The 71,868-nt window shown below is 49.0% G+C and overlaps 1 protein-coding gene across 2 annotated transcripts; it reads right to left on the bottom strand.

The window, feature by feature from the left end:
- Window positions 1-27,095: 27,095 nt before the first annotated feature.
- On the bottom strand, window positions 27,096-53,387 carry MAP2K3 (mitogen-activated protein kinase kinase 3; the record flags this gene model as incomplete). 2 transcript variants are annotated; one of them, XM_084236861.1, is made up of 12 exons in its annotated part: window positions 27,096-27,289; window positions 27,855-27,900; window positions 28,897-29,036; window positions 32,416-32,493; window positions 32,979-33,106; window positions 34,436-34,487; window positions 35,815-35,931; window positions 37,117-37,236; window positions 37,440-37,553; window positions 38,630-38,678; window positions 39,064-39,130; window positions 53,321-53,387. In XM_084236861.1, 12 exons carry the CDS (start codon window positions 53,367-53,369, stop codon window positions 27,206-27,208), a joined length of 1,044 nt encoding a protein of 347 aa, XP_084092987.1. In that variant the 3' UTR covers window positions 27,096-27,205. The 2 variants fall into 2 exon arrangements, with proteins under 2 accessions (XP_084092987.1, XP_084092986.1); XM_084236860.1 differs by having other exon boundaries at window positions 27,855-27,930; window positions 53,321-53,369.
- Between the last annotated feature and the right edge of the window lie 18,481 nt (window positions 53,388-71,868).

Genomic DNA, 71,868 nt, shown 5'->3' with positions numbered 1-71,868 from the left:
GTGAGAGGATGAAGAGGGGCTCCCACTCATGCCCCACAGGGGCCAGCTGTGCTTCTACATCAAGCATGTGAGGCAGAGCAGGGGTCCCCACAGAGCCTTGGCAGCCCTATGAAGGCTTCCAAGATGGGGCAGGAGGACACATCTGGGGCCAATAGAAATTCCAGAAGTCCAACTACAACCCTGTGAGGCCTGAGATGGGCTGTGAGGCCATTTCACAGGCAGGCACACTGAGGCCTAGGAAATTTACCCTTTGCCAAAGGTGAGTGTGTGAAGTGACTAGAAGAATTGTTAGGGAGGAACAAGTGGACCAACCAGAGGGCCTAGCCAGGTCTCTGGAAGTGGGGTCTGTTGGGGTACAGGAAGGGGCCTTGGAAGGCCATTGCTTGGGTGATGGTGATGTGACAACTTCCACAACCTCTATAGCTGGAGAGACTAGGTTCAAATCCCAGCTCCACCTCTTCCCGCCTGGGTGGCCTTGGGAAAGCCATATAGCTGCTCTGTGCCTCAGTTTCCTCAATCATCAATGTATAATAAAATCAAGCATCCCCCCCACACAGGATGGAAGGTGAAGCTCACCCCTGTGGCTCATCAGCAGCAGAACTTGGCCTCCCAACTGTGCGTTCCCATCTGCAGAGTGGACTGATGCTCTTGCCTGCCTCGTGCGGTTTGAGAGGACAAGGTGCATGTGCACAGGTTCCAGAATGAATATGGCACAATGTAAGTGCCCTGTGAGTGTCAAACACCATGCTGCTAATTTTTCTGTTATTGAAACATGAAGGGGGCCCATAGTCATAAACAAAGAAACTCACTGCTGCAGGCCCCACATGCCATAAAGGGAGCACCCCTAAGTGACCGGCTGACCCTGCCTGAGATCAGGGAGTGCCAGTGAGGGCAGCTTAGACACAGGGAATCTGTCCCCTCAGGCCAGGCTTGGTGGGGCGGCGGGGGGTGGGGGGGGTGAGTAGCTATCCACATGGAGCTCTGCAGGGCATTACCACCTGCACCCACTACACGTGTTCTGGGGACCTCAGGCCTTCTTAACCCCCAGCCTCGGAGAGCTGTCTGTAAGCAGAAGAGAGCAAACTGGCCAACTCATCAGGATGCAGGGAGAACAGACCTGCCTAGCACCACATCCCTGCTGGTTGTCAATACAGTCATGACAGCACTTGCCCTGGGGGGCACTGCTCTAAACACTTCACATGCATTAACTCAATCCTCAAACTGCTCTTCTGAGGCAAGTGCTATTCTTCTCCATTTCAGAGATGGGGAAACTGAGGCCCAAGAAGGTGAAGAAGCTTGCCCAGGATGTGGGGGTCATCACCATCCATCTATCATTGTTGGTACCAGGTGTTTTAGGTCCTGTTTCTCCTATGCAAGTGCTGGGAGCCTGGGGTGAGCCATGAGGTCTCAGTTTCCCCAGTAGAGATGGATCTGAGGTGAGCAGAGCAAAAGCCAATTCCAACCCTTGGTGGCTCCCCTTACCAGCTGAATCCATAAGCCCTCTGCACCTTTTTCTCCCTGAAAGGGGAGTAACAGCTCTTGCCCCCAGGACTAAATGAGGTGAAGTGGATAGGTGGGCACAGCTCTTAATATGTAGTAAGCACTCCTCATTGGGTAATGACGGTCATGCTATTACTATTATTGCTGCTATCACTAAAAAATGAGGTGTCTCTGACACTCTCCTTTGCTTTGAGCCTGCAGACTGGAGAATGGAGTTCGATGTACAGAGGACTAGGGTAGCCTGTGCCCGGTGGAAGGCAGTGACTGGCCCAGGCCCTGGAGCCTGGAAGGTTCTAGCATGGCAGCTCAGATTCAGGACTCTTCAGATTCAACAGTGTGGATTCTTTACCACTTACCAGCTGTGTGACCTTGGGTAGATTGCCACACCTCTCTGTGCCTCAGTTTCCCCATCTCTAAGATGCAAGATGAGAGCAGCCCCACATCCAAGGTGGCTGTGGAGTCCAGTGCTATGACGCAAACATAGCCACTGGCTGGAACCCCAGGGTCCGATGCCCTTGCTCCCAAGTCCAGTCAATTCAGTGAGGAGAGCAGGGTTGCAGAGTTGGACATTCGTGGGACCACACCTTTGCTTATTTGGGACCTGGGGCAATACACTTCACCATTCTATGCCTCAGTTTCCTTGTGTGTGTGCAACACAGGCCACCCAGGATGTTATGAGGCGATAAAGAGGCAAATCCAAGATAGCGCTCAGCTAACAATGCTGCCTCTGTCATCACTGCTGCTGCCCCTGCTGCCCAGGACACCCCAGCAGCCTGTCCAAGATTTCCTTTGAGGGAGGCGGGACTCTGAAGAACTCAGAGCCTTGCATTTGAACTTTCCTCTTTGGGTGATAGGCCACCTCCCACTTTCCCAACTAACAGGACTAACACATCAGAAGGTAGGCTGTGAGGTTACTGGAAAGCTCAGTAGCAAAACTTGACAGAGCAGGGACTGGGGAACAGGTAAGTTCCCACAAAGTAAGTCCTACCTGGGTGTACCTCCTGGACCTTCTTACGACCTGTATTTTGGAGGCCCCAAGTGGGTCTGATCCATCATCCATGTCAGAGCTCCCGCCTCCTACCTTCCCCTGCACACCTGCACACACCTACGTGCAGGGACCTGAACATCACTGGCGTACCTGAGATGTCTTACCTACTGAATCATTGGGACAAAGCCAATTTGTCTGGGACAGGTGCAAAAAGCCAGACACACAGGGATTCATTCTAACCCCAGACCTACCTCAGGCTATGTCACCTTACCTGCTATGAGACTCACTAATAACCCAAAACTGACAGGATCGTCACAAACTCTCCTGGTGAAGAATAAAGCAAAATCATTGGCAGCTTCTATCCCCTACAGTCACACAGCACTTTAAAGTTTATAAAGCCCATTAGAATTTATGTCCCATGTCCCACCTCCATGACCTCCTGTGTTAGGCCAAACATTCCACTGAGTTCTAGCAGCTTGAATGCCCCTCCCTTCTGATTGTGTCTGCCTTCTCTTTCAAACTGGAGGCTTCTAGAGAGCAGAAACTGAGTTTATTTTTTTCCTGTGGTCTCAGCAACACCCCAGATAAGGCCTGGCACATCAGGAAGCTCAGAATATGGAGAATAGCTTTTCACCATGTATAAATTGCAAATTTGGCTGCAATTTTTTTGCAGCAATTTCCACTATGACATGGAATCTATCTCCTGTCTCCTTTAATTAAATGATTTGCAGTGTTGACATGATAAGGCAGATGTGATGCTGGACTAAGACTCAGTAGGTCTCAGGAGGCCTTGTAGCCTCCTGTGCTGGAGACCCTCCTGCTGCTCCTGGACTGGCCTGCTGGCCTCTTGGAGAGTGGAGTCCAGCCCAAATTACCAATCTTCCAAACTGTGAATTAAACAATACTTTGTTGTTTTGTATCCCTGAGTTTAAGGGATGTTTGTCATGGTGCAAGAGCTAACTGATACACACCATATGCCCATTTTACAGGCAAGGAGATTGAGGTTTCAGCAGGCCAAGGCTCAAGGCCTCATCTCCATCTGCAAAAGATGGAGATGCTACCCACTTTCTATCAAGAGGAAATCAGTGAATGAAAAGTGCACAGCCAGGGAATGGATGGTGTGACGGCTTCTGCCAGCACTTTTGGTTGCATCATTAAAAGCATCATTAATAAAAATGTATTGTAGACAAAGCGCATGCCAGGGTGCCTTCTAATTGCTCCTGACATTTTTGTACTGGCTGCTCATTGATTGAGTGGGCAGGATAGGCCCCGCCAGATGGAGTAAAAAGTCCCACATCAACCTCCTCCCACTGACTTTGGGGCCACAAGAGAGAGGCTTCTCCTCCACCTAGAAAGTCACCTGTGCTCTGGATGGTGGCCCAGAGAAGGGAAAGAGGGGACTCAGAACCAGATTTATTTCCCACTGGCTGGCAGGGGCTTCCCCTGTTCACCTAAAACCCCAACCATACCAGGCTACTCCATGTTTTCTGTACCTGCCACACTTTTGCAACTGCTGTTCCTGCCTGGAGTACTCTTTCCTTTTTCCTGGCCACACCATGGCCAACTTACCTGCAACCCTCAAGGCCTAGTCAAATTCATTTCTCTTCTGGCCCTGCCCACTATCCCCTGGTTCCGGGTGGGATCCATCTCTCTCCAGCTCCCCAGTCCCAGCCCTAAGCTAAAACACCCACTCAGCAGCATGTCTCCTGCCAGGGTGGGAAACTGCTCCCTACACCCTGTCCTCCAACCCCACCAGGACTGGGTTCCAACAGACACTTGATGATGTGTGTATTTATCTTAACTCTAATTAAAGTCATTTAGGGGAAATCAAACTCAGACACCATTTTTGACCATATTTCTCCCAGTATTGGGTCTATTCCCATTGTCTCAAACCCAGTCACACCCAGGGGGGTGGGCTTATAAAACATTACTACCTATGGGGGCCCATCTCAGACTTCAGATCAAACTCAATAGGAATTTGGCTCTGGAATTTGTATTTTCGCTAATTTTGCCTCATCTGTTCATGCCCATGACTCCTGCACCCAACCAGGACTGAGAACAGCTGGATTGGAATAGGGGTTTTCAAGCTGGGTTCCAGAGCTCCCTAGGATCTTCAGGGGTTCAGGCACCTTCCCTGCTTTGAACCTAGTACCTGGCTTCTAACCTGTTTTATTGTGCAGGGCTCATGGACAAGTACTTTTTTTCTCTCAATAAGTTTGTTGAGTTCCATAACGCTTTGGAAAGTGGTCTAACCATGGCTGCTAAAGCTCAAGCTACATAGAACCTATGACCCAGCAAGTCCACTTTTGGGTGTGAAACCAAGGAAAAGAAGACACGTGTCTGCCAGAAGATAGATGTCTGTGTTCTTCATTTAGCATAAAGTTTTATTCATAAACTAGAAGCAATTCATTAGAGGAGAAAAGATAAACACATCATGTGTGTTCACACATGGAATACAACATGGCTAAGGAGAACAAGCCACAGCCACCATTTAGATGTACCCACAGATATTATTCCCAGCAAGGAGAGCCAGCCTCAAATGAGAATCCCAGACATTCTGGGGTGAATTGGTCCCGCACTGGGGTTACAGAACCACATGGAAGGGCACATAGAACATGCATCAAACTGTATTTCAGTTTATGGCCTTTTTGTCGGCTGACTGTTGGAAAAACTGGCTGGCAAAATTAATGCATTTAACAATCACTGATATCAAGGATGAGACTGGGGTCCTAGAAACCTTAAGATTTGGGTTCTATCCTGGCTTTGTCCTCTCTGGCCATGTGGTTTGACTACACCATCACCCTGGGCTCTTAGAGTAAGGCTGAACCATAGGAGGGAGTGGGGTGCTGGGATGCAAGGTCTGTGACACTCCAGCTCAGTGTCCAGAGATGCCCAGCCTCCCTCTGATCCCACAAAGCCTGCACAGGCTGAGTCAGTCATGACTCCAATCCATGATTGGAAAGGAAGCACAGTCTCCCCACTAGTGGGAACTCCAGACCCTGCTGCTATCCCACCCAAGGTCAAGCCTGGTGACCCTGCCAGCCTTTTATCCCATGGCCTGCTCTCCAGCCATGCCGATGTCGCCTTTCCTCCAACAGAACTTGCTTGAACCTCACAAGTTCTTTGCATGTGCCCTCCAGAAACCCTGTCTCCTAACTCCTTGCGAACTTGGATCTTTATTATTCAAGTCTCAACTTTGTCACCTCTAAGAGACTTCCCAGACAGTTCAGCCAAAGGCTGGAAAAGTCACCCTGGCCCTCATTCCTCTCGTACAGTGCTTCTCATGACTGCAGTTATGACTGTTTCTTTAATTGTTGTTGGTCCCACTAGACTAACCTCATGAGGGTAGGTCATGTCCACTGCTTCATCCAGACAGGCTGCTCACAGTGAGGCTGATGACTGTGTTACATGTGTTATTACTAAGTGAGTGGATGGATGGATGCATGGATGACTGAACAAATAAACTCATCAATTCCAGTTCTCCTGAGATTGCAAGGAGGAATAAAGTTCTCCTAGGAAGAGCAGCAAAGATCAACAGAATGAAGGCATGGAGACCTGGGGCCTCAGCAGAAAAATGGGAGCCCTGGGTGAGCCAGAGTCCAGGTTTGAGGAAAACAGTGCTGCCAGTCATAGCACCAGAACGCACTTGCCTGAAGGACCCTGTAGTAGGGGCACTGGCCCTAAACAAGGCTCTGCTCCCAGGCTCAGATCTTTGTTCTGTGTCTTTCCAGCATGGGAAGGCTCACAACACTTCTCTCTGGGCCTCAATTTCCCCAACTATAAGATTAAGGTAAATCTTACTAGCTACCTATGTAATCATTGCAGTTTAGGAAAAAATTGCTTAGAAAAAGAGTGGGCGACACAAATGTTAGCAACTGTTTTTAACTATTTTCCATGGGCAGCTGCTGGGCTCACATCTACCCCACAAAGTAGCAATGCGAGTCTCATTGCATAAACAAGGCATCTGAGCCCAGAGAAGTAAAGTAACTGACCCAAGGCCATACGGCTGGTCAGAAGTGGAGTCAGAACTCAAGCTGAGTCCTCATGCCAGAGCCCAGAGCTGCCTCACTGTGGTGGGAGGGCAGTAGAGTCTGGTGACCCAGCACCTTCCTCCCTACCCCCACAGGCAGGGTAACCTCAGCCACGTCACTCCCCCTCTGAACCTCGGTTTTCCATCCTCAGGTTGTGACTCATCACCCCACCCAACTCTCTCAGGAGGCCTGGACAGCCAGACGCCTCTGCCCACCGCCTCGCCCATTCATCCTCACTGACTGCCCAGGCCAGTGCCGACCTCTCTGCTCACAGCCAGAGAGTTAAAAATACACACAACGATGTTTCCATTCACCTTCCCCTGAGTTATGGGTTGGGCCTGCGGCTACTTCCAGCTCTGATTCCGGAGGACTCAGGAGGCCAGGCTGGCTGCGGCCCAGGCAGATCAGGGGCACAGCCCACATCCACCCGCTGGGATGACTCACCTTGCTCACCTGTGAAGTGAGCTAGCCTCGCCCCCCTCCAAAGGCTCCTATACACCTTCCCTGAGTGTCCTCACACTGGTCCGAAGGCAACCAGGTTCAGGGTGTGATCCAGGAGAAGATGGGGGGCTTTTATGCTGAGATGTGCTGTTGTGTCATCCTCGAAGCTCTGGAACTATGAAAGGACACCTCAGCTGGACAGCCCTACAGAGGGGTCAGAACATTTGGCAGAAGTAGGGAATCAGAACATGGGGTCCTCAGAGATGCTGGAGAATAAGCTTTTTTTTTAAAGATTTATTTTATTTTATTCCCCATTGCCAGTGGTTGGGGATTGTCATGTGACTTCTTCTGAACTATAAGACATAAAGAAAAATTTGGGGGGCCTCCCTGGTGGAACAAGAGGTTAAGCACAGCACTGTGAAGCTATCTGTAGCCTCTGCAACATGAATTCGATCCCCAGCCAGCCAGGGTGCTACCCACTTGGCGCAGCAGACCTCTCCTGACTTGCCCACTGCTCCCCTCAGCATTATATTTCGTCAGTCTGCCCGTTCTGTTCCCCGCTCTGTCTCTGGTGAGTATTCTCTCTCCCCACACCTCTCACCTGTACCCCAGTTTTTGTATGCATAAATAAATAAATCTTTTTTTTAAAAAAAATTTCCCAGTCCTATGTGTCTCTGGGAATTAAAAAAAAAAAAAAAAGATAAAAAGAAAAATTTGGGAAAGATAATCCTTGCAGAGAGAGTCGTGATGTGAGAGGGATAGACAGATTCTTTACAGGTTGGCTATCTTCCTTTCCTCCAGCCTTTGAAGGCTGTACTAAAAGGATATGATGCCTGGAGCAAAAGGATGTGATGACTGGAGCTAAGGCAGCCATCTTGCAGCTATAAGGGAAAATACATAAGGATAAAAGCCAATGCACTGAAGGGAGCAAAACAGAAGAATGGAAGAAGTATGGGCTCCACTGAGCTATGGAGCTAGCTGCACCCGCACTTTTCTTTATATGTGATAAGTAAATGCCTTTATTATTCAATTCTGTCACCTACAGCTGACCACTATTTAGCTAATGAACTTTGAAAGGACACCTGCATCCAACTCCCAAGCCTCTGAGTAAGCTGTCCCCTCTGAGTAAAATGTTCCCCTCCTCATTTCTTTCCAAATTCTGTTCATGTTTTAGGGCCCAGGTCAAGGGCCACCTTCTTTGGGAAGCCTTCTCTAAATAGTTCCCACAGAGCTGAAAGTTATCACTCTTTCCTGCAACAGCAAATTGGTTTCCATGTTCCAAAACTTGGAACCAGCAACTGGCAGAGTAAGAGCAGGGTCTATATGCACTTTCATGGAGCTATATCCCAGGTGCTATAAAAATAACAGATACTGAATTGATACTTGCTAAGAGGAAGTGTTCTATTTTTAGCCTCCCTACCCTGCCCTATTCCTGGTACAAATTTACATAAAAGCTTGAATTTCTCACAGTTCTTGGAAGTAGAGAAATTCAAAGTAGGCTGCCTACCCCTGTCTCACACCATATACCCAAATACACTCCTAGTAAATTAAAGAGTCAAACGTAAAAGCCAAGACTTGAAATTTTTATTTCTTTAAAATTCTATGAGAAGTCCATTGGTGGATGAATGGGTTTTTTAAAAATGTGGTGTATGCATACCACAATAGGATATTATCCAGCCTTTTAAAAGAATGATTCTTGATACATGTTGTAACATGAATAAACCTTGAGGACATTTTGCTAAATTAAATAAGCCAGTTACAAAAACACAAGTTCTGCATGGTTTCACTTACATAAGATACCTAGCATCAATTAGTAGAGAAAGAAAGTAGAATAGTGGTTATCAGGGGATGAGGGTCTTGTTTAGTAGGTGCAGAGTTGAACCTTTGCAAGACACAAACAACTCTGGAGACCAGCCACACAACAACGTGAATGCTCTTATGCTGAGCTGTATGCTTACAAGTGATTGTGGCACATCTTATGTCATGAGTATTTTACCAATTAAACATGTTTTAATGCTTGGTGGAATGTATACATACAAAACAGTATATAAAATGACCTTCCAGTTTAAACCCACTGGAAAGGCTCACTCCCCATCTGAATGAATGAAATATCACACAACCTTTTAAGCTCCTAGCGTCCCTACCTGATTTCATGCCACTCCCACTTTCTAGAAGAAGCTATCCTACAAAATGTTGTCTTCGTCGTTTCATCATTTCCAAACTTTCCCTTACGATTTTGCTAGGCACAGGTTTCCCCTGCTATCCAAAAGTAGAGTGTACCTACAGAAATGTTCAGAAGCCCAAACGGCAAAAATCAAAGCAGTTGAACACTATCTTTGCTTAAAACTCCCTTCTGATTTCTTTCACTTAGCAAAACCAGTACTATTGTATAGGTCTTTTGTAAAAGTCAAGTGGTGTAACTTGAATTTTGGCAAAGCAAAGGATTTTTATATATTCTTAAACAGTATCTTGTTCCGTTTGGCTACGTTTTAACCTGTATAATGAAATGAAGCAAATGCTCTCTCTCTTCTGTGATTTCTTTTTTTTTTCCTCTGACTACTTTTGGGGTGGACATTATTGTTATTACTTGTAAAATTTGCCTATGAGTCATAGACTTTGGTGTGTCTCACAAATTTCACAGTGAAAAAATAAATACATAAAGTACTAAATGTAAAGGTTGAAGTTCTTAAAAAAAAACATAAAGAAATCTAGGTGACTATTTTTATAGTCTTCAGATGAGGAAAGCTTTTCTAAGCATAACACCAGAGACAGAAGTCACAAAAGAATGGGTTGACGTGCTGGATGACAAAACAGTTTAAACTGTAGATTTAAAAAAAAAAAAATTTAATGCCCTAAGCAGAGTTCAAGAGACAAAACAAAAAGTGTGAAAAATATAAGACATAAAAATGATACTCCCATTCCTTGAGTGGGGGAGGGTCCTCCAAATCTGTTGAAAAAAAGATGAGCAGCCTCCCACCTGCTGGTCTCAATAAAGATGGCACAATAGTTTAATAAGGTGATAAACATTAACATATGACCAAAGTCTGAAAGTTTATGCCCTTTTATTTAGTAATCCTAATTTTAGGAATGTTGCCTTAGAAAATGGCCAGAGAGGTACATGATGCTCTGCCAATCTACCTATAATCTAAGGAAGATGCAAGTGACCTAGATTTTAAACAATGTGGGGTTGTCTGAATGACCAAAATCATTCAAAATCATGTGTCAGAAAAATACTTAACCAGAAAAATAATGTTGATAAGTTTAAAAGTGGGTTCTAATCTGACTAATGACTGACTGGAATACAAATGGTGCAGTCCCTTTGGAAAACAGTTTAACAATTTTTTCTCAAGTCAAATATACATTTCCCTCACCACCCAGCAACTCCACTCTTGATATTTACCCAAGAGGAATGAAAATACGTGACCACACAAAACTTGAACACAAATGTTCACAGCAGCTTTATTTACAACAGCCAAAAACTGGAAATAACCCAAATGTCCTCCAGCAGGCTAGCAGGTAAACGAATGTGGCGTGTCATATTCAGAAATAAAAAGGAACAACTTTTGGATAAATCTCAGAAGCATTAAGTGGATGAAGCTAAACACAAAAGCCTGGGTACAGTATGTCGGAAAAAGCCAAAACAAAAGTGACCGAAAACGAAGCAGTGTTTGCCAGAGCTGGGTTGGGAATGGAAGCCAACTGGGAATGGGCGGGGGTGGGGATAGGGGGGCGAGAGGGAATTTGGGGATAAGGGAGGGTTCGGTCCACATTTATCAAGCTCACTAAATGGTACTTAGCATTGGTGGAGCTTGTTGAGTATCAATTACTTTATTTATAAATATTTTAGTGTCTATAAATTATACCTCCATGAAGCTGATAATAAATAGCTCTTTCAAGCATACTATAAAATACCATGGTTGACAGGGCCTCGATTAGTGTCAAAAAATGGTACCAGCTGTGCTGGTCATGATGGACTAAGACATGCCATGTAACAAAACCCCACAATATTGGTGGCTTAACCAAATGAGGCTGTGTCACATACTCATGCCTCAATCTGCCCAGGCAGCTCTCCTCCACACTGTAGCTCTGGCATCCAGGCAGCTGCCATCTGCACAAGAGACTTCTACAACTACCAAAGGAGAAAGGGATGGAGATGCAGTCTAGCTATAACCTATAGGAACTTAAAGTGAGTGAGGTCATATCTGCTCCTAGTCCATGGCCCAAAAGGTCTCATAGTCCCAACCGAAAGGCAAGGGAAGCTGGGAAACAGGAAATCCTGATCTCCAGTGACAACGCTCTCTCTGTCACAACAATCCACATATCTCTTGCTCGCTCCCTCCTACATAGAAATACATCCTTCCCTTAAGAGGTAAAGCCCACTTCCCATGCAGCCATCACCTCCAGCTGGAGCACAGGATCACTGTGACCATTGGCTGTGGGACTGTGCAGTTTCTCCGTGTCCAGAGTCTTCCGAACAAAAACAGCAAATTATCCACCCCTTTCCACACACAGTCAAAATACTTCAGCAAGACAGGGATCAGGAACCCACAATTTGGAGGCCATCAAGACATTTCAAAATTCACCTATAGAATTTCTAGTGAAAAGCATTTAGAATTTCAAAATTCCTAGTGATCTTGAGAACTCACCTGGCCATTCTTTGTGTAGCCCCTACCTGGAGGGTAAAAGGATCTTTAATTAGGCCCTGAGTCTTCTCTCTAAGAGAAACCCCTGGTCCAGTGCCCTCCACAAGCCCTCACTCTGCCTTCTGGGAGTGCTCTCCCCCAACCTTACTCTCACTTCATTTCCTTCTTGCCCCTAACTGGAGCCATATCTGGAGAAAGTTTTCTCACTTTCTTGGCCCAATTCCTGTTTCCTAAAAGGGTGAAGGCCCAAACAAGATGTCATTCCCTTTGAAACCTCAAATCATCAAAAGTTTTTTCAAGGATGGGATCTCACTGGAATTATATTCACTTTAAACACCTAGTAGGCAAACTGATAGATTTGCTCAGGTCTGTGCTATGTGCCAGAATGCTCAAACTTCTTTACAAGCAATAATTCTCATCTTCACGCCCTTGCCTTATCTCCTTGAGATAATTTACTTAATTCTTATCTTAACGGCTCAGTCTATATGAAGCAATAGGTAGGAAGGTCACACGTTAATCTAGTATTTACCCTGAGGCACCTGTTTACCTGTTGCTGGATTTCTGGCCCAAAGTCTCTTTAATTACTATCCCTCACTGTTAGGAATCTAGAAGCAATGGAGTGTTGCAGCCCTACTTTTTCCTGAACTTCTAACTTAATTCAACTCCTTTCAATTCTTTTGAGCTTATTTCTTTCTTGTAATCTTTGCCAAGTGCAGTCAACAGTAGCAAAGAAATATTACTAACATGTTTCCGACCTCTCCCTCCAGAACTATAAATCCAGGAGTCACTTGGTAATTGTCCTAGGTGACAGGTTTGTGAAACAGTCTGCCCCTGTGTCATCAGGATCTCTGTCTTTCCAGCCTCTTACATCAGTTTCCTTGCAGCTGCCCTTGTACTGCTAAGCCAGTGCCACCTATTTCAGAGGTTGCAATGGCAGTATTTCTCCTCCATATCAGTTTCGTTATGAGTCAGAATAAGGCAGACTGTGTTAACAAGTCTCAGCAGTTCAATGGCTCACCCCTATAAAAGCTTACTGTTTGCTCACACATGGTCTGATATGAACTGAGAAGGATCTAGGACTCAGGGGCCCAGATCCCTCTACCTTGGATGAACTCTCTATTCCAAGATGACCACCCCATGAAAGAAGATAGAGGTACTCCAGGTCTGATCAATTTCTGCCTGGAGGCGACAGGCAATTTGGGAATCTGAGGGGGAAACACAAGACACTCCCAGGTATGGGAGATTGCAAGGCCTCGGCAGGAATGTCTGGGCAGCTAGAGCAGTGCCATGCTGTGAATTCTCAATACTGATAAACTAAAAGTCCACCCAAGGCAGGGCCCCACACTAATGAGAATCTGCCAACAATAGAATCTGAATTAGGCAGAAGAGAGACAACGGGGACAAAAACAAAAAGAAATAAAAGAATAAGAGGAAAGAAGGAAGGGAGGGAGGAAAGAAAAATAAAAAAGGCCTAGATAAAAGAGAAGATACAAGACCATTTTTTGTAACATTTCATAAAAACAACAGAAGAGGGAACTATAGAACTATGAAGCTAGAAAGACAATTTTGACCCACCCCTCCCCTTGAAAGTTCAGAAAACTCATTTCATAGAAAAATAAGCAACATAAAAAGACTGTGGTTAAATCCCATACAAAGTTATTTTTTTTAATGAGAATAATAAGCAATGTCCCTACAGATAATGAAGGCATTCCAGAAATATATGCCTGCAGAACACATGCCCCAAAACATAAACACTGTGTCCTAATATTTAAAAATGAGTCAACATAAATTAAGAAAGTAATAAAAGATGCAAAAGAATAACAAATCAAAATGAGGAAACCTTAGAAAAGATGTGCTAGAACTGAGGAAAGACTAAGAAATAAAAGGGAAAACTCATTTTAGAATGAAGAATAAACTGGAAGGAACTTAAGAGAAAATAAACACAAACAAGTTTTCAAATTCAGTTAAAATAAACTCTAAAGAGAATTTAGAAGATCTGGGGAGGTGGGAAAATGAGGTTAAAGGGGCAATTGTATAGTGGTGGGTGGAACTAGACTTTTGCTGGTGATTGTAATGTAATATATAATGAAATATAATGCTCTACACCTTCAGCCTAAATAGACCAATGTTACTTCAACCACATTTATTTTTAATGAGAAAATTTAGAAGACAAAGTAGTGGGAAATTTTAAAACAAAATAAAATGGAAGAAGAAATAGGATTCAAGAGAGTGACTATGTGGAGGCCAGGCAAAAAGATCTAACATATGTATAATAGCAGTCACTGAGGAAGGAAACCAAAGCTAAAGGATAAAGACTACACACTATAATTTAAAAAAAAACACTTTCTTGAAATAAACAGAAACTTGGACCAACATGGAGTATCTGAAAAACTGACCCAAAATATCCAACAGAGAAACATAGTTTGTCATTGGGAATTTAGGCAAGAAGATCTCATCACTAAAGCAAAGAATCAGATTGTCAGACTTACCTAGATCAGCATTTCCTGCCAGAAGCCAAGGAATGCACATTTACAATAGTAAAAGGGTACAGCATGAGCCAAGGACAGTATATTTAGCCAAAATGACTTCCAAGTATAAAGATTGTAAACAAGCTGTTATTAACATCCCAGAACTCCAAAAATATTGCTCCTGTGAGTGCATTCTGAAGATGCTTTTAAAAAACAGCCTTCAGATAACCATGATGACTGAAAAAAACAACATAGAACTGATGGTTGGCATTAAATATAAATATCACAGTTATTTGTACATAGTTACTTATACACTTAAGACCTAATAGAGATTACAACAGATATAGCAGGTATGATGCTGTTCAACTGTCAAATATTTGACAGGAAAATGGGAATAGCATATAAAAGTAGAAGCTCATTGGTTGCCTTGCCGGTTATGCCTGGGAGGAAAAGGCTACTCAGACAAATCAGATGTTGTGGGAACATATGGGGGCAAGTTTCAACACTGCTCATAGAGGGAATCGATAGACAAAAGAAAGGAGACTAAAGATAGTAATATAAAGGTAACAACTGGAATAAAAATATGAAACTCTCCTAAGTACAAAAGAAAGCCAAAGAGAGGGAGATTAAAACCATGTTTAAAGATAATTTGCTCAAAACACTTATAAAGATATAAATGTAACATAAAACAGTAAGGCAGAACTGAGGCTAAATATATTGATTATATGGTCTTCACTCACCTATTAATAGAAAAAAAGGTTTTTAGGTTGGCTAAGAAAGGAAACTCCAACATTATATTTTCAGTCTCTCTGGAGTGATGGCCAGAACATATTGTCTAGTGAAAATTGTAAGGCAGAGAAAAGTAACTGTAGTGTGCTCCCAATTATCTAATAAAGGAGAGGACATTCACAATACAAACCGCCTTGTATTAGAAATAAAAAAGGAAGAATGTTCTGATTATCTGATTATCTGTTTTTCTGTCGCGGTTTAACAAACTACCCCAATAGTTGGCTAAACAATCATTTTATTATATAAATGGTTTTGTAGGTTGGGAATTCAGGCAGAGCTAGTCTGGTGGGTTTTCTTGACCACAAGGCATGGATAGAGGTCACTCATTGGTATCCCGTTGGAGATGGCCCTACTGGAAGACACCTGGTGACTTCACTCACACAACTGGTATTTGGGGAGACAGCTGGAAGGCTGGATTGCAGACAAGTGTGCCCACACGTGGCCTTTCCTGCAAGGATTCTCTAAGTAGTCAGGACTCCAGGCAACAGTTTCCAGAGTGAACCAGGTGGAATTGCTGTGATGTTGCAGACTCAGCTCGGAAGTCCCTGAACATCACTTTTGCCACACCCTGGTGATGGCTGAAGCAGGCATAAGTTCCCAGATTCAAAGGGAGGAACATTGCAATGGGATGAACATCCAAGAATTTGTGACCACATTTCACAAATACCACAAACTATGTGTTTTTTTAATAGTTTCTAATTGAGAAGAGCCTCGGCAAGAGTACTTATTGCAAGCTACTGAAACTCATATAATAACCTCCATGAGTTCATAATTGTTTTTAATCCCTACTTTAATCCCTATACCATTGGAAGACTAGCTTAATGTAGAAAACTGCTAGAAGGACCCAGTCCAGCAAGAACCCTGCCTTTCCTTTACAAACCAGCAAAGTAGTAGTGAGGGGAATTTTCTCTCCATAGAAATACTTCCTGGGCCTCCCTGGTGGCGCAAGGGGCTAAGCACCACACTATGTAGAAATCCGCAGCCTCTGCAGCATGAGTTCCATCCCCAGCCAGCGAGGGAGCAACCCACATGGCGCAGCAGACCTCTCCTGTCTTGCCCACTGCTCCCCTCAGCAGTGTATTTCAGTCTGCCTGTTCTATTCCCCACTGTGTCTCTGGTGAATCTTCTCACCATCCCCCGCCCCGCATCTCTGGCCTGTACCCCAGCACTTGTATGCATAAATAAATAAATCTTTACCAAAAAAAAAAAAGAAAGAAAGAAATACTTCCCCCCATAATGAGGCAAGAATGATAGAGTTAGGATAGCACCAGTTTGCAAACACTGATAAATAAGTGAATCCAGGCACCAAGCATCAGCAGCTGCCAACACCACATATATGCCAGGGGATCACAGAACACAGAACTTTCCACCAAGTATTCTTGCAAAAATAAAAATAAAAAGTCCACCCTGAATCATACCAGCTTCCAATTTACAGGAAATATAAAGACTGGGAAATTCTACAGGACTAAATAACCCAGATTCTTCAATAAGTAAATTATAAAAAGAAAACTTGGAGTCAGCCTCCATGAAAGATACTTAGGAGGTACATCAGTTAGGGTGGCTCGGAGACCTGATTCAGAGCCTGATTCAAACCATGTGGTGTGCATTTTGACATTTACAAGATGATTCTAAAATTGAACAACCAGTAGATATTTGCTTACATTAAGGAATGATTATCACATGTAAAGTATTAAATAATGATATTCATTGTTTTTTAAGCCCCAATCTTTCTGAAATATTTGTGGGGGAAATTATAAGATGTCTGCATTGAGTGGGATGAATGTTCCAATAACTTGGCAGGGGCAGAGGGTGGGAGAAAAGAAAAGATGAGACTGGAATGAGAGATCTCTCCTGAACTGAGTGCTCAGCATCTAAAGGCTCATTACTTGCCCTCATTTTGTATGTGTTGAGACCTTACATAATAAAAGGCTTATGTATATAAATTTTTGTATAATAAAAAATTCATACACAGACAAAAAAGGCTGGTAGGACATAAATTAAAATGCAAGCTGTACATCTTGAACTTACCTGATGTTGTATGTCAATTATATCTCAATAAAAATAAATTTTTTTAAATGCTAACCATAAATAATTCTGGCAGATGGAATTATAAGAAAGTTCTCTTTTTAAATTGCTCGATATTTTCTAAAATTTCCACAAGGAACACATAGCACTTTAAAGAAAAATTCAACCAAATTAGCCTTCATTCCCCAAGGGCGAAGGTTTCTCTCGGCTCTCCAGGTGGATGGATGACTTGGCACGACCTGGCTGGGAAGCCATTTGGCTGCAGAAACTGTGGCCCTACAGGCACATGTGCTTCCCCTCACCCCCACTTCTGGGATCCGTGCCCAGGAAAAGCATCTAAAATCTGGAAGGCCAACCAAGAGCCAGCTCCAGGACATCCATGGCAGCGTTAGTTACAGGAACTGGAACTAGGAGTCAGGGGCCATGACCAATGACTGGAGCATTTAGGTGAAGGCAGGCCAGGCGTGGTCACAGAGGTCGTGGACTGCTAGGCAGCCACCAGATTGGTCTGCATGACCTCAGACTTAATGGTGAGTGAATGGAACACACACCTGTACATCTGCCGTGACTCCATGGTGAATCGTATGGAAACTGAATGGAAGCCAGTTATCAGCCTCCTGGGACACCCCATTAATATTTCAAATGAAACTGCCCTGACCCCTTGAGGGGGAAATTTGTCTTTCCAAAATCTCCTCCAAAGTCCTCAGGAAGCTGACAGATCCCAGTGCCGTGTCTGTCACACTCCCAGTTTTGTCCCTCTACCTGTCTGGCCAAAATCCATGGACATCAGTTTCTTTTCCTGGATTGCAAGCCCTGCCAGGCTGCTGTGGGTATCAATTTAACTGTGGGAACAGGTGGGCTTCACAGCAAAGATCTCAGCACAGACAGCTCTCCCTGGCCACTCTTATCTTTTCCCCTCAACTCCTTGCTCCAGGATGCTCTGAAACCCCCACCCAGAAGACACTGAGGCTTCTGACACCCACAGAGTCCACAGCATATTTCCTCAAAGTCCATTCTCAGTGAAAGAATTTTATTCCAAATTTAAAATAATATTTCATTTCCTTATTTGTAATGGGAACTGACAAATATTCCCTCCTCCTACAGTCAGAGCCCTGGTACCTGTGCAGGTACCTGGCTGCCTGTGTAAAGACTACATTTCCCAGCCTCCCTTGCAGATCTGCATGACCATGTGACTAAAAAATGGCCAAGGGCCATCTCTTCCCCCATCCTGCCACCCAGATTGTGGGCTTGGTGCCAGGGAACCATTTTGAGTCACAGGGATAAAGGCGTCAAACAGAGCAGCTATCTGGGAGGAATGGAGGCCCTGGCACCGTGCAGCTGCCATTTGTTGCTATGACCACAGACCCTCGGAGTGCTCCATGAGAGAAATCATCTGCTTTAAAGTGTCATCAATTTGGTTTTGTTGTTGTAGTTAATAAGCAGCCAAACCTAGGCCCAAACCAATAAACTGACTCTGTTGAAGTGTGCCCAGCCAGCATCAGAAGGTTGACTCTCAGGTTCTTCCAGAAGCAGAGCCTGAGGCAAGTGCTCTGTGAAGGAAGTTCTCCTGGCAGAAATCAGTGAGGAAGTAAGGGAACAGGAGAGAGTAGAAGCCCAGCAAGGGTGCATTCTCCTGGCATGGCATGCTCCCAGGGAGCTAGGGAGTGAGACAGCACCCTGAGTTCGTGCTGCTTAAGGCAAAATACTGGCTTTCCTGCTGCAGCGTTGGCTGGCAATGCCCTGGGATGTGGGTAAAGACTCCCAGGCACTCCAAGTTTGCTGTGGGGTAGGAGGTTGGGGTTAAGGTAGCTCCGGGGATTTGAGGGCAATTCTCTGAAGCTGGTTCAAAATGCAAGTGGTCAGCAGTGAGCATAGAGGAAAGTTGAGGTGGAAGATGGGGGAGGAGGGATGTCAGGCATGGGGTCTGTATAAATAGGTCTGCAGGCACTGGGAGAGGGGTCAACTCAGCTCCACACATGAGAAGCCTTCCAGGCCCTTTGTGGTTCCCACCCTGTCAACTTCTCCCACCAACCTTAGCCCCCCTGACAAAATGAGCAACTGAGAGGCCCAATGTCCTTCCGGGTCCTTCACCAGGAGTGAAACTTAGGGTTTGATTGCCCAGTAAACCCTGCTGGCAAGCCCCAGCTTATGGGTATGAGAACATAAAAATCAGAGAAGTGTGGCAATCTGCCCAAGACCACACAGCCCAACAGGAGGACTGAGGCAGGTGGACAAGGGGTGGGGGAAGGGAGGAGAAACGAGATGTTATAGAAAAGACTAAAACCATGAGAGAACCTGGAAGTAGACCCCAGATTCTGTGGGGAGCCAAGAGAGCTAGGCTGGGTGTGGCAGTGGGAAGTTATTGGGGGAGGAGGATCTTATAACAATTCCATTTACTGAGCACCTCTATGGACTAAAACCTGACCTTCCCCACTAGGATTCTCAGAAGCACTGGCTTCTTAGGTTGTTCAGTAGCAGACACTGAGAAGGATTTAGGGCAGGAAATCCAGGGAAATACCCATAGGGAAGTGAGACAGGGAGGAAAAGGGCCAATTAAGTGGGTATTCCCAACTCAGTTCTCTCTGGGGTGCCTAGTGTGCCTTTCAGCTTGGGAAGCCTAGAGATGGTACAGAACAGACCCTTGGTCCCCTCTCCTTGGGGGAGGGATACTCCTGAGGACCACAATCTTTGCGCATGCTGGCCCAGAGAGAGCTCCTCGGCAGAGGTAGGCATTTCCATTCTCCCCATTTTCCTAAGGAAGAACTTGACCTCACAGTGACAGAGGGGCTGCCACAGTCACGTGGCTGGAAAGCATGGTTCCTCCGCCCATTCCACCCAGGGCACAAGATCCTCCCACCCTTTCCAGCTCTTTCTCTCTCTTTGTTCTGAAAATAGCATTTACCAGTATTTTGAGACCAAGTGCTTTCTTTATTTTAACGAGATTTAAATAAGGTAGAGCTTTCCAGGTAGACTTTGGCATATTATTTACTTAGTTCAAGTAACCCTCTCTAGGGATGAAAGGCCAATACCTGAAAGGGAAAGAATAGCTCAGTGGCCAGACCCCACCCTGATAGTCAGCCCTGGAGGCCAGGCACCATCTGGTTCACCAGCCCTTGGAGCTGGCAACCTGGGTTTGGATTTCAGGCCTGCCCTTCCCTAAGTGTGCAAACTTAGACAGATTGTTTAACTTCTCTGTGCCTCCGTTTCATCATCAGTAAAATGGGGACGGTGACCAAACAGCCTCATTCAATGTGATAACCAACACAAAGTGCATGGAAAGTGCCTGGCACAGAGCAAGCTTTCCATAAATGCTAGGTCAACCCTGCCTCCAGGGAGCAGAGACTGGTGTAGGCAGCAGACTGGGACGCAAACAATAGCCACCCAGTGTGACTGGAGCTGCCACAGAAGCCTGTGAAATCTTACAGTCCCAGAACGGATGCTCCAACCACCAAGACCAAGGGTTAAAGGGCAAGTCCGTCTTGGTCATGGCTAGCTGTTGACCAGGGTGGGGGGTTTAAAGCGAACTATGAGAAGGAGAATAAATTTGGAGCCCAAAGAACAAGGTGCCTGATGCTCCCCATTCACTCTGGGCCTGGAAAGGCCCAGGAAGGGGGGGGGTGAGTGTGGGGGTACAGGAACCAGAGAGACAGGTTTACTAATTGAGCACCTATTGTGTGCCAGGCTCAAGTCAGACTTTTACACTTTCAGGGGGAAACTCGCCACAATCCTGCATGATAAAAAGTGTGTCATGTTAGCAGCCCCAGATTGCAGAGGAGTTAACAGTCCCCGAAAGGTTTATGTGACATCTTCAAGGTTACACAGTCTGGGGTGACATCCATGTCAGGGTTTTTGATCCCTGGGATGGGGAGTAGGCAACCTCTATGAGGGTTGGGAACATGCCACAAGGCTTTGAATGCCAAAAAACCTTGGCTGGCAGCAATGACATTTCAGAAAGGGTGATACTATTGTTCTTAATGTAAATCTGATCACACTGCTTCCCTGCTTAAAACCCTCTGATGATTTCCCTTATGCCCTGAAAATAAAGTCTAGAGTCCTTGCCTTGGCCTGCAGGATCCATATGATCTGCCCCCAACCCCTAATTCTCTGCAGTGGCACCAAGTCTCGCTCCACCTCAGGGCCTTTGCACAGCTGTTCCTGCCTGCTACCTCCACTCCTCCTCCCCTTTTGCCTTCAGCCCCCTCACAGGGAGTCTGCTGAGGCTGTGGGCTGTCTCCCAAGACCAGTACCCAGTAAGGGTCCCACTCTCCTAGTCCCCTTTTCTTTCATGGCACTGAGTACTGTTTATAATCCTCGGAGTCATGCATTTTCAAGGGAGGCAAAAGTTGGTCCTTGGGAGAGTGAAAAAAAATCTTAAGTGTTAGAATTATTTGTGACCCTACAGGACAAAATCTGAATCCTTAGTATTGTATCTCTCATTAGGGAGAAATTAAATTTAAATAATTTAATTAATTAATTAATTTAATTGCTTAGCTGTAATTAAGCTTAATTAATTTACATGATTTAATTAATTCATTTAAATTTAATTTGCTGTTTCTCCTCAGAGAGCAATCATGAAAAAAAAGGTGGGAAACTGCTTAAAGCATTTGTGAGTTTGCTTTTGCTGAGTCTGAGGTCCTCTCTGAGCTCACAGAGGATAGCCGTGGCTTCAGTCCTGCTATAGCTTCAGTTCCAGAATGCTGCATGGCACACAGTAGGTGCTCAGATAACACCTTCACAGTGCCAAAACCTGCAGAGAACAACCCAGATGGCTCAGCTGTAGTGTCCATGCTGGCTCTTCTTTCCCTGGATCCTGTGGGCAATGGGGAGCAATGGAAGACTTGGGAGCTAGCAAAGAACTTCCTGGGCTGGTGCACCCCCAACCAGAGATCGCAGCTGCTGCTGCCTTCCCTAGTCTTGCCACGAGGCGGGCCCAGGACAGGAATAGAGCAACCCACGGCTTCTGCAAGGCTGGAGGGGGTGGATGTAGCTAAACCCAGCTTGGCAGGTGGTTCAATTTGTGCAGGGCAGAGCCTGGGTTGCAGGTAGTGGGTGGTCAAGACTCCTAGGTTTGGGGGCCCACCCGGCTCTACTTCACTATCTGGTGAGCCTTGGGCAGGGCAGGTTTCTTGAGACTTTGCAACCTCCAGGAGAGCCCAACTGCACTGGGCATGAGGATAAACGAACTATGATAAACTTAGCACTGCTGATGTATATATAGACCCTCCCACCTGGTTTCCAAAAGGATTTGAAACAGATTTCACAAGAGGCAAAGAAATGAGCATTTAGAGTGTGCTGGAGTTTACACACGAGCCCTCACGTCACAGGCCCCAGGGAGCAGAATCAGGACAAGAAGAATCTCAGATGGCTCCAGGAAGCCTGTCTGACAGAAATGAGCTCCCTGTCAGAGGAGGTATGCAAGCAGAGGCTGCAACCCCTGGCAGAGGTGTGACTGTGGAGGCTTCAGAACAGCCAGAGATGACACAGGCCCTACTTGCTCAGCCACCACTCTTGCCCACGGAGAAGCCAGGGACGTAACCCCAAGATAAAACTGGTGGAGGCAGCTGCTTCCTGGGGTCAGAGTTCCCCAGGGAATAAACCATGATTACAGTTCCTGGGAACCATTTTTGTCCTCAATGATGCCAGAAGCCCTACCCTCAGACACAAAGTGAGGCAGCCATTGTGGGGGTGACCCCTGTGCAGGTGTTCAGTTCCCAGTGTTGGTGCTGATTGCTGTATGGCCCTAAGCTGGCCACTTCCCTTCTCTAATGCAGAATCCCCAATCCATCCAATAATGGAGTTGCCTCACTCCTAGGGAGTCCTTCCGGTGTTGTCCCAGAATAATTAGAACTGCACTGGGCCTTCCTGGGTTAAGCACTGCACTATGAAGCAATCTGCAGCCTCTGCAGCACGAGTTCAATACCCAGCCAGCCAGGAAGCAACCCACATGCACAGCAGACCTCTCCTGTCTCACCCGCTGCTCCCCTCAGCAGTGTTATTTCACTCAATCTGCCTGTTCTGTTCCCCACTCTGTCTCTGGTGAATCCTCTCATCCCCCTGCATCTCTGGCCTGTACCCCAGCTCTTGTATGCATAAATAAATGTCTTAAAAAAATAATTAGAACTGTACCCTCACCCCAACTTTGTCACAAAACTTGGCACAGTTGTGGCAGGGCCCACTCTCTAGACCCCACTGTTTTGATTCTGGGCTCAGCCTTGGGGCCAGAGTACACATTTCCTGTGCCTGCCCTTTTTCCTTTGTCATTGTACACCTCCTTCACACCAGGCTCTGAGAGATACACACATCCCAGTGCAAGAAGAGCTCCCAGTCTCAAGAGGCACAAGAATGTAAATGAAGAAATATGAAGGAAATAGAGCAGGCAAGGGGATTGAGTGGCAGGATAGGTGGGAGGCCTCTCCGAGGAGGCATATGAGCAAAAACATCCCGAGCCGGCCAGGAAGTCACCTTGTGGGTAGGGAGAGATGTGGCTGATGGAAGCCTTCAGGGAAGAGAAAACAGCTAGTGCAAAGGCCCTGAGGCAGGTCTGGCTTGGTATGTTTGAGCACTGATGGTTGAATGCAAGTTGCTGAGGGGAGAATGCTGGAGAGAAGTTGGGGAGATGGGCTGGCGTGAGTATTGTGGACCATCTGGGGATGGAGAAGTCACAGCAAAATACTGGAAGAAGAGATGCTGAACTAATATTTAACAAGGAAGGCTGCCTTCTCTGTCCTCCCTTTGAAGCCAAATATCCACTCCAAAGAGGCATGAATGCTGCATCTTTAATGCTGCATCATTAATGCTACCTGATGAAGAGGCTGACACGGCTATAATTGAAACAGAAAGTCCATGGCCCCTGCCATCTGTCTATCAGTCCTGGAGACTCATTAGCCCCAGATCTGCCCTAGGCACCCACCCTGCTACCTGCAGGGAAATGGAGACATGCCACTCAGCCAAAGGGCCAGGCTGGACCCTGTGCTCTGGTCCCAGACTGCACCCTGACATCAAAGCACAGACATCAGACAGGGTTAGGGATAGGGGGCCCACCCACCTGGGCAAAAAAAGGAAGGTGGTGGGCCCTCCCTGAGTTCATAGGTTGTATAAACTGTGAAGGCCTGGAAACCAGGCATGTTCTCTAAATGTCAACAAGACCTGCACACTGGCTTTCCCCACTTGGGTCCTTGGACACCCTTTGTAAAAGTTGTAGGGTCCCCTAAATGGAAACTGTACAAAACAATTGGTGTTTGTACTAATGTGGGAATCTGCAAAGGCTGAAGGGCTTTCTAATCTTGCCAATGCTTATAAACTGTAAACTATTTGGTAAACTAGAAAGTGTTGTGTAATCCTATGGAGGGCTTTGCAAATTGTAAATGACTTCGTAAACTGTTTCGTAGAGGACCATACACTGCAAAGCCCTTTGTAAACTTACGGTTCTGTAAGCTGCGGAGTCATTGCCAGCTGTAGAGGGCTGTGCACTCATGTCAATCAGGGGATGAGTCAGGCCTCCCGCCCTTTTACCCAACATCAGCGTTTGCATGGAGGGAGGGGCAGGTGCACGCGGCCAGCACAGAACCAAGCTGAGAGGATACCAGCTCCACGCAACTCCCGGCCCACCAGAGACCCCCACCCTAGGACACAGGTTCTATAGACCTGCAAATGCGGGGGTAGGGAGAGGGCGGGGTAGTGTGCTCCGGGACCGGGCGGGGCTCCGGGGACAAGGGGTCAAAGTCGGGGCTCTGCCGCCTCCTGGTGGCTGCAGGAGAAGCAACTGAGGCCACGCCCCTGGTACTCTGGGCCAGTAGGACCTGTGGGTGCTCTGGTATGCATGCACGCCCTCACAAGCCGCCCATCCACACACACACATGCACACACTCATGCAAGCACCTACACGCCATGGAGGACTTCGGGATCCATTCATTCCCTCATCTTTTCTTTCAGGTAGACATTCATTCTTGCTTTCATTCAGGAAAGTTTGCCAGCCCTCTCCCTAGGTGAGTGCACTGGTGGCACAGAAGTGGCAGGTCAAATCTACCGGGATAAGCAGATAAAAATGAGCTAGACTGCTTGTTGTACCAAGTGGGGTGAGCCCTCTCTGAGCAAGTAATGTTGGGGACCAGGAATGGGAGGAGGGGTTCCAGGCAGAGGATAGTCAGTCCAAAGGCCTGAGGATGAGAACAAGCCTTCATGATGGAGGAAGGGGCATAAAAGCACCTAGAAGCTAAGTGACACACCAGGGAAGGCTTCAATGGCAGAGGTCTGTCCCAGACTCAGGTCTATTTGAGGACAGGTTGGACTGAGGATGGTGGGAGTGGTGGGCAGAGGACGGATGGACCCCCAGGGGGATCTGTGCTCTTCTGGTAACCTGCCTCAATTTCCCTGGAAAACTAGGGAGGCCCTACTCTCAGACCTTGAGTCAAGGCCCTCTTGCATGTTTGACCCTATGGCTGTAATGAGCTTAGTATTTCAGTTGGAACCTGGGCCCTTTGCTAAGATGGTGTGAGTCACCAGGTTCTGTCTGCTCACATGAGGGAAGTATGAAACTGAGGTGGAGAAAACAGCTAAGGTGAACACAAGTTCTTCAGGTACCTGGATCCAACTGTGCCTGAAGCTAGACAGTTCTTATGACATGAACAAATAAATTATCTTCTGCTTCAGTCTGATGGCAGAGGGTTTCTGCCCCAGTCCAGGCCATCAAGATCACAGAGGCAGACTGGACCCTGGCAAGGTTGGGCCTTCCTCAAGCTGCCTCTACTCCCCTCAGAGCTATCTCCAGGGGGTTGCTATCTTGGAGATATACCCAAGCCTCAATTTCTCCATCTTACAAGTCATGTAGCTTTGGACAAATTTCTTTGGGTCTCTGGATCTGTTTTCTCTGTAAACTATGGATAACATAACAACCTGAGGTAACAATACACTCAATGAGGTGACAGTGTCAAGTCCTGAGTGTAGTGTCTGGTCCATGACCATTGCTCTGTCCCTCTGGCTATCACTACACTTCAATGACAGAGAGACAGGTAGCCCACTGGTAGACTGGGCTAGTGCCACAGTCTAGCAGAGAGTCTGGAACCTCGCCACAGCCCTCCATGAGTCTAAGATCCTCCTATGTCAAAGGATTTGGCAAGTGCAAGGCCTGATAGGTCACTAGGCCCCCATCCCCTGGTCATGCTGCTCTGGTCCTGTCCCAGGGGCAGAAAGTCCTTCTAGAAGCCAGACCTTCCCTGAGGAAGGGCTCGTCGCTATGACATACAGTCTCACACAACCTTTTGTCCCATGTTTGTTTTGGTTTTTTTTGTTTGTTTGTTTGTTTTTTGGTTTTTTTTGTTTTTCTAAATTAAAACAGCAATCAGGTAACTGTCTGAACCCATCGGGGATAAGACCCAGAACGGGCACAGTCCTTTCTTTCTTCAAAAAATATATTTTCTTTTTTTTTTTTTTAAACAACACCAAAAAGCAAGTCCACAGCCCCTGTTGCGCCAGCCCCCGAGAAGAGTGAGCTGGACGTTTCCCCAGAACGTCTCTGAGCAGAGACCTTGGGTACATCCCCCTAGACCCCAGCCTGAGCAGAAAGGGCGGGTCACTGCCTGCTGGTCCCTAGGGGGTGGAAGAAAAGTGATCAGCTCCAAACCATGCAAGAAAAACTGCCAAACCCAGAAAGCTAAAGGGAAAAAAAAAATTGAAAGGATAAATTAAAAAAACAAAAAAGTGAAACAACACCCTGGAGGTGGAGGGCTGGGCTGTAACCCAGGTCCCTTAGAAGCCCTGTTTGCCAGTGTGGGGTGAAGGCCTTGGGTGGCTCCTGGTAGCTCCCTAATGGGAATCTCAGGGGAATTCACATGGCTCATCCCCCTCTTGTGTCCTGCCCCCTGATGCTGGAACAGAGGTGTGGCTGGGCCCCCTGGGCCAAAGTGTGCAAAGTCCATTCAGTCAAGAGATAAAAAAATATACAACTTGGTGGCATCCAGGGCTGGTGAAGGCAGTGGCTGCACACAGCAGCGGCTGCCTTGTCTGCCAAGGGCAGCAGCATATGACAAGGTCATCCAGGCCCCTCCAAGTCCAGGGTCTTGGGGGCTGGAGACTTGGGGTCCTTGGAGCAGCAGGGAGAGAGGCACTGGCAGGACCCACATGGGCCTGGCTGGGGACCCCCAATGGTTCTGCTTCTTTGGCACTTGGGAACAATGGCCTGTTGCTGAGCAGAACAGGAGTAGCCCCCTTGATTCCTCCTGATGCCCAAGGCCAGGTGGCAGTAGCTTATGGATGTGGGCAAGCACTGCCCGGCAGAGGAGGCCATGGGCTCTGGAGGGCGGAGTGGGGTCCAGGCCCCGGCCCCTATGAGTCCTCTCCCAGGATCTCCTTCACAAAGGCAGCGATGTCTGTCTTCTTAGTTTTGTGCAAGGTGAAGAAAGGGTGCTCCTGGGGGGATAAGGAAAGGCATTCACTTTGGATGGGTGGTGAGGGGCAAAGTAGAGATGCTCCTGCCTCCCTAACCCAGCCTAGCTCCTATGAGCTCTCCCGCCTGGGATACCCTGCTCCTGCCTGGCAAACTCCTACCCATCCCTCGAGGACCTCCACCCCCAGAAAGCAGTCCTTGTGAGAAACTGTTGAAGATTTCCTCCTTGGTCTTCTGCAGCCTTCTTCCAGCCACTCATCACACATTTCCCCACAGGTGCCAGGATGCTGGCTGGGGCTTTCATGTGGAGTGCCCTCTCCACTCTCGCCATCAGCAGGTTAACCCGTCCTTCTAGGACAGTTCAAATGCCATCTCCTCTATGAAGCCTTCCCTGATGCCTTCAAAAACAATGGTCCATCTGCCCTCCCACCAGCTTCCCCTTCTGTCATAGCACCGCCTGTGTGTGCCTTCACAGGGGTGGGTGTGGAGGAAGATGAGGGAGCCAGGAGCACAAGAGTGATTAAGTCCCTAAATCAATCAGTACTAGGAGCCACCCCTGCCCGCAATTTGTTCCTACCACACACTTACCATCAGTTCCAGGTAGCTCATACGCTCTGCAGGGTTCTTCCTTAAGCTAGGAGAGAACAGGGCAGGCTGGGGCAGGCTGGCATGGAGGAGTGAGTGCCAGCCCTGCAGGCTGGGCTCACCCATGACCAGACAGCAAGGGGAACACATGCATTTGAGGCTGAGGAAGAAGAGACAGGGCTCTTCTCGGGGGCAGAGTAGGAGCCTTGGGTGCACACTACAAATCTGGGACTGACTCTCTGTGTCTCGGGATCTTAGCTTTCTTGTCTTGTCTCTACAATAATCTACAGAATTCCTAGTGGTCCTAATACAGAAATGACACTAAAGTGGCACAATTTATAACCATATACTTGGTTATCCTTAATCATTATCCTGGTTTCTGGAAGAGGAGAGGCCCACATTTAAAAATGACTAATAACTCTGTCTGCCACATTCATTTTCAGTCTTTCTTATTTGCTGATAATGAAACAAAGGCTCTGAATTTTCCTTAGTATCTCTTTGTCCACAACACACAGCTGTTGATACATCATGTTCTCATTGTCTCACTATTGGAGAGTTGTGATTTTATTTTACAAATCTCATTAGTAATCCAAGGGTTATTTTAGAAGAAGTTACTTATTTCCATGTAGCTTTTTCCTCTTTAGTATTTTACTTAACTACGATCAGAGTACATGGTCTGTGTGAATTTGCCTTTTTTCTTTTTCCCAATTTATTTTGCAACCTCAAACACAATTAACTTTTAGAAGGTTCTCCTGGCCATCTTTAATTTGGTCAAAGTTCTAACTGTCAATGAAAGCAAGTTTGTTTGTTATGCTATTCAAATCTTCCACTTGCTTTTGTTTTCTTTTTCAGTCTGCCTAGACTATTGTTTCTAGGACTATATTAAAATATCCCCCCAGGACCACAGTTTGTCACATTTACATATTTTAATGCTTTGCTATTTGTTAAAGGGCACAGGGCCAGAAGGAGCTAGAATGTGGCCAAGACAAGGAGGGGTATAGAGTAGGGTGCAGGGAAGCTCTCGCAGTGCTCGCTGAAAACTTACCACTGTGCAGTGAAGTCCACAAACTCAGGGGAGAAACGGTCAGCTGGGAGCTGGGGGGATGGCTCCTCCACCACCTGCTTCAGCTGCTGGAACGGGGTTCCCCAGGACTCATATGGAAACCGGAGAATGGCCATCTCAATCTGCAATGTGGACAGTGGCATTAGTCAGGTGCCCCAATTCCAAGACACACTCAAACTCTACAGCTGGATGCAGGACATCTGAAAACCTGCCACCCTGGTCCAGGGTCCAGAGCTGGGCCACAAGGGAGGTCAACGGTGACACGTGACACAGAGTGAAGACAAAAACTAGGGGGACACCAGTAGTAAGTTCCTTTGACCCAGCAGATCTAAATTGTCATTGGTTTGACCATCATCAGATTTTCAAACAATCTGAATTCAAAAGATTTTATATAAAAACCTAGGTTCTAGCTAATCTGGAAAAGCCAGGGAAGGTGACAACCCTGAGTCACTTTTCCACAGGCAGCAGTCACAAAGCACCTCACATAGATGACAGCTTTCCTGCTCACCACAGGCCACTCCCCTCCCTAATGTCTCTGTACTGTCTTAAGCATCTGCCACCATTTATTTGGGCCACTGTTACAGAGGAGGCAAAAGGGAACAAAGTGATTCTCATATACTTATCTCTCCCAACCCTGGAAGGACTGTTAAACCAGGAGTCCCACATACCATAGGCATACTTCACTTCCAGCAACAGCCTACCTATCAGTAAATGACATTTGCAGCCCCTCCTCAGTAGAGCCCTAACTGCTCACCTACCAGTATCCTATAAGGCCTATCACCAACGCCTCTTCCTCCAGAAAGCCTTCCCAGCTCTACCCTATCACTTTTTTCTTCTGAACACCCAGGACACAAGGCCATGGTGGTCTCATCACTCCTGCAGGATCTGGGCCTCCCCAAGAGACATCGGAGTCACTTGGCCTCTGCACCCAAGCCAGGCACTAACCTCACCTGCAGCTGGTTGGAAGTCATTTGTGGAAAAAAATGGCTAACTTATGACAAATTCCAAGTTCCAATTTTGACTTCAAGATGGAAAAAAAAAAAACCAAATCAGGTCAGCCCAGGCCCCTGCCTGGAATAGCAGAGGCCTCATACTGACAGGCCATAATCACCGTAATGAACGGAAGAGACCTCAGCTCAAACAAATGCAAAGTGTTGGCAACCAGTGCCTGAGCAGATCACTAATTATTGTGCTAGAAAGGGCCTTCCCATTAGGCTAAAGACCCCTTTCCAGCAAAGACATAAACACACGCCACAGATGGAGGAGCTGACAATGCAGTGGGGGTGGTGTCATCCTGTGTGTGTGTGTACGTGTGTGCGTGTGCCTGTGTTTTCACAGGGCAAATACAAGGCACTCTTTCCTAGAATTTTCATGATTCCATCATGCAGAAGTGAAGGCTCTGTATGGGACCCAAAGAAACCAGCAGCCAACCAGAATTTATTATCAGGAAAACAGAAAAGTATCTGAACCCTTGACCTAGTGATCCTTTTCCTGGTGATTTTTCTAAAAAGCCCAAAGGATGAAAAACAAAACCAAAAGCTACTTCTGGGCACAAAGATGCATGGGGTGGTGTTATCTGTAATAGCAAATAGTTAGAAGCAGCCAAACTGCCCAGCGCCAGGGAACTGGCCCTGTCACAGGGCTCAGCTGTGACTGTGTCACAGCCTGTCATACCCCAGTCATGTGATCCACACATGGTCGATGCTCATTAAGGCCGAGAGCCTGCCCGGATCTTATTCCTTGTCCATGCTGGGTCATGCCCTTATGGGTCTGAGTCTGGTTGCAGTCAAGGGTCTGCTGACAGCCACCCAGGGTTGACTCACCAAACCTGGAGGGAGACTGCCAGGAGAGCACCACCCAAGGGGGCTTCACCTTGGAAGCCTCTCAGGGCTTTCCCAGACCCTCACTCCCAAGAGAGGGAGGGATTTCACACTGAAAGAAAAAATCAGACACAACCAGAGTGGGGACTAGGTGGTAGATGGCAATAGATGGCAGCAGATGACGGTAGTCTTTAGAAGAGAGACGCCTACAGGAGATTACAACAACCCAGAGAAATATGGATGATATGATGCTTACTGGAAAAGAAAAAATAAAAAATTGTATGTTTTTTAAAAAGTCTAGTGGAAATTTATAATGTTGGCAGCTGACAACAGGGAGGATAGGGCATATGTCTTTGAGAGGAACAACTATGGGGTTTTTCCCCTTTTAGTTTCTTCTGTGTTTTTATATTGTATTTACATTGTTTAATATGTGTTTCTATTGCCTGTGCTTATATTGTTACTTTTGTAACCTGTGGGGGGAAGTTAACCAGTACTAAGGGAGCTATCTCCTAGGCCAGAGCAGCCTTCTCCCAAGTGCGCCTGCCAGTCTATCTTCCCTGGAACCTATCCTTTGACTGTGACTAGCTCTGACCAACACAATGAGGTGGAAGTCCAGTCGGAGCCTCACACCTCTGAGCCCTCTCCTGGTGGAGGGGCCCCCATAAATATGTCCACCACCCTGATACCACCATGCTATGAGGAAGTTTTGTGCTGCTATGCCCACCCCAGAGCCAGCCCCACCCCTCAGGACCTTTTTACAGACCCCTTCCCACCATGTATGTCACTGACTGGGGTTAATGACGTACCCCAACAACACCAAGAAGCCAGAGGCACTGGGACAGGGAGTGTGCTGACACCGTGAAAATATCAAGAATAGATCTACCCTGACACTCCCCCATCAGTCTTGATCATGGGGGTGTGGTGGGGGGGCCAATGGCCACTCAGGCTGTGTCACTTGGGTTCTCTCATGCTGGGGGCTAGATAGCAATGATTCCCAGGTGCCCAGATCTCATGTACAGCTTCTAGCACAGGTTGGGGGACTGGTATCCCAGTGGTTCCCTCCAGTCCATCCTTACATAGCACTTATACTGTGTTCTACATAACTAACAACCCAGGCCCATACCTTGGGGAGCCCTGGCCCAGGTTGGCAGTTGGGGGGGCAAGGGGGTGCTGCTGGGAAGTTCTAGAAAGAACAAGAGGCATACAAGCCCAGTCCTACCCCTGAATCTCAGAGGCACCCACTGCAGCTGGCTGGGGGCCAGAACCTGCCCCCAAAGGCCCAGAAGTAGAGCCCCACCTCTCCCACTACACCTGGGACCCAAGACAATATACTTCTTGCGGTGAAAAAAATTGTGAAGGTCCATACCATTTTGCCTTTGAAATCATTTGCATACAGGGGCTCACTGCAAGTGCACTGGCTGTGATTTCCAAACACACATCACATAGATTACCACAGATGTGAGAATTGCTGTGAGGGCCACACCTCACCCCTGAAGAATACAATGTTCCCTGTAGCATCCCCTTAAATATCACTATTAAGGACACATTTTCTTCTCAGATTTTGGAGCCAACACATTTTTCCAGGGTCTAAACTATCTGACACTCCCCAAAACCTCAGGGAGCCAGGCACAGCCCCTCGGCCCCACCTGACCAGCAGAGTCAGCCCTGCCCCAGGTGGTACCATGGTGATGCCGAGGCTCCAGACATCAGACTTGACATTGTAGCCCTTCTGGTTCAGCTCAGGGTTGATTCTCTCTGGCTGTAACAGGAAACAGAGAGGCATCAGTACCCAACCTCAGAGAAGAAACCCAAATCTTCCCCAGCCAGATCTTGCCTCCTCCACCCCAACATTGAGGGGTCATCCTGTCCCACCTCCCCATGGCACACATGAGGAAACTGAGGGCAGAGAGGGCCAGGTTTCTGTGCTGATGATCTTGCCTCGCAGCTACCCTCTCCCAGAAAGGAAGGTTGGTGGGGTGTCCCCACCTCAGGACACTGGGGAGGGGCCGCATCTTGCACAAACTTCACAGTTACCTCTACTAATTTTAACCACAAAATTATTCATCCAAAGGGGTTTTCTGGAGGTGCCATTAACAACAGATGAAAGGAAGCTGTTGGGCAGGCTGGGCAGCAGGTTGCCCCTCTATGGCAGGAAATGTGGAGACTAGGGAGGCCATGCCCTCACAGACAGAAGACACGCCAGGGTGGCCAAGGCCTGGCAGTTTCTCCTCAGGGACCACTCACAGCCATGTAGGGCTTGCAGCCAGCATCCATCGTCTTGGCCACAGAATCCACCAAGTAGCCGCTGATCCCAAAGTCGCACATCTTCACGTGGCCCTCCTTGTTGATGAGGACGTTGGATGGCTTCACATCTGCAAGGACAGATCCACTTTTTTCAGCTCCCAGCTGTGGAGCCCCCCAGAGGCCTGCTAGCTCCTCCCAAGCCCCCTGGCTCAGGGGGTTATATGGGAGACTGAGGTCACACAGTTAGGGTAGTGCAGCCCAGGGAACTCCAGCCACTAGCCAAGAGTGGGGAAGGAAGTCAGGGCTCGGTGCTCTATCCCAGGCCTGAGACTCTCCACCAGCAGCACTCTGGATATGAGGTCCAGAGGGCAAGGCAAGTCCCAATTGTGCAGACTCACAGGGAGGCCAGGCTCCACCTCCTATATAACCTGTTCTCTGGGGTCCTCCCTGACTGGAGGGTCGGGGCATAACTGGATGAGAATCTAGAAACCATCCAAGTGTCCACACTGAGGATGGGCGGGTTTAGCCAGAAAGTCCAGCAGCTAAAACACAGGAGGCAGATCTGATGTGAACACTGAGTCTGCTCCACAACAGAGCAGGAGGCAGACAGGGCATACAGCAGGGAATCTTCCCGCAAACGCACACCCAAAACACATGCACTACACATGCATTCGATGGGGCTAGAAGTATGGATATAAATACACAGATGGAACAGAAGATTCCAGGCCAAAATGCAAACAGAGGTGACCTGGAGCAGAGGCTGGGACACCACCAAGTGGTCAAAGGACTCTTAGTCTAATTAACTCTCTAAATAGTAGTGTATCTGGGTAAGTGAACTGCTCAGCATGGAAAATGAAAGAACATGGACATACACAACCCACTGCATCTCTTAAGTACTAGGTCAGAGGAAAGAGGCTGGTCAGAGAGCACATACATGCTGTGAATCGTACGTGTGAAGCTGAAGAACAAGCAAAACCAACCTACTGTGGGAAAATCAGAGGTATGGTCGGGGGACAGAGATAGACCAGGGAGGACTAAGGAAATTTTCTGGAGTGGAAACATCCTGCATCTCTCAGGGAGGGATTATATAAACTCTGATCAGGTTCACCAAATTGTACATTTCATTTCACAACACGTAAACTACATGTCAAACAAAACTAGTCAGCCTTCCCATAACAAAAGCCAATCCAGTCCTGGCTCCAAGGACCAGCAAACCTAAAGGTAGAGGCTGGGCTGGGAGCAGACCGAGATAGTGGCCTGGAGAAGTCAGAAGTGGTTGGACTGGGAAGCAGGCAGGGCTTTGGACCCCTCAGGCCTGGCACAGCTCATCACCCTGAGCTTCAATGGACTCATCTTGAAATCTCATCCTCCCACCAAGCAGACCCAGGTAAGTCCACGTGTGTGAGTCTTCTGTTTCTGCCCCTGCAAACCTTCCCCTAAACAGGCCAGGCACTGACCTCTGTGGATCACAGACAGCTTGCTGTGCAGGTGCTCCAGGGCCCTCACGATCTAGTGTTGGGATGGGAAGAGACAGACAGGACAGATGTAAACCCAGCTGTATCATCAACATGGCCGTAAGACAGCCCCCAATCCCTGCCCCATCCCGACCATGTCCATCTGTCTTCTCTCCTACATATATACCCTTATTACCCTAGGTTTCTGCCCACATGCCAGCACTCAGCCCTGTGTCCTGGCAGCCCTGTGCCAACACACACAACTGCTCCTTCATTCCCACCCAAGTGGCCAGGGTCTCATGCCCAAAACTATACTAGGAATACGATGTACCCACCCAAGACCCCTGGCAAAATCCTAGACTTGTGAGCCCCAGAGCGGGCATCAGCACCCCCTACCAGACTCCTGGATACAAAACAGTCCTTCTGCGGTTCCCTGTCACTTCACCCCTCCCCTAAGCAGAGCCAGCAGCCTACATGCTTGGAGTCATTTCCTTCAGGAAGACACACTGATGGAGCCTGAGCAATAATCCCAAAGGTGCTGACTGAATACTCCCGCATGGGTATGTTTTAAATGCTCCCCAATGCAGTCAGCTTGGAGAACCACTGTTATAACTGATTCCATTTCCTATTTGGTTCTGACTACTAGGTGCTCGAGCCAAGGGTTGCTGCCCTCCTCTAGGAACGTTCAACCTCAAAAGGTGAGCATTTTGGGTTTTTTTTTTTTAATTTTATTTTTATATTCCCTGTACAATTGCAACCCCCTTATTTTGACCCCAATCCCTTCTATCCCTTCTTTCCCTGCCCCCCCCCCATTAGTGTGTCTCTGGTTCATAGTTGTTTGTTGATTTTGATTTTTTCTTTCTCATAGTTATTCTTTTCCCTGGTCCCTTATTTAGGTTTTCTAGTTTCCTGCTATGAGTGAGACCATCCGGTATTTTTCATTTTCTTTCTGGCTTATTTCACTGAGCATGATCCCTTCCAGCTCCATCCACATTGCTGCAAATTGCATGTGTTTATCTTCAAAAGGTGAGCATTTTGGACACTAACTTTTTCCCCAACTTAGCTTATTATACCTCTGTGAGCTCCCACAGGACAGTTTTAATATGATGAAACTATGAAATTCTTTTTGGGAGTTACATGTGAAGACCTAGCGCCCCTGAATCTGCCAAATCTTTGTGGTTTTAGGATCTCCTCAGCAAGATGATCAGGTCCAGGGTAAGGAAGCTGGACCTCTGGGGATAGTCCCCAGGTTCAGGATCACACTGGGGCTCAGCCCTGCCCAAGAGACCAGCATCAGGTCAGACTCAGTGCTGGCTGCAGCAGGGCCGAGGCACGGGCTTCATAATGGAAACCACAACCCTGTCCAGCCCGAGGCTACTTACAGACACAGCGATCTCCCCCAGAATGTCCTCTGGAATCGTCATGTTCTTATCCAACACCTTCCGGTAAAACTTGTCCAGGGACGTGTCCATGAGCTCCATACAAATCCACACATCTCCCTATGGGGGACACCCACAAGTCATCCTGGGTCACCCAGAGCTGCAGCTATGCTCAAATGGTCTGCCCTGGTGCCTGTTTCTTCCTGCACCCACAAGGCCTCTCAAACACATTTACTACCCCATCAGGCAGAGGTATCTTCTGAGATGTCAGCTCCTCCCACTCTGCCCCCCAAATCTCTCATTCTGCCTGCCTCTCCCTTCCAGCCTTGTCTGAATTGCTAAGTCCATGAACCAGGCTCCCTTGCTTTATCACCTCTGGTCTCCCCCATCTGATCCCTAATTCCATAGCAGTTTCTACAGAGAAATGACTAAAATTCACACGTGACAAGGTCCCTCCAACAAGGGCTTTCAGGATCCAGTCTCAGCATATTGATGCAGCCCTGTGGCCCCCTCCTGCCTCAGCTCCTACAGCCCCAACACACGGGGCTCATCCCAGCTCTGATCTGGGGTGGGTCCCTCCTCCATCTGCAATGCTCTTGCCAGTTCCTGCCCTCTGGTCCCCAGCAATATCCTGTGTACCCTCAAGACAGCCATCCGAAAGGCTGGGTGTGGCCTCTCCTTGGGGTAGCAAAGGCACCTGAGTTTCCTGACAGTGCTGACCCAGGCGAGGCCCAGGTGTGCCTCTGTCAACCCAGCACCAATGACAGTGCTCCTGGCACACAGTTGGTACTCAGCCAATCAGATAAGTAGGTGACAAAGCGCTGACTCACCTCTGGAGTCCCTGCACCCAGCTAACTCAGGGAACAAGTAAGTGCTGAGGAAGTGAGCACAGGCAAAGGGAGCCCTGGTGTGTAGGTAGCAAATCAACATATAAAACCAGCATATCCACCCTGTGCTCCTGGCTCCATCCACACCCCACACTAGCCCTTCATGACACCTGAGTCAAGTCAGCAGGCACCCATCTTCTCACTCTGAAGGCCACCCTCCCTGATATCACCCTTGACTCCTCTCTCACCCTGCATTCAGTCCTCTCAGTGGACCAAGTCCAACGCTCACCCACTTCCACCCCATACCTGCTCTGAGCTCCAACCTGCAGGAAATCCTGGGCCTGAGCTCTCAAGTGCCTGGAATAAGTCAGGGCTGCAGGCTAGACAGAGGGGGCAGGTTTGCAGATACAAGGCAGGTCGGGGACTGTTTGAGCTCCCAGACCAGCACCCACCTCCCACCCTTCAGCCAGGGCCGCACCTCTCTGAAGAGGGCCCCATAAAACGTGACAGTATAGAAGCAGTCGACTGTGCGCATGTTGACGTCCAAGTCCATGAGCAGACGCTTCTGCTCCTGCGAGTTCACGGTGGCCCGGATCCGCTGCAAGGAAGAAGGTTGCAACTCAGGTGCCAAGAGGCACAGGGCGAACCACCCCACCCCCATCTTTTATATGAACAAGTCAGGAGCTGAGGGACACCACAGGTAGGCTCAGCCCACACACCTCCTCCAGGCAATCCCACAGTGTCCCCCAAGCCAGGGCTCCCTGGACAGATGGGGCTGGGGCAGGGTGAGGCCATGCTTACCTTAACAGCCATGATGGTTCCACTCTGGGCATGCCGCACCTTCTCCACCACCCCATAGGCTCCACGGCCCAGCTCTGATATGGTCACCAGGTCATCAGCCTCCACCTCAAAGTTCTTAGGGGACAGAAAAAAGAGGGGGTTGATGGCGGGCAAGTCAGAAACCAGCCCTCACACTTGGTCCCATGGAGACAGCTGGGGCAGCAGAAAGAAAGGAGAGCCAATCAGTCAGACTTGGGCTCAAATCCTGCACAATCTACTTCCTACTGTGTGACCTGGGGACACATCACTCAACCTCTCTGAGCCTCATGTTGCCGCTATAAAACAAGCACAGCACCAATGTCCAGGGGCTCTTGTGAGGTATAAATAAGAGGACTTGTGAATGCCCCAACCAGCACAGAATCCCTAGAGGTGTACTGTCCCTCCTCCACACCCCACTCAGGGGACTGACTGAATCATTCATTCATTCACTATTTGTTGAGCACCTACCATGTGAAATTCCCTTTTTTAGGTACTGGGGATGCAGAGAAAACAGAACTAGAGTCTTGGACTCACAGGGTCCACTCACAGGGAGCAGTATAGCCCTGGACAGCCTGCTCTCCATCCTGCTCTCTATTACAAGAGGCAGACAGAAAAGCAACATGTAAGTTGACAAACGGGACATCTAACAGTGGTGTTAGGGAAGAGACAGAAGCCTGGGAGAAGGCCCTACAGTGGGGTCTCTGCCTAGAGACCCTGGGACTGTCCTGTAAGTGATGCATGGTGCCCGAGCAGGATTCTCAGTCACTGGTATCCACTGGAGACACATGTGCAATGCAGCTTCCTGGACACAAGGCACAGGGTTTGCTCCAGGTCTAGGTAAGGCCAGGGTACATTCAACACTCTGTTCCTATAGGTGATACAGGGACAGGTGGCTCCATGATCCAAACTCTGAGGCTGGGAGATTTTATGCCAGCTCTGGCTCACCAGATCCCACAAGATTGGCCACTGTCCCTATTCTAGACATGAGGGTCAGAGAGGCAATGCACAGGGTTCTACACCAGCATCCAGGAAGCAGCGCTCCAAAGCCCAGCTATGTCCACCACCTCAGCCACCTCCCATGGCCTCCGGGATTAGCTTTGCCCACTTATCAAAGAAGACACCGAGGTTCCGAGACTCAATGGCCCTGCTCAGGGTATGTGGAGAGTGCCTACCCTGTCTCCAATGGTGATGAAGGTCCGGGAATCCAGGTTCCGGGGAGGTCTGGGGGAGAAAGCAGATCCTGTGAGCCTCAGAGTGAACTAACCCTTCCCCCAACAGAAGGAGCAATCCAGCCTGGGCTCCTGGCTCCATCCACACCCCACACTAGCCCTTCATGATGCCTGAGTCAAGGTAGCCAGAGGGACATGTCTGCTACTCCTCGTCTCATCAGACACTGAGCATCTGCTGTGACAGGCACTCAGTGTCACAGGATGTGCCAGGGCCTCGCCCTTCCATTCTGAGATGGTGAGAGGACAGAGCATAGCTATGCAGTGCCTGTGAGTCCCCATGCCACCGTGCCACTGCTGCCCCTGCCTGCTCCCCTCCATTGGGGCCTCTTCCAGAAGCCCCTCCATGCTGAACCAGGGAGAAACTGAGGCAAACTCACGTGGGGTTGGGTGTGGGTGGCTTAGACACACAGGATATCCGTAAATCCTTCTTCCTCTTGGACTTTGCTAAAAGAGAGAGAAAGTGAGGCATCAAATCCATGCTCAGTTAATCAGAGTCCCCTGGGTTCCCCGTAGGCTGGACAGAGATGACTCAGGTTCCCTGCCTTAGAGGGACCCCAGACACAGACACAGATACCTGAGGGTCAGTGTGATCAGTGCCATGCCAGGATCCCAAGACCTCCTGGGCACCCAGATGATGTGCCCACCCGGGATGGAAGTAACCACGCTCTGCCAGCCCTCCTGGAAGCTGCCCATGGGCAGTCACCCCACGGCTGCCCGAGAAAAGAGTGTACCTTCGAGGAACCTGATCGATCCATTGTGACCTGACCACACAGGGCACCCAGCGGATGGCCACTGAGCACCCACCTCAGGTGGATCACGTCTGAGCAGCCAAGGTTTGCACCAAGACTCAGGATGCCCATCCTGAGGCACCCTGTACAGAAGTGCTATGTCCTGGATTTCTATTACAGGCTGAGGTTTGTCTCCTGGAAATTCGTGTATTGAAGTCAAAACTATAGTCTCTCAGAATGTGGCCTTATTATGAAATAGGGCCTTCCCCGAGGTGACTAAGTTAAAATGAGGTCATTAGGGTGTACCCTAATCCTACATAATGGAGTCTTAAAAAAGGGGAAATTTTGGACACAAGCAGGCACAGAGGGAAGACGATGTGCAAGCCAAGGAGGCCTGGAAAGATCCTTTCCTGACATCTCAAAAGGAGCCAGCAGCCTTGTTGACACTTTGATCTTGGGCTTCCAGCCTCCAGAACTACAAGACAGTGTCTGTTGTTTAAGCCCACGTGTGGTGCTTTATTCCAACAGCCCGAAGAACCTGCACAGCCTCCATCCCCACCTGTGGCACTTAACCTTGGTGGGTGCATCTGGGACAGACAAAGCTCCTTTCAGGTCCCAGCTCTGCTGAGCCTCAATTTCCCCCAACTGTCATGTTGGCACATAGGCACCCTCCACAGGGTGGTTTCAGGAGGCTTGCAGCAGAAGGAGGTTGGGGACCCATGGCCAGAGCAAAACACTGGGTTGGGTCTTGGTGGGCATCACTCACAGCGCAGCCCATGATCCATGGCCAGAAAGGGCAGGGTAGAGAGCAGCGGGATATGCACAGGCAAGCTTGGCCCTTCTCAGCCTCAGCTTCCCCAACTGTGTAGTAGGACACTAACACTGAAGGGGGCACTTGTGGGGAGAAATACAAAGATGAAAGCAAGGACCCAACACAAGGCAGATGGCTCCTTTCCATGACCCTGCCTGTTCCAGAGGCCCCCACACTGACCCACTCACTGCTCAGATCAGAAAACTGAGGCCACAAAGAGAAGCAACCCAGGCCAAGGTCAAAACAATGTGTCAGAGCTGGGCTGGGACATAAGCCCAGATTTGCTGCTCCCATAGACCATGTGCTTTCTAGGGCAACACAGGGCGTGCTGAATGCCTTTATGTCTCCCCTGGACAGCAAGGGCCGGCAAGGTAAATTCCAAGCCGCTACCTGAGAACAGGAACAGAGGTGCTCTGGGTCTCATGTGCTCCCAAAGCTACTGTTTTGGTGGCTGTGCCAGGGTCACCTCCCTCCACCTTGCCCATGGTACAGAGGGGGGACATGGAGTCACCCCATATACAAAGCCACACCTGAAACTACAGCATCCTCCCAACAGCCCTGTACCTCCACATCAGGTTGAGAGGTGAGAGTGGGTTGCCAAGGGGCTCCAATTCTTGGGAAAAGGGGAGGTAGGTCTACCAGGGCAGCCAGCACCAAAGCAGGGCATCACCCCTGTCCACTGTCCCGCACATCTCAGAGCTCTCTAGGCCTCCGTTTTCCCATCTGTGTGCAGTGCCGCTCACCAGCCCTGCCTGCCGAGCCAACAGGGACATGGGTAAGAAGGGCCTCAGGAGAGTCCAGCCAGTGCCTGCAGCATGCACAATTCTGGGCCTCATGGCCACAGGTGGGAACAGGGCTTACCCACATCCCAGGTAAGGAGGCCCAGGCTGCAGGGTAGATGACCAGAGGTGTTAGCAGGGCCAGACTTCCATGTCAGGCAGCAACCAGGGTCAGCTCTGGAGACCAAAGCCTCGTGCACATTTCTCTCCCATCCCCTCCAAGTTCTTGCCTTTATCACCTTTCCAAGGACACCCCAGGAAGCCGACTGCCACCCCCAGGTGCCAGGCAGGTTCTCCCTCCCTCTCACCCCCTGGGTACAGGCAAGGGGCTGGCTAGCTGAGAGTGGCTGGGTGTCTAGCACATAATCAATGGTAAAGAATCAGCAGTTGTAGGACTAGGCGTTGAGGCTTGCACAGCAGAGAGAACTGTCTGCTAGGGTCACCCTCTGAAGAAGGAGCAATGACACTTCAGAGGTGGGAAAGAAGTGTTCAGAGACATGAGGGCATCACCTAGTAGGAGCATGGTGGGCCTGGGTCTTGCACTTCCTGAGTGGGGACTTGGCCATGACTCCCAAAACCACCTAGAAAAAACAGTGCTGTACTGCCCACAAGCCTGCTCTTGTAAGAACATCCTCCTCCTAGCCACCAGCCCCAACCCCACTGCCCTACCCCCCACATACTCCCAACCTCACCAGCAGGGGCTGGTGAACTCTGGCTGCAGCCAAAGGGAACAGGACCCACCCAAAGGCCTGAACCATCTGCCATGGGTGTGCACAGAGCACTGGGAGATGCCAGCCACTTAGAACCAGGTTCGGTTCCAGCCTCTGAAAGCAAGGTGTTGTTACTGCCACTGTAAAGGCAAGCCCGGGGCCCTAATATCCCAGATCTGGAGGAATAACCAGGAAACCTAACAGTCCCTGTGAGAATGGGGTCCCAGTGTCTGCAGTGGGTGCAGGGTGGTCAGAGTACAAGGGGCAACACAGACAAATACCCACAGTCTCTCCACCAATCCACCCCAGGAACCCCCAGAAGCCAGAGTGAGGTACATCCATCTGTGCTCTGACAGCCAGCAGCAGGCACAATGCCAGCCAAAGACCCTGAGAGGTGGGTCACACACCCACTACCCAGCCAGGGACCTGACAGCACAGTCCAGGCCCCGGAGCCAGCCAAATGGGGCACCAGCCTCAGCTCTTGATGTTAACTTTGTAGCCAAAATCATGACTCTGCCTTAAGTTCAAATTTCACCTTTGTCCCTTATAGGCCAGATAACCAAGCCACTCTGATCCTCCCTCAGTATCCTCCTATACACAATGAGAAGGAACACAGCACCCACCTGGCAGAGTTATCAGGTAGGGCACTCAGAATGGCCCTGGGCAGGCATCAGCCTACCTGCCATCTCAGAACCCCTACCCAGGCTTCAGGACCTGCCCAGAGGCCTCAGAAACAAGTTTTCACAAATAATGACTGCAGCAGCAACAGCTGTAGTCACTAGGTGCCCACACTCCACTACCCAGCATTGGGGTGCAACGGTCGCCTAATCTCGGTCTGTGCACGAGGTGTTTTCATTCCATATTACACGAGGCAACATGGCTGGTTGTCAGGGACCAAATGGGTCCCCCCAAAAGTTCTTGCATCCATCAAAGCACTATTCCACATGCCCCAACAATCCTCCAGGGAGGAGCTCTTAGCCTCACTTATTTGGGAAAACTGAGGCCTACAGGTGACGTCACCGCACAATGAGTCAGGGGTCTGGCTGGTCTCTTCTGGGTTTGTTGACTTGGACACCCCAAGGATGGCGGCTCACGGCATCCTTCCTGCAGAGAGCTTCTCCTGTCAGCTGCACAAATAGGCCTGCTATACTTCCCAAAAGGAGCACGAGGGCATCTCCTGCTGAACAGGAACCCAGAGGCACCCCAGATTTCCCTGGGTCCAGCATATTCTACACAGTAGAGAAAAGAAATGCCAAACCATGCAGAGCCATCATTTCTGTGCAACTTCTATGCTGCTCCTGGGTCAAACCAAGTCCCAGTGGCCTCTGAGGTGGGGAAGGGGCTCTAGGCTGTAGTCATGGGGTTTTTAAAGAGCAGGTGAGTATTATCAGCACTTCATTTGGCATGTGGCAACCAAGGAAGCAGCTCTCCCTGGACCATCTCTCCTCTTGGTCCCATGCTCGCCTTCCTCAGGCTCCAGTCTGCACACCCATCTCCCACCCTGGTACTTGAAAATGTGGTAAATTGTGCTCCCTCTCACCAAGCCTTAGTTTCCCACTGTCAGCAGCACTCTATGGCCAGGCTGGGTAGATAGCACCATGTGAGGTGGAACAATGCTCCCACTAGCCTCCTCCCGACTTGGGAAGGAGAGAGGCTACCGCACATGGATGGGGATGATGGAAGAGTATGATCCTGACCTCCTGCTCTACCTGCCTCAGAGTCCCCAGGCCTGAGTCTGGAGTGACATGAGTTCCATGGGGCATCCACAGCAGCTGTCAGAGGGAGTGGGTGAGGCCGCCATGGAGACAGCCCAGAAACAGGACACAAGCCGCCAGCCACTGCCACTATCTGCCTCAGATGTCAGGCTGAGGCCCAGATGGCCAGGCAGCCCAGGGCTGCCCAGGTGCAGGCCCACTGTGACGACCGTCGCCACAACAAACAGAGGTTCACAGGCTGCCACCACCAAACCACAACAAGTCACCAGCCTCAGCTTGCAGGGCCCCGGGCACAGGTGGGCACAGGGCCAGGCATCTGTGTGTCCTCGGCCCACTCCAGCCTCCCAGAAGTACCACAGGCAGGGAACAGGGAACTCAGCCAACGACCCAAGGCACAGAGACAGGGTCTCCCCAGACTCAGACACAACTCTCACCAGTGCCTCAATTCTTCCTTGCCCTCTTTCCCATCTCAGGGCCTTTGCACATTCTGTTCCCTCTACCTAGAACACCCTTCCACCAATTTCATCCTAGCTGTTATATTTCACCTATTCAGTGAGGCTCTCCTGATGGTTCTAGCTAAGCTTCCTGGCAACTGGTCCTCCCAGCATCCAGTTGGCTTCTCTCCTGTCACTTGTCACAAGTCACTATTGTAGTTACTCTCTCAGAGAAGCAGTTAGAAGGCTTACAAGAACAGATTCTAGAGCCATGCAGCCTGGCTTCAAATTAGAATCCCGCCACTTCCTAGCTGTGTGCTACCAGGCAAGTGACTTAAGCTCTCTGGGCACTGTGGCCTCAACTGTGACATGGAGATAACAGACTGACCTGCAGGAGTGTCCTATGGTTATCAGTGTCATGCCTAGTACCACCTGAGGTGTAGAAGATTAGATTAGACTGTTCTAGAAAACCAGAGTCCCCTAGAAAATGCCAGGCACTCCACCTTAATGGCCCCTCTGCTAATTCTCTCAGCAGGTCCACAAGGGAAGTATTTTCACCAGTCTTTTATCAAAAGGAGAGGTGACTTGACCAAGGCCACACAGTGAGTATCCAGTGGGAAATGGACATGAAGACAGGTCTTTTGGCTTCTGACCAAATGCTGGCAGAGTCTTAGAGAGGGACCTCCCCACCCACAGCCCACATTGGCACCCAGGAGCTCAGGGAGATTCTGAACAGACTGGACTGTGCCGCTCTCTCTTGAGGTCCACTCATGAGAGGAAGGGGCAGAACAACCCCTCGCCTTGAACTCTGCCAAGGCCTCTGTTCACAAAAGGAGTCCCCACTTGAGATCACACTCAGTCACATCTCATGGTTTCCAATGACAAGAGCAATACTGACGCCTCATTTATTACTCCCACCACCTTCTTTGGGGTGTTTCGGGTGCTTCTCATGATTTCTGATTCCACTGGAATCTGGTTTCTGAGACACTCAGCACCCTTCACCTCGAGGCCGTGTTCATCTGCAAAGCACATGTGAGGTGTGTGGTTGCCCACCCCAGGCACCCATCACCCCCAGTGAGCAGACCAGGACCTCCCCTCCCCCAAGAGGACAAGGCAGTCATGGAAAGTTCTAGAGCCAAAATGGTCCAGAGGGAACAGCAAGTGCAGACAAACCTGGAGGGAAGGAAGGAGATAGAAACCTCAGCAGGCAGGTGCAGAAGAGGGGGACCTGGTCTAACATGGGGTCTCATGTGGGGCTAGTGCCCCCTTACCCTGACCAGCCTTCCCATCCTGCCCAAGAGGTACAGGGTGGAAGGGCAACCTGCAGCTACCCTCTGGGGGCTAGTGGCATGAGCTCACAGGACCACTCCCCCTGGGGACTACCTGGTTCCATCCAAATGCCCTGTTTCCCAGAAAGTCTACCTTGAGGAACTAATCACTGAGATGCAGCTCCATGAGATAAACAGATAAGGCCCAGCCAACATTAGTGAGCCCCTCTGTGCCAGCTTGCACTAAGTATTAACCTTATCTCTTTTGATCCTTTCAGCAACTCTCAGAGGCAGGCATAAACAGAAGCGCCATTTTACAGACACAGACACCTAGGCCCAGTATTTGTAAAATCAAGAGACTGGTGAGATTGTTCCAAGGTGACTGAGCTGAGTTCCTGGCATGGCAGGAGTGAAAGGTAAGCAGGATCAGTGGGAGAGAAAATGCTGGTCTGGCCACAGAAGGTTGCAAGAATTAGAAGCAAAAAGCTGCCTTTTTGTACCTTTGAGATTCTCAAGTATAGTAACAGCTACTTAAATGTAAGCAAATTAAATGAAATAAATAAAAGAGGAAGAAGTCCCATATAACACAGTGGGGACCTCAGTGTCCTCATGTAAGGGAGCAGTGGGCTCACTGGCCCCCTCTCAGGGGCTCCCAGCAGGAGGGCCTGCTCACAGCTGCAAGTGCCTCAGAGACTGCCCAATGCAGACACTGGCGCTGGAGGTCCAGGGTTACACACCAGCGTTACATCAGGGCAGCAGCAGAGTCAAGTACAGGCCGGGGTACTTCTGCAGTGCTTCTGCCCTGGGGCCACCAGGTCCTGGCTTCCCCACCCATCAGCCACAATCACTCCAGTATCCCCCCCCCAAGTCAATTTGGCAGAAGCCAACAGAAAGTAAGTAGGGAAGGTAGGGCTTTGACATCAGAACACCTGAACTTCTGTGTGACTATGAACAAGTCACAACACCTCTCTGAGCCTCCGAATTCCTCCCTTGATGTTCTGGGAAACGCAGTGGCCTTGACCTCCAGGAGAGGAGAAGCACAGGTCAGGAGTTGTTCATACAACGCCAAGCTCACAGGACAGACCTGCATGACCTTGGGCAAGTCACTCATTCCTAAGTCAAGGCCCGTGTACTCACTCCTAAAGTTCAGTGATGACAACATACCTGTGTTGCTAGGTAACCAAGAGCTAAATGAGATAGTGCACATGAAAGGCCTGACACAAAACGGGTCCGGTTAGTGGTTGCCTGGGCCCTGGTCCAAAGGCTTTCAGTCACTAAGGTGGGCCCCAGGATGCAGGGGGGCTGGCAGACTACAGAGCCCGAGTTCCAGGTTTCCAGAGGCCGTGACTGGGGAGGGCTGTTCCGTAAGTGACACTCAAGCCTCGCCGAACCTCAGGGGAACGGGACCTCCCTGTGCTTGCACTCATGGGCTGAGTGCCCACAAAACTCCACTTGGGGCAATCACCAGGCTATCCCAGGCCACCCATGTGCACTGACATGGGCCCCACATACCTGCTCATGCCAAATAGTAAAAACTAACCTTCACTTAAAAATGCCATCTTTGTTTTTATTATCATTAGTGTCACAACAAAATCTTATAAAACTTGGGGTTAATGAGGAGAAATACCCAAAAAGGTATTCTTGGTGGTAAAAACACCAATACCTCGCTCAAGTTCAAATGCAGCACCTATCCCTGAAGTTGCCTCTCGCCCTCAACAGCAGGTCTGAGGGAAGGAAAGGGAAAGAAGGGTGCTTTCTACCCCTTTATTCAGATGAGAACACTGAAGCCCAGCAGATTACAAAGGGAGTCCAGACAGAGCTAATCCTAAAACCCCTCCCAACTGGAAGTCCACACAGGCTCACCCAGCAAGAACATGAGGTCTGTCCCAGTCAACCTGGGATGGGGAGGACTGTGCCAGCAGCAGGCGGGTACAGAATAGACCAGAAGGCCAAGTCATAGACACACAGGAGGACAAGGACCATTCTCCAGCTCCCACACTCAAGGCCGTCTTGGGCAGACCTCCCATCCAGGTCTCCACAGTCACCCACCACCACTGAAGCACCTACTTACTGGGTGCACAGTCACACTCCTCAGCTCCTTATTTACTTCCTGATCATGACCAAATGCCTCCATGACATTCAGTGCCCTTTGCTTGTCACTTCACACCCACTGGCTCATGCAATCGTTAGGACAAGCCTTCGAAGCTGGAGGCATTAGCACAGTGACGCAGATGAGGAAAGTCAGGGCTGTCAGTACAGCTGCACAGGATAAGCACTGCCCAGGCCCAGGAATTTAAGATTCACTTAAAGAAACAATAACAACAGCAGCAAGTACTCATATACACTGAGCCAGCCCACATACTTAGCACGTCTATATATGAGTACACTGAATCCTCATAACAAACCTGCAGTTTAGTTCCTAATATCATCCCCATGATGCAGATGTGGGAACTGAGGCCACACAGCTTGTGAGTGGAGGAGACAGGCTTGAATTTGGCTGGCTAGCTCTCTCCTCTCCCCACTATCACATGTGCGCACACCAGCCAGGGGATTCTACAGAACAGGGAGCTTGAATATACCACACATGTTAGCGCTCATCTTTAAAAAAAATAATATTAAAGAAGTGATTAATACAAATGTCAGGACCGTTGTTGAAGGAGATGCAGTGAAGGGGTATAGTGATGTTCAGTTGGTTTAGCTGGGTACTGGGTACACAGAATTCATTTTATTTTTATTCTTTAAAATATAAAGATAGGTTCTACATGTCTTTTTGGTGTGTATTTTACATGTACAGAATGCAAAAGGAACAGAGGTCCCATGTGCCAGGGCAGGGAGCAGCCTGAAGGTGTCAGTTCAGCAGAGTGCAGACCCAGCCCAGACAGAGAGGTCAGTGCAGACAAGCCCAGGGGAAAGGGCATCAGCTGCCAGGTGGGCATTTGGACATGGCCTCCCCAGAGAAGCCAGGGCAGCCCCTGGAATGCCAGCTCAGCCATGACACCAGAGCAGGTAGAAGGTAAGAAGGACCTATGCATGGGACAGGCGAGCAGGAAAGCCCCTTCAGAGTAAACCAGATCACCCTCTCAGGATTGGGTGCCGGCCCAGGCCTGGTCTTTGAGCTGCAGAGAGAGCTAGTAGGCTGCCGTGGCCGCTACCCAAAGCTGTCTGTCCTTCAGACAAAGTTCTTTGGGACTCCCACGCCCACGGCTGGGGGTGGTATCTACAGAAGCAACTGAGCAGGCAGGCCTGACTTCAGTGTCAACATGGGGAAGCAGAGATGTAGGGAGACATGGATGGTCCCAGAGGGACTATAAGCCCTAAAGTCAGGGAGATGAATCCAGGGTAGGCCTGCCTCATCACCCCACCCAACAGGGAGAGAGTTCTGGATCACTGTGTGGCATCCCCCATCCTGTTACCCACCGTTCTTCCCCTGGACCCAAGAGTGGCACAAGCATTCCTCCAAAGACACTGACAATGCTCCCCATAGCCACCAGCACTCTGTGCCCACTATCCCTGCATCCAGACCCCCAGTGTCACAACACACCTGACCTAGACCTAGACCTCAGGTCCACAACTCCCAAGGCCTTCTGCACCCAGGTGGAGTCAGGAAACTCCTCATACATCCTTGTATCCACCACCAGTCCTATGCCTGGCACTGATAAGTTCTGCCAACTGAGGCTGGCCCAGGAGACTCCCTGCCCAATACCTCCCCAAGTTCCAGGCAAGGCAGACCTACAAAGAGAGACATGAACCCAGTCTCTGTTCTCTGAGAGCGCTCCCCAGGAAGGGCCAAGGGGCCATGAGGAGCACCCATCTCCAATTTGGGGACCAGTGGGGAAAGAACCTGGTACATTCCAGCTGGCATTATAGGACCCTGCAGCCAGAGAGACCTCATGCCACAGAGCTCACAAGTGCTTCATCAGAGGTCCTGGTCCTATTTATTCATCCACCAAGAAAAACTGCCATGACCATCACAACAAGAAAAATCATAACAGATGCCATTCGTTTGACAAACACTTTCTCCAATCTTACCACCACCCTTCAAGGGAGGGGTGTTTATTCCCACTTTACAGAAGAGGAGACAGGTCAGAGAGGACACATGAGAAAGTCAGGAAGCAGTACAGCAAGTCAGAATTTGAATGCAGATCCATCTACCCCCCAGACCCAGGCACTGCCCCCAATTTCTGTCTTGCCAAGCTGTTGCTCAGGCCGGGTTATCTGTGGGCAGGACAGTCTTGCTATATCCAATTGCAAGACTTAGCAAGAGTGGAATAAGACTATCATTATGGTTTATTATCATTATGGCAACCAGAAAGATAGACCAGCAGAGCTCTCAACCTCATTCTACAGGTGAGGCCTCTCATCTACAAGCCGGGCAGTGCCCGGGGGACTGAAATCATTTACAGAGTATAGACAATGTACCAGACGTGCCATGCCCAATACCATGCAGCAAAATGGGGTTCAGCTGGGATTTGATCCCAGGCAGTCTTCACCTCTCCAAACCTATCTCCCAATAGCTCAGGCAGACCTCACACCACCCATGGCCTCACCCTCCCTGAGCCCCCGGCAGCAGTTTAAGCCTGAGGACCCCTGGGCCAATGGCAGTAAGTAGCTTTCACCACCTGCTCCATGAGCAAGAGGAAACAGGGCCCTTGCCTAACAGAGGAAGTTCCTGGGCGGGGCAGGCACAGGGCCAGGAGGCCCGCCTGCGGGGTCCCAGACCAGTCACAGGTCCAGGAAGAGGCTGTCTCCGGAGCCCAGTTCCGGGCCAGATGCCGACCTGCAAGGCTGGGGCTTGCAGCCCCCAACACCCACCAGCCCAGGGCATAGCCCCTTTAAGCAGCAGTGAGCCGGCTGGCATGCCCGGTGGGTGAGTCAGCGCCCAGTGCCCGCTGACTCACCCACCGGAAGCCTCCCGCTGCCCCAGCCCTCTCCCCACAGAGGCAACTAAGAACTTTGCTCCTTTCAGAGCCAGAGCCATGGGCTGGCTGATAGAGAGTTTCCTGTGCGTCACGCCAGGGGTGGGGGAAGTCCCAAGGTGCCACCCTCTAATCTTTCCGATAGCTGGGACATGACAGGACTGGCGGGTGGGGTGGGGGATATTGCTGCAGCCACTGCAGGCTGAGCCAGGACACGGACAGTGCTCCTATAGCCTCAGTGTCCCCACAGGGCACATCAGGCAACTGGGAATCAACTGAACATCAGCCAAGAAGTGCGCACGTGGATGGTGCTCACAGTGCAGCAGGGGAACTGTGGTCCCCCTCTGCTGCTTGAGGCAGCAGAGCTGTACTATGTCGACCAAATGTGCCCCTGCCCACTGGCCCCAGCACCAACTGCCCTTGGCCTCTGACCCCAGCCAAAGATGGGATGTGGGCAAGAAAACCAGCAGGGTCATGGGGTCTGGGGCCTCCTACACTCATGGAAAACTCCCCAGGCCTGCCCATGGAACACTGGGCAGGGCACCCCCTGCAAGGCAGGAAGCTCAAAGATAAAACTTCCATAAGGTCGAGTGACAGCCACACCCTGCTTTGTTTAAATTCTTCCCAAAAGGCAGAAAAGAATATGGTGCTGGGGCTCTATGCCAGGATGGGGAGGGCACCATGGCTCTGTGAACTCAGTTCAGCCACTCCCCCGTCTGACCCTGCCTTTGTCATCTGTCAGATGGGTCCGACTATAGTGAACATGCAATGAGCCAACTGTAAAGGGCCATGCACACAAGAGGAATCACCTCTGCTTCAGTCTATCCTCCAAGTGGAACATGGTCTAAAAGAGACTCCACTGTACAGAGTATTGAGGGGAGTGTCCCACCAGCTAGCTCAAGCATCCAGCACAGGAATGAGGCAAAGGGAAGCAATAGGGAGACTTTTGGAGATATACAGCCCTAAATGGAACCCTAGAGCTCTAGCATGACAGTTGTGTGACCTCAGTCAAGGCACCAAATGCCTCTGAACCTGTCTTATCAGTAAATGGGGCTGTGAGCAATACATGGCACAGGGAAAAAAAGTTGGTAAGTGGGAGTGCTTAAGAATTTTGGTTAAGATGCATTGTGATTCCCCCATTATATCCTTCCACAGACCCCAAAGAGGCTGATGGGGCCCCTGACCTGAGGGGAGTCTCTGGTCCCCCAACCAGTCCACCCAACATCATCTGTTACCTGGATCCACAAGCTGGAATTTCACCCTGCTCCTCTCTCTGCAGAGACTCAGAGCGAGCAATGCCAGAGCTCCAGTCACACAGCTTATGGGGGCCAAGCAGTATCTCCCTGCAGGGCTTTTTCCCCATATTCCAAGACTTCTCCCTTCACAACCCAGCAACTTTAACTTTGATTTTGATGAGGAATATCCTGCCTGGGAGAGCTGAAAGGGACTTCATAAACAAACATTGCTTTTAACTTCTTCCTTCTACCCGTGGAAACACCATGGTCCAGAGAGATTAGGGACCTGCCCCAAGCCCCACAGCAGTGACCAAGCTAACTTAGACCCTGAGCTGGAGAAGTGGAAAAGCATCTAATTTCCTGGTTCCCAAGCTCCACGAGGTGTGCTGAGCAAGTCCCTCCCTGGCCACCTCCCCCCTCAAGTGCCTCAGGAGTTACTCACAGTGGTTGGGCAATGGTCAGGGATCCGGCCTCCCACTTATGTAAGACGTAATTACCCTGCCCACCAGGCCTGCTGGCTGGGCTCCGGCCCACAGCCACCACAGCCACTAGCAGCAGGGGCAAGGAAAAACCCACACCCTCTCTGGGACCCCAAATGCCCTTCTGCTGCCTGAGATCCTCTAGGGAAGTGAGGTAGGTCAACATCTGAGTACCCGCCCACTAAGTGCTAACTTTCGCCACCCCACTCTGCAGCTGCAACCCAAACAGAAGCAAGGTCTTGAGCTTGCATGGCTGAGGCCTTACCAAGAAGAAAAATGGTAACAATAACAAGCCACACAGCAATCGTCCCTTCCTCAGTAGCTACTTTGTGCCAGGTGCCACGCTGGGCTCTTCACCTAATTGCACGCACTCACCTTAAACTCTTTAGTGTTCACTATCTCCAGTTATACAACAGAAGTCCACAGAGGGCAGGTGTGATTGTTCCCATTTGAGAAAAAAGGAAACCTAGACCCAAAGACACCCCTGATGCAGGATGAGGCAGCAGTATGCTTAAGGAGAGGGGAGGCAGCCCATTCATTACAGCTATGTCCGGTTTGAAAATCTCTCACACAGGCCAGCCTGTTAAGACTCCCGAAATGCCAAAAACATCCTTTCCTCTTCCTGCCAAAAAAAAAAAAAAATCCCCCTTTCGCCCTCTAAGTCTCATCCTCCCCCCTCTGCATGACAAATCCCACTGCTGCCGCTGAAATCGCCACCTCACAAAAATTTCCAGGAAGGCCGGCTACTTGGAGAAGAGAAGAGCAAGCCGGCTGCATAGCCAGCATTTCTGACCTGGGAGCTGGCTGAGAACCCACAGGCAACAGGGACAGGCCTGGCAGCAGGCAACCCTGCAGAATCTGGGGTGCAAGGGGGTGAGTGCCCCAAGTGCAGGAAAAGGTTGCAACTCAAAACAAGGAGGAGCTGATAGAAAGGGGACTGTGCATCAGGGTAGGGTGGAAGGTTCCCCGGGGTTCAGGGCTGTGGGATGAGATGCAGGCCTGACAGAGATGGAGTAACCTGGGGCCTACAATGATGGAGAGTTGGTGGAGAAGAGGACAGGAAATTTCTAAGCTGGAGTGTAGCCAGGGCACTCGCGTGTACGCGCTGGGGGGGTGAGGGGGGCGTTCAATGAGGTCCCCAGGAGGAGACCACTATGGAGTCCTTAAATCCCAGCCCGGATACAGTGGGCCCCGGGAATGGAAGCAAAATCAGAATGAATCTACCTGGGTGCTGCTGAAGGATCCAGATTGGCAGAGTTCCTGTCCAGGGCACAGTTAAGGCGCAAATTAAGTTAAGGTCAGAATGAGGTTCCCGATCTCAAGCGGCGTGGTCAGAACGAGGTTCTAAACTGAGTTCGGGCCTGGGACAATCCCAAATGCTAAGCTGAGGGTCCAGGTGAGGTCCCAGAGTGGAACCAGGCACAGGGCGCGCACAGGGGGTAGCTGGGCGGGTGGAAGTGCTGCCCGGGCCAGGGTGCGACCTCGCAAATGTCGGAGCCGCAGCCCGGGGCCCGGACTGGGACGGGGGTGAAGCCGAGGCCCGGGCCGGGCTCTCCTACCTTTGGACGGGGGCATGCCGGCGGGCTGGTTCGAGGCCGGCGACTCCATGGGGTCAGCGGGTCCGCGGACGGCGAGAAGAACTAATCTAGAGGACGGCGGGCTCAACCCGGGCCGATGGCGCTCATGGCTGCGGGCAGGCGGCCCGGGCGCGGCGACGGAGCAGAGGCGAAGGCGGCGAGATGCGCTCACGACGGGCGGCGCCGGGGCCGGACTGGGCAGCGCCGCGGGGGCCCCGGCCGGACGGCGCCGACGCAGGCACCGCCCCCGGGCACCCATTGGCCCGCCGGTCTCCAGGGCCCGTCCCCCGCCTATCAGACGCCGGCCTGCCCTGCCCGTCAAGCGCAAGCCTGGCCTCTGCGGGCCCCGAACTGGGCTCCTCCCACTGCCTGTCAAGCCCGCCCGCCACCCGGGAAATGCAGGCCCGGCCGGGCTGCTCTCCTCGCAGGCTGGAGTCCGCTCCCCCCTCCGCCTGCCCGGACGCCAGCCCCGCACCCCCGGCACCCCGAGACCGCCTCACGGCAGTCTGGCTTTAGGCCCGCCCCCACGCTCAGAGAGTGTCCCCCCCGCGCCCCCCCACAGTGCGCCTTGTGGGCCTGCCTGGGGTCCATAATCCGAACCTGTGGTGCCCTAGGGTCGCACGACTGGGCCCCGGGAAGTGGGGAGGCAGAGGGATGCGAGAGCCTCAAGTTTCGAGGTTCATCCTGTCTACGTTCAGCCCGGGCTAAGGGGTGTCTCCTGGGGCAAGTCAGGTTACCACTGAGCCTCAGTTTTCCCCGCTTCAGGGTGAAAAAAACATCCCTGTCTGCTGGAGCCACTGACGGTCCTGAGGCCGGGACTTCCGTGGGCACTCAGGCATGTTTGTCCCGTGAATGTTGTCAAGGGCTTAGGGCAGTGTCGGGTGCGCGCGTTGGTCCCCAGCTTCGGCGCACATCCACCGAGCGCCTACCCGGGGGAAGGCGCTGCGGAACGGGTGGGGATACGGTGGTGAACCCCATGGCACCTAATAAGGAGTCAGTTCATGTAACTGAGTCTGTAACCCCTCACCAGTTCCCCAACCAGTTCTACACCTGGGGAAACTTGGAAAGAGGAAGATGTCCCTTCAAGGTCTTTTATGCCCTTCTGCAAGACTTGAGGGAAGTCTCATTCTGTTTCTCTCCTGCCCCTTTGGTCCTCTCCACTCTTCTTGGGGGACCTCAATTGTCTCATCTGTATACTGGTCTGCCTTCTGCTCCCCAGGAGAGCCAGGGGACTTCAGAGCCTCTGACCAATCTGGTGCTGTGATTAGGTGACTCGGATGAAAAGCTACAGGCTCCTGAGGGCAGGAAGCACCTAGCAAAGGTCAAGGGGTCATCCCCTTACCTCCAGGCAGGTATGAGTATGTGGCCTGCCAGGGACCTCACGTGAGAGAAGCAGATTCCACCACCTGCTAGAAATAATTGGAGCAGGGGTCTGACCTCTGCTTGCCCATTTGTAATACAGTGGTGATCTACAGGGCCCCACCCACACAGTGGTGGGAAGGGTCAGATGAGATAAGGGGGGAGACTTTATAATTATCCTTACTCTCTTCCTGCATTTCTTGTACACCCTTGCCAGGAAGTAGGAGGAAAGTTATGAGCGCTGGATTCAGAAGAGTATGTAAATGCCACCTCTGCCACTTACTAGAAGTCACCAAGCAACTCCAAATCTCACTTTACTAACCTGTCCCATAGGGACAATGACACCTCTCTGAAATTAGTTCATGAGCTCAGGCTTGGAAGTACCTAGGTACCTAAGAAATGTTTTTCAATAAAGATTTGAACCTGTAAAACAAATAAGTTTTTAGATACAGTATGTTCCTCCTACAGGACGCCATCCTGGCCTTCCCATTCCTGGGTGTCTGCATTAGGCCAGAGCAGCCTGTCTCAAATGGTCACGTGACCGTGGGCTGGTGATTTCACCTGGGGTCCTGCTGTTTGCCCATCTGTAAATGGGCACCCAGTAACAGCTACCTCTCTACCAAATCTGCAAGCCTGGTCCAACAGGTTTTCTGGGTTCAGGCCCCTGCTGACCATTCAAACTTTTGCTCTGCCCGTACACCCTCTCACCCTCTCTGCTCCTTGCTATATTCAAGGGTCTTAGTGCTGCCTCTTGAACGTAGAAATACTGGCCCGCCTCAGGGCCTTCATGCTTGCTGTTCCCTCTGCCTAGAACATCATCCTCCACTCCCATCTCCCAGCATGATTCTTAGCACTGGTTCCCTTTTATCCTGCAGGCCTCCTCTTTAATTCACACCCCTAAGAAGCCTTCCTGGTCACGTCCCCAAACATGTTTAATCCTCTGCACAGCATCCACACTGCCAATACCCTTCCTATTTATTCTGTTTTCAATCTGTTCTCCCTCTAGGCTACCAGTCCCTCCTGAGCAGAAATCTTGCCCAGCTCATCCCTGCTGCATTCCCAAAGCACAGTCAGTGCCTGGAACATAGTAGGTACTAAATACTACTCAATACTAAATAATACTAAATATTTGAGGAATGAACAAAGGAAAGATGGAAAGCATGCTGCCAACAGGGATGAAGCGACTCTAGTCCCGTGCCAGCCTCCCGGGCACCCAGATGACTCAAACAAGGCCCTCCACTGGAAGGGTTGATGGTTAGTCAGGGATCCTGACAGCCCAAGAATCACAAAAATCCATGTGGGGTGCTATAAATAGATATATGAGCAAGAGTCTCAGGAAGGTGCCAGACTCCACCTGGGTGGGGTCAGGGAAGGCTTCTCAGAGGAGGTGACTTTGAGATTGGACCTTTAAGGATGAGTAGGAGTTTGCCAGGCAGAAAGTAAGAAAAAGCCTCCCAGAGAGCGTTAAGAAACAAAAGGGCCATGGAGGCAGAATGGGGTATGGAGGACTGGGCTGCTGAGCTGCCAGTGTAGGGAACACTGCTGAGAGCTGAAGCTTCTCTTTCAGTGGCTGCAGCAACAATTGTTGGCCTCCTTCTGTCTCTGAGGAGCACAGTAAGGGGAGACTCCACAACGACTCAGAAACCAAAAGGGGCAGTCGATGGTGTCATGACAGATTGCCTCTTATCCTGGCTTCTAGAAGCAATCCCAAACACCCCACTCTATAGACTCAGGGGAACTGAGGCATGGGCTGGGAAGGGGTGAGGCCAAAATCAGAATGTGGATGTGAACTGAGTTGGTAGGATCTAGGCTGACAGAGGCTGGAGAAAGGATGGTCTGAACCCAAGATTGGGAGAGCTGATTCATTCATCCTTCCATTCATTCATTCATTCATTCATTCAACAACTATTTATTGGGCACTTATTGTTTGCCTATCACTAAGGGCACAACGTTGATCTAGACAGACACCACTCCCTGCCCTAGGGGAGAGGTGATGATCTGGTGGGCAAGCCAGCCAAGCAAAATGCCCGAGTTAAATTATAGTCTGTCAGAGGATAAGTGCAATGGGGAAAGGAGAGAAGGGGACCAAATGTGCCTGAGAGTGGGGCCTATAACTTGAAAGAGGGTGGTTAGGAAAAGGCCTAAGGAAGGTGACATCTAAGTATAGATCTAAGGAGGAAAGGAAGGAGTCATGAGGATGTCTGGGGGAAGAGCATGCTTGCTCCTCTGGGCCAGAGGGAGCAGCATGTCCCAAGGCCCTGGGGTGGTAGGCTTACAGGGAAATAACTATGTGACTGGATTACTGACTGATGTTTTCATGTTCACCCACATGCCTTTACACAGTGGCAGCCCCTTGAGCTGCTTTCACACCTGTGTGAGTCACATACCCCCAAATCACATACACACACTCACAATGTAGTGCACAAGCATGCACATGGAGTGGCTACAAGGGTGCAGACAGGTTCACGGATCCCCAGCCACATGCACAGCTGTGCCCACACACTGTCAAGGCCACTGCCAGGGGCCTCCCAGTTTGCTGACCCACAGTGCCCTCTGGTGACTAGATCCAGCATGGTAGCTGGACATGAGCTGGTTGCCCTAAGGAGCCTGGGGCAGCATGGCTGGCATAAACCACGCTCCACCCTCTCTGCCCCTTCCTGTTCCTCCCTGTGCTTCCTACCCCACACAGTGGCCGAAGAGGGCCTTCCAAAATTCAGGTTGGCTGCGCTCCAAATCTTGCCAAGTCTCACTAAGAGGGGACTGTCTCAGACTTCTTCCCAATCGGCTGCTCCTAACCTAAAGTTTCCTTCCTAAATTTACTTTGCAAAGGCTGTACCCTGAGCTGGAAATGCTCCTCCTTGCCTTTCCACTGACATGTTTCTACCCCCTTAAGGCCCAATTCTAAAGCCAGGAGAAGAAGTTCTGCCTGAATGCACCCCCTCCCTCCCCACTTTCCCAACTCAGCACCCAGCTCTGCCAGTTCTCTGTCTCTGCATTGGACTCATGCTGCTCCATAGTAGGGGCTGGTGTTGGATCCTTTGGGGATCAGCTGGAGGTGGTGTTTTGGGGCAGTGAGAAGTTAAACTTGAGTTGTCTAGAGGGAGGCAGGAAACTCTTTGTCAGGGTCAGGCTGAAGTTGTAGTGAACAGAGGAGAAAACTGAGTGGAGTTGGCAGGGGACTCACTGCTCTGTTTACATTTGTCACCATTCAAGTATCAGAGGATGGACTTCTGCACATTAGATGATTCTATTAGGAAAGAGCAAGTACCTTTTAGAGCACCTGCAGTGTCTTAACACTTTGAAGCACAATGCCTCATGGACTCACTATGACGTGAGTTGCATGAGGTCAGTTACTTTGCTTTGGTCACTGCAATGTCACGATCATCAGCAGGTACTCACTGAACAGTCATGGAGTAGAGAGGAAGGCTTACAACACCCCAGCAGGGTGCATACCTTTACCATGACCTCCATTTAACAGATAAGAAAACTGAGGCTCAGAGAGGTGACTAAGGCCACTGGTAATGGCAGAGCTATTATTGGAACTACCAGATGGAGACAGAATTTCCATGTTTTTTCCAGACTTCCATTAAAATGGTTTTCAACATCCTTCATCTAGTAAAACAAGTCATTTATGAGCTCCTTCTGCTGCCTTCGGGAACGATGCCAGCTCTTTGCTTCTGATGGAGCCTTTGGGTCTGTCCTGCCCAATGCAGAAATGCTGCAGCTGCCTCCGGCCCCTGTCCAGGTGCCCAACTGCTGTATGCCTCCCAGGAGCTTGGGCCTAGAGCCTGTCTGTCCCCAGCTCCTCACATGTGTCACTGACTGCCCAGGAGGTTGGGACAGGTGTTGATTGGCACCTGATACACTCCAAGTTCACAACTTCACACTCAACCTGGTGAGGTCAATGTGGTTAGATCTTCACCATCTCACACGTAATAGAAACTGAGGTGCAAAGTTTCAAGCAGCTTACCCAAGTCCTATTACCAGGAAAGAGGAAATCTGATTTTTATCCCAGGTCATCAGAAGTGTCTACTGTATGTGTATCAGGAGTATCACTCTACGACTCAAGTTTGCTATCTAGAAGGCAAGACCTTGGAGTTGTTCTTATTGCCATTGTACCAGGGAGAAATACTGCAAACAGATGAAGGAACTTCCCCAAGATCACTGGACCAGGGGGAAGAGAGGCAGAACTGCACCTGGACCAGGCTGCTTCCAACACTCACATGCACCCCAATATCTGCCTGTGAAGGACTCATTTACAATATCAAGTGTATCCTGGCTTCCTCCAAGAAGGAGCCGAGTGACCATGTGTACATTGCTTGTCTCAGCCAGGTCTTGGAGAATATTGTGTCCATTCTCACGAGCAATTCTGTTTCTTTTCAGCCATCTCCAAGTCCCGCATGATGAGGGACTCAACCCTTCTCACTGGCAGTGCCTTGCATTCCCAGGAAACCATAACCATCACTAGCTTCTTCTTTAAATTATGCTGGAACTTGCCTCTGGAGATTTCAAGCTCAAATATATCTGTCCATTCAATATATATTTCACAAACATCTATTTTCCCCTGACACTGTACTGAGTATTGTGGAGACAGTCAAGAACAACATAGACAGGATCCTGCCTTCATGAAGCAAAACTTCTGGGGGAGGTTGAGAAAGGAGGTAAATATATCAATGAAAGTAAACATATAAAATAATTTCCCAAGAAAATATTTTTTAAGATTCAACACCCTTTTCTCTAAACAAGGTAAAAATAGAAAGAACCCACTGGAATATAATAAAGGCCATATTCTTACAAACTAACAACCAATAACATACCTAATGGTGAAAAACAGAAATCTTTCCCTTTAAGATCAAGAACAAGACAAGGATGTCAACTGTGACTACTTCTGTTTAATTTAGTATTAGAGTTTTCGGCTAAAACAATCAGACAACAGGAAATAAAGGGTATCAAAGTCAGAAAAGAAGACAAAAAATTATCACTATTTGTAGATGACATGATATTACAGATAGAAAATCCTAAAGGCTCCACCAAAACTCTAGTAGAAACAATAAATTAATATAACAAAGTGGGGGCCTCCCCGGTGGCGCAGCGGTTGAGCGCTGGGTTGCGAAGCTGCCCGCAGCCTCTGCGGCGCCAGTTCGATCCCCGGCTGCTCCCCGGCCACCAGAGGAGGGTCCCACATGGCGCGCAGACCTCTCCTGCCACCCGCTGCTCCCCTCAGCAGTGTACTTCTGTCCCTCTGCCTGCTCTGCTCCCCGCTCTGGCTCTGGTGAATTCTCTCACCCTCCCGTGCTTCTGACTGTACCCAGTGCATGTATAAACAAAACAAACAAACAAATAAATAAATAAATAAAACATGCCTCTATTAAAAAAAATTTAAAAAAAACAAACAAATAAATTTAAAAAAAAAAGATTTATTTATTTATTTATACAAGCACTGGGTACAGTCAGAAGTGAAGGAGGGTGAGAGAATTCACCAGAGCCAGAGCGGGGAGCAGAGCAGGCAGAAGGACCGAAGTACACTGCTGAGGGGAGCAGCGGGTGGCAGGAGAGGTCTGCGTGCCATGTGGGACCCTCCTCCTTTGGTGGGACCCTCCTCCTGTGGCCGGGGATCGAACCGGCGCCGCAGAGGCAGGGGGCAGCTTTGCAACCCAGTGCTCAACGGCTGCGCCACCGGGGAGGCCCAATAAATAAATCTTTAAAAAATAATAAATAACAAAGTGGAAGTTAACAAAAAAATACAATGAATAAAAAAAAGAAATCAAGGAAATAATTCCATTTACAGTCCTTTCAAAAAGTGTCAAATACCTTGTAATTAAATACCTAACTAAGGCAGTGACGGATCTATACAACCAGAACTATAAGATATTATTAAAGGGGCCTCCCCGGTGGCGCAGCGGTTGAGCGCTGGGTTGCGAAGCTGCCCGCGGCCTCTGCAGCGCTGGTTCGATCCCCGGCTGCTCCCCGGCCACCAGAGGAGGGTCCCACATGGCGTGCAGACCTCTCCTGCCGCCCGCTGCTCCCCTCAGCAGTGTACTTTGGTCCTTCTGCCTGCTCTGCTCCCCGCTCTGGCTCTGGTGAATTCTCTCACCCTCCCGTGCTTCTGACTGTACCCAGTGCTTGTATAAACAAAACAAACAAACAAATAAATAAATAAAACATGCTTCTATTTAAAAAAAAAAGATATTATTAAAGGATTAAGATCATGACACAAGGAAATGGAAAGGCATTCTATGCTCATGGACAGAGAGAATCACTACAGTCAACATGACTATTCTACCTATAGTGGTATATAAATTGAATGCAATCCCCATCAAAATACTAACAATGTTCTTCAAAGAAATTGAATAAAAAATACTGAAATTTATACGGAAACATAAAAGTCCTCACATAACAATTCTAAAGGAAAAAAAGAGAAGTGGATGCATCACATTACTTGATTTTATACTACACTATAAAGAAACAGTAATTAAACAATGTGGTACTAGCATAAAAATAGGCAGTTGGATCAATGGAACAGAATTAAAAGCCTAGAAATAAATCCATGTTCATATCAATATTTAATTTACAGTAAAGGAGCAATGACCATCCAATGGGGAAAATGTCTTTAATAAATGATGCTGGGGGGCCTCCCAGGTGGCACAGCGGTTGAGCACTGGGTTGCGAAGCTGCCAGCAGCCTCTGCAGTGCCGGTTTGATGCCCGGCTGCCAGGTGAGGATCCCATATGGCACGCAGACCTCTCCTGCCGCCCACTGCTCCCCTCAGCAGTGTACTTCGTCAGTCTGCCTGATCTGCTCCCTGCTCTGGCTCTGGTGAATTCCAGAGCTTCTGACTGTACCCAGTGCATGTATAAATGGATAAATAAATCTTTAAATAAATGATGCTGGGGAAAACAGACAGCCACATGCAAAAGGATGAAGTTAGACCACTCTTTCTAACTCCACACACACAAATTACAAAGGGATTAAATATTTAGAGGTAAGACCTGCAATGATAAAATATATAGACAAAAACATATGTTCCATAAAACATTGATAGAGATGTTTTTAGAGGCCTCAACCCTGTGGCATGGGAAATAAAAGGAAACATAAACAATTGGGAATGCCTTAAGTTAGAAAGGTTTTACACAGGAAATAAAATATATTAGATTAAAAGAAAAATCCCTCCTGAGTGGGAGAAAACATATACAATTCGATAATAGAAAAACAAACAACCCAACTGATACATGGACAGCAGATGTGAACAAACAATCCATCAAAGATAAGGGAACCAATTCACCCATGCACCATCAGAAGGACAATAACTACATGGAAAAATGTTCATTGCTTCCAATAAAAAAGATGCAGCTTAAAACCACAACGAGATATCATTTCATACCCATGATAATGGCACATATTAAAGGCCCCCACAATATGGAGAAGATGTGGAGAAAGAAGACCCTATTACACAGTTGGTTGGAATGTAAACTTGTAGAGCCATTACAGAAAGTGATCTGGATTTACATTTTTTTTTAAGATTTATTTATTTATTTATATAAGCACTGGGCACAGTCAGAAGCTTGGGAGGGTGAGAGAATTCACTGGAGCCAGAGCGGGGAACAGAACAGGCAGACCGGCAAAATACACTGCTGAGGGGAGCAGCGGGCGGCAGGAGAGGTCCGTGTGCCATGTGGGACCCTCATGCCAGCAGTCGGGGATCGAACCGGTGCTGCAGAGGCTGCGGGCAGCTTTGCAACCCAGCGTTCAACCTGTGTGCCACTGGGGAGGCCCTGGATTTACTTTAAAAAACAGACAATGGAAATACCAGGACCCAGCAATCCTACACCTGGGCATCTACCCCTCAACTCAAAAAAACTATATGCTCTATTATATTCCCTGCAACACTATTTATAATAGCTTGGACATGGAAGCAACCTAAATTCCCATCAGTGGAAGACTGGATCAAGAAGAGGTGGTATATCACCAGTACAGAATATTATTCAGCCATAATGAAAGACAAAATGCCATTTATAGCAGAATAGAAGGTGTTTCAGGGAATGATGTATAAGTAAGTTAGTATGACAATGACAACTATTGGGTGTTTACATAGCGGATGATTCCACAAAGTAAAATAAAAATTAGCAAACATTAAAAAATGAAGTGAGGTTTCTGAAGTTAAGAGGGAGAGGGAGAAAGGGTCAAAAGGGGTATAAGGGATGTTGAAGGGGGGAATTAAAATTAAAACTTATTTGCAGACTATTAAAAAAATTTCACTCTCAGCAATTTGTTTATTCACTCACTAATGGGACATTTGAGGTGTTCCCAGTTTTTGATGAATGTGAATAAACCCTCAGGAACATTTGAAATAACGATAAGGACTATGAACTAAAGTAGAGCAGAATGGCATGACAGAAAGGCCTTGGGGTGGTTCCACTAGACAATTAAGGGGGCCTTCCCAAAGGAGGTGTCTTCTGAGGTCAGGCGTGGATGATGGCAAAGAGACAAATAAAACTGGGGTCAGGGCTGACTTAATATAGTCCATGACACTCAGTAGTGCTCAGAGAAAGAAGGTGAAGAGAACTTCCAGTTTACCATGGGATCAGGGATATTTTCCTCTGTCTCTCCCCAAACCCTACAAAATGATAGTATAATTTAAAAAAAAAAAAAACGAACAAACTTTAAGCCACAAACTCACATAGATAAGGAGAACAGGAAAGTTAATGACAGGGATGAGAGTAATCTAAGAATTTTTCAAAACTGGAAAATGAATACAAAAAGAGTAACCAATTCAGCAGAGTGGAGGAAAATGAATTCAAAGTCTGCAGAGGGTAGAAGTCAACTGAGGCCAGAGATGACATGACAGCCAGAGATGACATCACAGCCCCTGGAGACTCTCAGCCAGGAGGTACCAGGTCTCCCTGGAGGGGGTGGACAAAGCAGGGATGAAACAAAATGAGTTAAAGGTGAAACAAAATGAGTAAAAGGAGCAGTTATAACTTCTAACTTCCCAGGACAGAAAGTCATGAGTCCCAGGTTTGAAAGGATCCGGGAATGCCCAGCTTGAGGCCAGTAGAAAACAAGGCAATTATTAGCTCCTAGAAAAACAAAACAAAAAAGCAATGTAGTCATAAGGTACTGCACAGCTTGGCTTGGACCAATATTTACATAATCATAATATTGTAAACACCAAATACTGACGTATCCAAAAACTGTGATGAAATGAGACAGGGTACTTGGGGGAGGGCAAGTGCAGGGATCCATGTATAAGAGAAGTAAATCCTCATCTCCTGTAGCAAGAAACCATCCGATCGTGTCTAAAACTGAAAAGAAAATAATAGCAATGGAAGCATGTGATTGAGAAATAAGGAAGGATGAGATGAATGGTTGGAGGCAGTTATGCTAGATGATGTCAGCTGTGGGAGGGAAGGATCTTGGTCTGTTTGGGTCACCACCATATCCCCCTGTGCCTAGAACATCGCCTGATACACAATGGTTTCAATTCCTGTCTGTCTGTGGGTGGGACAAAACAGGTGCTGCTTTTTTTTGCTGTTGTTCTTATAAGCCTAGTAGCACTATTTGACTTTTACCATTGTGTGCACGCCTTGCTTTAAAAAGAATAAAAAGTAAATTTTATGGGAAAGTTAAAAGGCCAGTATGTCTAGAGTAGTTTATATGCTGGAGGGGAGAGGAGGAAAGGAAAAACCTGAGGTTAGGGGGTCAGCAGGTTTGGATCATGGAAGGCCAAAAATGGAATAAATTTAGAAGATCTTGAGTCATTCCAGGACTCTTGGCCTGCCAGCCACACACTCAGGGGAAAAAAGCCACAAGTCACTTGCCAGAGCCATGTGGATGAAAACACCAGCACGGCTGCCACTGCTGGGCACAGAGCCAATGTCTGTCCTCAGATCTTGGCGCTGCACTGTGGCCAAGTGCGCCGCCCTCCGTCCAGCTGCCAGGTTTGCACAGCGGGCCCTGGGCAGCTGCCTGGTAGACTGCACCCTATGAGGGCACTCAGAATCTGGGACTAGAGGGAGTGGCAGAGGAGCCCCCAGGCCAGGGTCTGCTGCAGAGCAGGCAAGAGGGACACATGTGCCCACCATGAAGGTCCTGGCAAGACTGTGCCAGGGAGGCTGCTGTGAGATGCCAGGCTGCTGTGAGATGCCAGGCTGCTGACACAAACCTTGGCTTGGATGTGACCTCGGGCCAAGGGCCCCTCTGAGGGGTGAGCCTAGAGATATATGGGGTCTTTCAGCCATCCCAACAAAAACCAAGGCCCAGATCTGTTCCCGATGTGTACCCAATGGGGCACTGTAACAGATTTTCAAGCTGAAAAGTGCTATAAAAGGTCAATTAAAAAAAAAAAAACCTGTTTCCCACCTTCCCATGCAAAAAAAGAGGACTTGTCTCCTGAAAAAACTCTTGGTCTATGGGGCCTTAAGGGGCAGGGAACCCAGGCCTAGAGTTCACTTCTTCCCCATATCCCTATGCTGGGGGGTTCAGGAGCTACCCACCCTCTGCTCCAGAGTTGAAGGCTCAGCCGTCCTATCCTGGAAATTGTTCTATTCCAGACCCTTTCCAGCAAGGAGCTGGACTTCCTTGAATAAGGGAAGAAACGGCATTCAAGAGGTTGATCTTGGGACAAGGCCATCTGGAGGGCTGCAAACATTCTTGGGTGGAAAGATGGATTTGTTTGGGGTGGGGAGGGGTGGGTGACAGGCTGCTGGAGAGTGCTCCAGGCCAGATGAAGGAATTCATTTCCTCCCCCACTCTCCTGCCCAGGGCTCAGACTGATGCAGACATCTGCTGGGCGGACAGCCAGGGTGCCAGCGGCTCACTTATACAGTGGCTGCCTTGGTGAGCCTGAGCGTGAGTTCTCACAGCCCTGGGCTGAAGTTGATTGTTTGTGCTTGGGGGTTAGAGAACCAAGAAGTGTCTGGGGCCACAGCAGGAAGAGTGGCTGCTATGATGACCTTGTTGCTGGAGCAGTACCAAAGCAGGGAAGAAGGGTACCATATGCCCTAAATGTGACTTCTGCTGCTGATATGAACTCACCTTTCAGCCAACTGGGGTCTTCCTTACTTGAGTCATCAGGAAAATTTCATAAAAACTGCCTGATCTGAGTTTTGGGTGGCCAATGGGAATATACGTAGTGTGAAATACACCAACAGGTCAGCCATGTGATTTCTGGGCATTGAGATTACAAGAAACATGTTGGTCTTTTTTATGCTTTTTCTGTGAAACATTTCTGCAAGGAACATGTGTTATTTTTAATACATATCAAATACATAGCGTTTCAATGCTAATAAAATCAATTAATGTGATTAATGTTAATATAATACTTTAATATAAACAAAATTTCATGGTTTTTAATTCTACATATTCCTTAGAATTCAAATCCTGCCTCTTACATGCAGTCTTCTTGGGTTACTCAAGCTGAGATCCTCACAGCATATCTAGTGACCCAATATTCCAGACTCCAGTAGTGTCCAGAGTTGGATGTGTATAGTAGTTTGTAGTCAACAGAGGGTCATAGTCAAGATCCTCTGATTCTGATGCAGGCCCATTGTTTCACAGGAGAGGGATAACAGTGGCTCTAAGGCTTGACCCTAAGCTGAGTTCCACACTCCACTGGCTCTGCAGCACCAGCCCCTCAGCAATCCAGGCAGATATGTGTTGAGAAAGGAATGTTGATCAGAGATGCAGAAAGTCACAAAATCCCCCTCTGTTTAACTCTTGCTGCATTACAAACCACCCTAAACACAGTGACATAAAACAATGATTTTATAATTCTTTTTTTTTTTAATTTTTTTTTAAGATTTATTTATTTATTTATACAAGCACTGGGTACAGTCAGAAGCGCGGGAGGGTGAGAGAATTCACCAGAGCCAGAGCGGGGAGCAGAGCAGGCAGAAGGACCGAAGTACACTGCTGAGGGGAGCAGCGAGCGGCAGGAGAGGTCTGCGCGCCATGTGGGACCCTCCTCTGGTGGCCGGGGAGCAGCCGGGGATTGAACTGGCGCTGCAGAGGCTGTGGGCAGCTTCGCAACCCAGCGCTCAACCGCTGCACCACCAGGGAGGCCCTGATTTTATAATTCTCAGGGCACAACATAGGTGACCTGAATCTGTCCCAGGATGTCTGGGACCTCAGCTGGACTCATTTGGAAACTCCTTCCTTTCCATCTCAAGCACCTGAGCTGTGAGGGCTCCAGGGCTGGAACCACTGTAACTGTGAAGGAACAGCAAACTGTGTCGGAACATGGCTAAAGTTTCCCCATAGCATACAGCGCAGACCCCAAGAGTGAGTGTCCTAAGAGAATGAGGCAGAGGCTGCATGGCCCTTTCTGAAGCAGATTTAGAAGTCACAACTTCACTTCTGTTCCTTGCTTGATCAATTGAAGCAGCCCACCATTTTAAATGAGATGAGACATAAACCCCACCTCACAATGGGAGGAATGACAAAGAATTTCCCCCCATTTTTTTTAGCTTCCACACCTCTCCTAGTAATTTATTGTGGGCATTAACCACTCACAAATCCATCTACAGCACTTGTCAGTGTGTCAACAGTTCTTCTGTTGGGGTCTCCCAGCAGGGTAGGCAGACCACAAGGAGCCACCACCCCTCAGAGGGCTGCCAAGAGCCTCTGGGATGGAATTCCAGCCTCTCCATTTACTAGTGTTTGGCCCAAAGCAAGTTACAGAATTTCTTAACTGCTCTGAACCTCAGTTTCTCCTCTGTAAAGTGGGAGTTTTAATGTAACCCCTTTAAAGAGATAGGATAAGGATTGGAATGTGCCTGCAAATTGTCAGAGCTCAATGAGGCTTAGCTTGAAATTAGCCCCTGGTGGGGACTCCCTCCTCCAGCGAGAAAGTTAGAAGAGTAAATCCTGATGGCACAGGCTTGGTAATGGAGGTAATGGAGGGGGGAGAAGGATCTGAGAACAGTTCAGAGGCCTTAGTGATTGATGCAAAGGGGGTGAAGGCCAAGGTGCTAGGGAGGCTTGATGCCTCCTCCGGGGTAAGGAGGAGGGTGCCAATCATAAAGATAAAACCAGGCGGAGCAGCTGGTATGGGAAGAGAAGATAATGAGCTTGGCAGAGAACGTGTTGAGTTGAGGAGTTTGATGGCTGCTTCATCTTTCTAGATGGAAAGTTAGCCCCACCTTTCCTAGGAAGCCTTCCCTGCTGCTCTGTGGAATTGCTGCTCTCAACTATGAGCTCCCACAACTTCTGTGCTGCCCTCATCACACTGGCTTGGAGTCCACAGATCCAGGTCTGATGCCTCTTTGAGACTCCAGCCTCATCCAGGGCAACAGAAAGTCACCTCCAGTTGAAGGGCCTCTTGGCAGGGTAGACAGACCACAAGGAGTCAATATCCCCCAGAGTGTTGCCAAGAGCCTCTGGGATGAAATTCCAGCTTTTCCATTTACTAGTGTTTGACCCAAAGCAAGTAATAGAATTTCTTAATTGCTTTGAGCCTCAGTTTTCTCTTCTGTAAAGTGGGGGTTTTAATGTAACCCCTTTAAAGATTTAGGATAAGGATTGGGATGTGCCAGCAAATTGTCAGAGGTCAACAAGTCTTAGCTTGAAATTAGCCTTGGCTTCTGAGGTCAGGGAGTAGGAAGAGGCCTAAGGATCAAGACCAACTCAGTGACTCTCCAGGGTCTTGGGCTGGACCTGTGGGTTCCACAGAATGATAAGCCCCTTCCGGGCTTCCCCCAAGGTATCCAATCTGACCCAGAAAGATACAGGGGATGTTGGGCGGTGTCTCCCAAGAGCTGGTTGGGCAGCCAGATTTAGAAAAGGGATTTATCACCCCACTTCCAGGTTGCTCAAGACAACTCTTAGTTAGTGGATTCAAAGATGGTTTTCCAGAGGAGGAAGAAATTTCAGTTTGAAATTTAAAAGGTGACAAAGTATAAAGTGAAAAGTGTGTCCACCTCTGTCATTGGGCCACCTCAGCCACTCCCAGGACACAGCCCCTTGCTTATTCTTGCAAGGAAAAGGCCCTGTCTGCTCCTTTGTTTCTGTCCTGAACATCGCTTTGTGCCTTCCTGTTCCCCTTAGATCCCACAGTTCCTTTCATCTCAGCATGTGAAACGCATCCCTGTCCCTTTGCAGCTGCATGGTGTCCACTGAATGACTCTCCCACAATTCACTTAACCTGCTGGGAGGCATTTGGGAGACTTCCAGCCTTTTGCATTTACAATGAACATCCTTGTGCAAACACCTTTTCCCACACAAGTGAGTGTATCTGTGGAAGAGGGTCCTAAAGGGACAAGTCTGGGCCAAGGAGCATCTCCTTTGACACAGAAAGGTTTAGTCACACTATCTTCCACGTGCCAAGACCATCTGTGTTCATAGGGAAGATTTTCATGGATAAGGTGATGGTGGGTAAAGAAGGTTGTCTGAGAAACAGCACTACACGGATAAGGAGCGAGATGCAGAATCATAAAGAACTTGAAGGGAAAAAGGATGGGGGGTGTCTTGGGCAAAATGGGGATGGCATGACTGGCTTCCAAAGCATCTGGAGATGCACATATGCCATGCCTGGGGGCCCCCAGAACTGCTGGCCAAACATAAAACTAGCCCTACTTAGGTACAGAGTCCACGAGTTCAGTCTGGTCCAGCAGTCAGGCACTGAGACTGAGGAGACAGCATGCCTGGGTTTAAATCCGGCTCTGCCTCTAATTTATTGTGTGAGTCACTTGGTCATCTAAGCCTCAGTTCCCGATCTGTAAAATGGAACAATAATAGCTACTCCCTTGAGTGAGATCATTCATCTGGAGCCTGGTTTTGGGACCTACTAGTGTCTCAATAAAGTCACTGTTTACCTCTATTTGTTCTCTGTTTCCCTCTGATACGTGCCAAGTTGGGGGAATGTTTGCTGAGTAAGCGGTGAGATACTGCCACTGTGTCTCAATGCCACTCCTCCCAGTCTGCCACATCTCTCCAAGCCTCAGTGTCTCATCTGGCAAACAGGAATCAGATGCTTGGTGTGGGGTAAGGCTGAAACAAAGGGACATGTTTGCTGGCACAGAGCAGGAGTCAGGGAATTGTGGCTGAGATGGGGAGGGATGTGGCTTTGCCCCTCCAGCAGGGTGGAAAGGGCGAGGCCATCTTAACACTCCTCTGGGCCCCCTCCCCTCCAGGAGCAGCCCAGCCATGCAGCCTGAGCCAGCTGTTTGGTTTAGATAAATGAATGTTATAAACAACAAACAACACAGAGAAGTCCTAGGCTCTGGAGAGGCTGTTTCCCACAAGGGTACAAGCCTAGAAAGACCCAAGGAGTGGGTTTGGGGCACTGAGGAGCCTCTGTTGTCATGTGCCAGTGGGCATTCTGAGTGAATGGTGAGGCATACGGAGAAGACCTTGTTCTATTCACAAGATAGGACACACATTCACAAAATAGAACAGTAAAATAACAGCAGTAATAAGAATAACAATGATAAGCGCACCCACTTATTGAGCATTTATGATGTTATTTAATCCTCAAAATAACTCTGGAGAAAATGTTTGCAAAACACATCTCTGATAAAGGACTTGGACCCGGAATATACAAAGAATTCTTACAACTCAAACATAAGAAAACAAACAACCCAATAAAAAAATGTGCAAAAGATCTAAAGAGACACCTCACCAAAGAAAACACACAAAGGCCAGCAAGCACAGGGAAGGAAGCTCAGTGCCATTAGTCATGAGGGGAGTGCAAATTAAAACCACAGTGAGGTCCCATTAGAATGGCTAAAATTCAAGAAACTTACAAGTATTAGCCAGCACAGGCAGAAACGTGAGTTCTAACACATTGCTGGTGGGAATGCAAAATGGAATGCCCACCTGGAAAGTAGTTTGGCAATTTCTTTTAGAAGTAAATACACACCTACCTGTGACCTAGCCATTCCACTCCCAAGATAAATAAATCTCTGCTTTTACACACCGAAAACAACGTATATGCAAATATTACAGCTGTTTATTCATTATCACTAAAACAGGGGAAGAATACAATTTCCATGAACTTTCAAATGGATAGGCAAATGATGTATATGCATGGGTGGAATACTACTCAACCACAAAATGGGGAGAACTACAGACAGAGCCAAAAACAGAAGTCTGTGCATTATGTTGAGCTTAAGAAGTGAGGCTAAAAAGGCAACATTCACTATGATTCCATTTGCAGGTCATTCTGGAAAAGGCAAAACTATGGTGACACATAACAGATCAGTGATCGCCAGGGACTTGGGAGCTTAGAAGGGGTGGGGTTAATTGCAAAGGGGCATAAAGGAAATCTGGGGATAAAGGAAATGTTCTATATGATGCTTGTATGTATTCAGCTTGTGATGCTGTGCACATTTATCAGAAATCATCAAACGTACACTTAAATGGATAATTTTTAATGTAAATTATGCCTTATTAAACCTGGGGGAGAAGGAAGGAGGAAGCCCATTCAATGAAGGAAAAAGCTCCCTGACCAGTTGGGGCTGTCCCTGCCATGTTACAGATGAGGAAACTGAAGCTCAAAGGGTGACGTGATGGGTTGAAGGCTTGTGGTAAACGCTGAGAAGAGGGGGTCATGCAGAGACCTTTGGTGAGGTTGGAGGGGAAGAGCCACTAGTCGGCGCTGGGGCTGGAGAAAGAGCAATGTTGGCCTGGACGGGCGCAAAAGCTGGAGACGCTGAGACGGCAGGGGCTGCGAGAGCAGAGGGCCAGTGGACAACACCAATCATGTGGAGTTCAGCAGGTCAGGAGCCTTCTCATGCATCATCTTATTAACTCCTCCCCCAGATTGTGACTTGGAGAGGTTAGGTGAGTTCCCCTGGTCACGCAGCAAAGCCTGTGGTGGAGCCAGAACTGTAGACTCCAAAGCTGGTATTCTTGCTGTGTGTAGTGGAAAGCAGGAGGTCCTCAAGCTTCCCTCCCCAACATGGTATGCCACTCAGTCAAGTCACTTCTACCCCTGGAGCCTCAGTTTCTACATCAGCAAAATGAAGATACAACAGAACCACCCTCACAGGGCTCTCTCTGGCTGGAGCGAGAAGACAAAGGGACAGAAGCACTGACCACGCCTCATCCCTACCAGCCCAGGCCCCATTCTCACAATGGGGGAGGAAAATGAATCAAGACTACCAGTAAATCAGTTGCAAAAAAGGAAAAAAAAAAAAAAGGACACTCCCTCATTCTTTCTGGGCCTGTTCCCC

This window comes from Talpa europaea (assembly GCF_964194135.1).
Source record: "Talpa europaea genome assembly, chromosome: 7".
Taxonomy (NCBI): domain Eukaryota; kingdom Metazoa; phylum Chordata; class Mammalia; order Eulipotyphla; family Talpidae; genus Talpa; species Talpa europaea.
The sequence above is the reverse complement of the archived record's forward strand: the minus strand, read 5'-3'. Positions and strand labels throughout refer to the sequence as shown.